The sequence below is a fragment of the Xiphias gladius genome, chromosome 4, assembly GCF_016859285.1.
Source record: "Xiphias gladius isolate SHS-SW01 ecotype Sanya breed wild chromosome 4, ASM1685928v1, whole genome shotgun sequence".
Classification (NCBI taxonomy): domain Eukaryota; kingdom Metazoa; phylum Chordata; class Actinopteri; order Istiophoriformes; family Xiphiidae; genus Xiphias; species Xiphias gladius.
The window spans coordinates 224,209-286,594 of NC_053403.1; the positions used below are offsets into that span (position 1 = coordinate 224,209).

A 62,386-nucleotide genomic window follows, 5' to 3' on the forward strand; every position below is an offset into this window, starting at 1 on the left:
AATCAAAAATGGCGTTATCGTTAACTGAACTGACTCGGTGTGGTATACATACACATTTAGAACATGTATGTCTCTGCCCTCCAGCAGCTGCAGACTCACCGGCAGCTTCTTCTCTGCTGCAGCTGCTGATTTATAACTTTTGTTTTGTTGCATTCTCAGAGTTTATCAGGACTTTTCACGTGACTTTTGTTTTTGCTCTGTAACAGAAGGAAAAACATTTCTCTGTTATGGTAATAAGAGCAAATGTAACTGGTTACTTTAATGCTACCATTACACTGGAGTTTTGTGGTAAGCCTGGAGAAAAAGCTCTTTATTTATTAGTTGATTATGTTTCAATCCACACCCGTGGTTTATTTTATTAGTCGTGTGGATTATTCTCTTTAGGTCACAATTAGTTTGAGTCCAGATGAAAATACTTGAGGAACTGTAACCAATCGGCATTTTATTTGAACAAGTCGCGTTTCTCTGTTCTAAACAAAAACACTATACTGATAACATTTTCCTGAGTCTGCAAAACATCTTCAGTACAAAGTTACTACCACAGTTTAAGCAAGATCTTGAAAATTAATAAAAAACCTCAGGATAATTTTATTTCTATACAGCGCCAAATCATAAGAGAGGTTATCTCGGGCACTTTTCATATAGAGCAGGTCTAGTACAGGACTCTTTATAGTTGTGTTTACAGAGACCCAACATTCCCCCTTGAGCAGGAACTGGGTGACAGCAGCGAGGAAAAGCTCCCTTTAACAGGTAGAAACCTTGAACAGAACCCGACTCATGGTGGGGGGGGCGGCCGGCTGGGTTGAGAGAGACAGAGAGAGAGAGAGAGAGAGGGGGGGGCATAGCACAGTACAGGTACAACATAACTGTGTATAACAATAATGAGATTAATAATAAAACTAAATATAATATTAGTAATGATAATCATAATAATTGAAGCAGGGGGTGTTGAGCAGGATCATGGGGGCAGTTGGTGGTTTGCAGTCGCTGATCCAGACTCTACAATACCAGAGGCAGAAATTCCTGCAGACAGCGACGGGAGGAGAAAGGTTAGAGACGAGGAAGAAAAAGGATGCATCCTGAGCTGTGAGTTTCCAGTCTGCAGTGCCATTTCTCTAGTCCAGCAGAGAGCAGCCTCACCCACGAATCCTGCATGTCTTTGTTACTCAGGTCCAGCTCTCTCAACCTAAGAGGACTGGAAGCTGACAACTGAGGCCAGAGCTTCACAGCTGGTCTCTGAGAGGTTACAGTCACTCAGGCGAAAGAGGAATGAGCAAAACAAAAGAAACCAATTACAAAAATGCTTTTTGTTTTGAGAAAAGAAAAAGATAGTTAATTTAGATGGATATTATGTGCATTTACAGACCTTTAGGGTTAGAGTCCACCTCAGTGGACGTGCTGCTAACGAACCTCATCAGGGGGAATCGGCTTCCCTCTGCTCGCCTCTGGATAACCACACGACCGGCTGCAGCCAATCAGATCCCTCCCGAGTGTGTCGACATGGTGACAGAGGTCAGGGGGTTCACTGACCCACAGAAGGAGGAGTACTTCAGGAAGAGATTCAGAGATGAGGAGCAGGCCAGCAGGATCATCTCCCACATCAAGACATCACGAAGCCTCCACATCATGTGCCACATCCCAGTCTTCTGCTGGATCACCGTTACAATCATCCAGGAGACTCAGGAGTGAAGCACCGGTCTGCTGGACTGGAGAGTCCACACTGTAAAGTGGAAACTCTCAGGTCAGGATACAGCTGTTTGTTAGACAGCGGATCTTTTAAATCTGGTTTTAGCTGCTTTACTGTCTTGTTAGTGAAGATATTCAACATCTGCAGGATTTTTCCTGCTGACATGATTTTCTAAAACACTGAGTTATCATATTTCCCTAACTCCAGGTTGTCAGGCTGTCTGGTCACAAAGGAAGACTGTGCTTCTCTGGTCTCAGCTCTGAGCTCTAACCCGTCCCATCTGAGAGAGCTGGGTCCAGCTCTCTCAGATGGGGGATGGGATCCTTTTGCTGGGTCCAGCAAACAGATTCCTCAAACTGTCTGACAACAACAGGACGGTGACGGTGGGGATGGAGGATCAGTCATATCCTGATCATCCACGCAGATTTGATATCTACTGGTCTCAGCTGCTGGGTAGAACTGGTCTGTCTGGTCGCCGTTACTGGGAGGTGGAGTGGAGTGGAGGGGTTGATACAGAGGATTCAGAAGGAGAGGAGACAGCGAGGACTGTTTGTTTGGAAGGAACGATCCGTCCTGGAGTCTGATGTGCTCTGATGGTCATGGTTACTCTGTCTGGTTCAGTGACAGAGAAACATCCATCCCCTCCTCCTCCTCCTCATCCTCATCCTCCTCCTCCTCTTCCTGTATGTGGACTGTCCTGCTGGCGCTCTGTCCCTCTACAGAGTCTCTTCTGACACACCGATCCACCTCCACACCTTCAGCACCGCATTCACTGAACCTCTTTATCCCTGGTTCTGGATCTGGTCTGGTTCAGTGTCTCTGCGTCCTCTGTGGGTCTGAGTCTCTCTTGTGGACAGGAACACCGCTGACTGCAGGTCAGCTGCTGAAATCAAAGTTGACTCTATTCACCATCACACACTCTGCACTGGGAAGCAGATCTTTCTCAGGCACTAAACATTCATTTTTCAGATTTCATCACTTCGATGATAAACATTTTAAGACTTTTGTAAAATGATTTTCAGTCTCTATAATTATTAGTTTTGTCCGCGTTCACTCCGCTGCTGTTACTGTCAGGATCCAATGAGCAGCATCCAGCTCTGTTTAACATGCACAACTGTACATGCACTGTCCCCATAAAAAGAAGGGGCACAGTTACCAGCTGCATCACAGCAGTGGTTTTTCGTTCTCTGCAGGTTTCACATAAAAACATTCTGACAAACATCACGTGTTTGTGAAACAGCACATGTATTAAAAAGCTTCATTATTCTGTGTTTATACTGTGCTCAGACCAGTGGAACCACTGGTGCTTTTAACTGACTGATTATTTGAGTCAAAATGTTTTGATATTCATTTTGTAAACTCAGGATTTAATAATTAGAACGTCTTGTGATTTGTAGAAATGATTTATCAACCCATATGTTTTGGGGAAAGTGGAAATTAAATAAATATATAACATATCAAACTGTCCAGTTTCTGAGTAAAATGCGATTATTAGTGAACGACTCAGACTCTCCTCCTCTCTCAGAATATATTTTCCACGGTACAGATCACACAGGGAAAAATCTTCCTCGTGAATAAAGAAAGTTGTTTGTGGTTCTTTTGGTAATCCGACCTACAGGTCCACGGACTTTAATTTGATGCTTAAGAGGACTGGTCTCTATATCAGAGAGTTACAGAGGAATCAGAAAGAAAGGAAACAGCTGTCTGCAGGTTTGGAGGAAACCATCAGCCCTGGAGTCAGATCTACTCTGATGATGGTTACTCAGTCCCCCCCCCCACTTTCGCTCCTCCGTACTGCATGTGCTGGTCATTGAACTGCCATGAAAATAAAGCCCATTGTCTTTACACACACACTGTCCTCATAAACACTGTCCAAAACGCATGCCGCCTTTAAACGCACAGTTCCTCACACACACACACACACACACACACACACACACTACCTTCACAGAGAAACTATCCTCATTAATCCTCATCCTGTTCATTTGGTTGAATTGAACCAGTTTATCATCCTCAAACACATTGTCCTCACATACAATGTATGAAAATGTTTCATGGACCAGTGAGCAGCGATGTCAGATGTCAGAGATGTCACTTTGTTTCTACTTTGCTTTTATATGCTGTAGACGATGGTTTCTTTCCATGACAGATGATTTAATATTTTGTATGTAGATGGCCTAGTTTTAAAGCCTGATGCTCAGTGTTACTGAAAAACCCTTGCGTGATCCAAACTGCTGCTCCTCCGTTACGTCCTTCTGTGCTGAGCTGATCTTCAGCTCATTGGATGTTCAGTTAGGTCCACCTAGTGGACAGACAGTAGAGCTACACCCTCTGATGTGTGATTTCTCTGACACTGACTGGGTTTGTGCCACAGCCTGGACTGGTTTTGACGTCACTCTTGGATGCTGAAGTTACGAGGAAGTGACACGTCCTCAGATCAAACGCACACAGACACCGGGACTGACGAGGGAGAACCAGCAGCTTCTTCTCTCCAGATGTTTCCTCTGCACATGAACATGAAGATATGTCTTGGAGTTGACTTATTATGGAATTATGACAACAAATAAATGTTATAGTAGCTTCATCAAAATTTGGGATACTGAACATTTTATTTTAAGGACACTTTTTAGCATAAACATTATATTTTGGAGAGACCTTACAACACTGGGATGAAAACTACTTTTGTAGTTAGAACAAGTATTGTAAATACATTCTGGAATGCATATTCCAAGTTTGGGGATAGAAATGACGATAATTTGTGAGCATACTAAAACAAATTTTGAAATGACAACAAATGTGTGTTGGGCCTCAAAAAATGTTTCCTCAGTCCTGAATATACTGGTCCCGTGATGAAAACCTTGTTGTGAAGACCGAGTGCAGCTCTCCCACCAGGGAGAGGCTCTGCTATGAACCAGTGTGAGGACAGAGAGGAGGGAGTCCCTCCCTCTAAAAGCAGTCTGTGTGGTATTTCAAGAGGAGTTGAATCGAGGGCAACTGGACCTGGTTGTAGATCTTGAAGACGTTCAACCTCATCCAAGAGGCTTCTTCAGTTCTGACTGACTGGTGGGGAGTCCCAGGTATTTAACCTCTGTTGGGTCGTTATGAAGGCCATTGATGTCACTTGGTTCATTAGTGCTCGGGGCTGTTGTATTGGAGGTGTTGGAGTTTTTGGAGTCACCTGAAGCCAAGTCTGACGGGTTCCTAAATCTCCTGGGCAGGGATGAAAGGCAGCATTGTAGGTGGGGGATAAGTGGTGTCGTAAACCTCCTCCTCTCTAGAGGGATGGTTTCTCTACTTTAACACAGATCGCCTTCTTCACTCCTCTTTCAAACCACCTGTCCTCCCTGTCCAGATTGTGTATGTTGTTGTCTTTGAAGGAGAGCTTTGTTGAGAGTGTCGTCTTTGAAGCCAGACTAAAGCTCAGAAGTGAGCTGAGGATCTCTAATTGTCCACGACTCTTCTCCATGTCAGAGCTCAGCACTCAGATCACTAAACCATCATTATTATACTATGGGTTGGGCTGAAACCCACAGCAGCAGCAGAGACCAGATTCTTCTACATCTGGACCTGGACCTGAACCCAGCTGTGGGTCCCCCAAGAAAAAAGTATCTATGGAGCCTCCTCTTGTTTTTAGAGAGCATCGTTGTTCTGAAACACATTAAGTCAAAGTAATAATCCGACTCTGTCACCCACAAAATCCATTTATAGATGTCCACTTAGTTTTGGCAAATATACTTTGGAGGAAGCATAATTGCTTGATTAAGCTCACTGGTGACATATTTTCCCAATTCAGGAAGGTGACATCCTCAGAGCTTGGTCCATAGCAATTTATTTTAATTTGGACAGGGTCTGGGGGCTCTTCGGGGCAAATTCACCTTGTTGTACTGACAATTTCTTTTCCATGTTGCTATCTAACTCACAAATCCAGTCAACAGTGATGGAGACAAAACAATAGGCTGCAAATTGGTAAATTGAATATAGTTTTAATCTTAAAGTGGTTATAATCCAAGAGGAAATCTGAGTTTATTTTGTTATGGCTTCTTGTTCATTTGTGGAACATAGCATTATACAAACTCACTGAATTTCCTATTCTATTCGTCCCTAATTTTAAGAGTTCATCTTGCCTCACGTCAGAAGCCACCTGCTGTTTCCATTAGGTTGCTAGTTACTCATTCGACTGCTCTCACCTGCTGTAGTCCACTCTACCCTACCTCCCTCCTAGCTAATCTACCTTTAATGTATTCGAACCTGCCCTACCCTATTGTACTCTACCAAGTTAGATAGATCTGTGTGATGTAAAATGAGTGGATACAATCTAGTGTAGCCTCTTGCTGATGGTCCAGCTGGTGAATGGGGTGTTGGGGATTCTCAGCTTATTACAAGGCTGATCAGCTTTAAGGAGATTACAAGCGCAGGGCAGCAAGTGAACAGGCACCTGAAAACTCTTCTTCTCATTGTCAATACTTGCTTTTTGGCTCAAACTGTGGCCGAACTCACCCTGCCCAAGGATGATTGGAGGTCGGAGGGAATACAGACAAGCAGCTGGAGTAAAACATCTTTAAGTCAGCAAGGTAAAGTTCTGAATGTTGCTTTATCCTCATCTTAGTAAAGGCTGGTTGGATGAGCGGATCTGACATGACATCACATCCTTCACCTAATTTTGTTTGAGTTTACAATAATAAATATCAGTCAGGGTATCCTTAATTTCACAGAATAAATGAGTTAAAAATCCTCTGAAGCTGCCATTTCCAGTAAGTGTTTGTATATTTTATTGAATTACCTTTAAAGAATCTGATTAATGACTCATGTAAACATGAGCTCTTTAAAAGACTTGATAAGGTGTCATGATTACATGTGTAATATGTGAATGCTTGATTCTGCTATTGGTTTACTGTGGTTAAGTATGAAAGCAATAGTTTGATCACGATATCTTTGAACTCAAGAATCTGAGCATGCTCAGAAACATGTTCAGCTTCATTTCTGAAATGAAGAGATTTTACTTGATACTTTGCAGATTCTGAGATCCTGAGCAAACTGAACATGGTGAACATTTCTTTCAGAAGGAACTATTTAACTCTAATGGAGGTGTTACATGATTCTTTTTATTCTGGTTGGGCTCTGATTCTGGCTGTTGGGGGACTATAATGCCCCTTGTACACATGGCATGATGATGATCTTCAGTTTATCAGCACCAGTTTTGTTAAACTTTGACCTTCTTCCTTGCAGTGGTGACACAGTGGTGTCTCTGAGTTGTGGACTGCAGTCAGGAATACCTAAAATACCTCGTTAAGCTCCTTATGACGCTTTGAAGAGAGCAGTTGCCAGTCTTGTCCTTCCTCTTTGCTCCAGATTTCCTTTGAAGAGGGCCCACACTGATCCCTGATCCCTGACCTCTGAGCCTCTCAGACCCCTGTGGACTGGATGTGAGGACTATGACTTGACAGGACAACCGACTGTATGAGCAACTGACAATGCCACCCACTGGTTTATATCAGCGCCAATTTGTCCTTTACAGCCAGGAACTCACAAATATGAGCAGCAAGGTGAAACCGACAAAAGGCAAGGGAAACCTGATTGGACTAGACTATTTGGGAAGAACCGTCCACTGAAGGTTCACACACCACTAAACATTCTCTGAAGCAGACCCTAACTTTTTTTAACCCGACAGATGTTCTGGTGCCTTCAACTTTACATGTTAATGTCGAATTTCTGGCAGAGAACCCAAGGTTTCCAAAGAAACAAAATATGTCAGGCCAAGTTTTTGGGGAAATGTGACAGCTATTCATCCTCTACAGCTATTTCCATCTGATGGAAATGTGAAGCCTTAAAAAACATGGAGTCTTGGATTTGAATATTTCACTCAAACACACTTTAGCTTCAGTGCTATAAGAGCTGGAACAAGCAACTAGTAGACAAATTTAAGGGGATAATCAGAAATTAGGGGGGGTTGGTATCTTATTAATTGACCAATAATTCGCCAATATTACCACAAACAGACACAGTAAAAAATAAATTAGCTGCTGGGATCATGTCATGTAGAAAATAACTATTTAGACTTTTTATTTCTATAGAGAATTTAACATCTTTGACACCGGAGAGGTTTTTTTATAAAGCACCTAGTGGTTGTAAGTGGTACTGCACCTTAAGGCACTCCAGTTTTTTGACCATGTTTGCAAGCGCTTGGACGTGATACACATAAAAACCATAGGACCGACATGGCAGTCGGTAAGGTTACCTTCACCAAGGCGGAGAGAGAGAAGCTTGCCGAGGTCCTCTGGCTGCTCAACTGGATCTCTGTAGTCACGGGAGCTATCCTCTTTGGCCTGGGCTTATTCCTCAAAATTGAGATTCAGAAATGGCAGGAAGTGATGTCAGACCAGGGGATCCTCTATGTGCCACATATGTTGATCACCACGGGCCTGGCGGCCTGCTGCATCAACTTCCTGGGCGGGAAGATCTGCCTGGACTGTGCTGACACCAGCAAGTTCCTGCGCTGGAAGCTGGTGATGATGCCGTATGTCATTTGCACCTTCTTCTTTACCTCCTGTGTCCTGGCGGGGGCGCTGATGTGCTACAGCATCCGCAGTCAGCTGGAGGAGTCTCTGTTCCTGGGCCTGCGGAACGCCATGCGGTACTACAAGGACACAGACACACCGGGCCGCTGCTTCCTAAAGAGAACTTTGGACCTGCTGCAGATCCAGTTGCACTGCTGCGGGAACACTGGCTACCGTGACTGGTTCCAGGTCCAGTGGATCAGCAACCGTTACCTGGACATGACCAGCAGCGTGGTGGTAGAGTAAGTAGAGCCAGACCTGCTGGGGTTTCCTGAGGTGTTTTGAATCTCTTTTGGGTTTGAGAGGATGTTTGTTGATTCCAGTTAATCCTGCTGGATTCTTGCAGATTCCTTCTCTGTGGAGTAGGTTCCATCAGATTCTAGTAGATCCTGGTTAATACTAGAAGATCTACAGTGATGTTAAGCAATTCCTTTGGAACCTAGTGGAAACTACTGGATTCTATTGGACTGGATTGAATTCCAACAGAATTTAAGTGGATTTCCATGCTTTGTAGTAGATTCTAGTGGATTTTAACGGACTGCAGTATGTCTGAAAGATCATACTAGACTTGAAAGGTGTCTTCAGACTGAACCTCTCATTTTAAAACTTAAAAGTCAGTGGAAAGATGTAAGTAAATTTAAAAGTAAGTGGAGTCATTCCAGGTGACGCAAACTGAGTCGACATGTCAAATTGAAATTATTTCATCCTGGGTGGACAAATCTGGCGAATCCCAAACTGTATGACTCAACTTAATGAATTCATCAACACAAACACATACAGTTTGTAGTGTTGTTAGCTAGCTAAGGCTAATGTTGGTACTGTCAGTTGATTGACTGTTTGTGGTGAATTAAAAAGGGACTGTAAAAAACCCTCCAGTGGTAAAGTTCGAGCAAATAATGCAACAAAAATTAACTTCTTGTTTAATGTGAGGGCACCTTTATAAATTATGATAGATGTTATTGAATTATAGTGGATTCCAGTATACCTCAATAGAGTCTTTAGGACTGCAGAACCCAAAAGAACTAATAAATTCCAGTGGAAGTCAGATGTGCTTTTGGGTTCTATTGGGTCATCTTAAAGTATTTTTGATTTAAGGTACATTCTAATGGATCTCCCTGAATCTACATAAGGTACTCTTCGACAGAAGACAAGCTTGAATTCTAGTGAGTCCAGTTACATTCTGTTGTGGTGGTCAGTGGTCTCTACTGGACTACAAAGGACTCTAGTGGATCCAGCTGGACTGTAGTTGACCTTGGTGGATTCTAGTGGATACCATCTACCTAGTGGTGGAAGCCAGCAGGGTTGAAGCACAGTACAGGCTCATGGACACTTTAGCGGGGAGATGTGGGGTTACAAATCTGTTTTTACTTTTACTACAATTTAAAACTTACTCTAACATTCTTTCACCCCAAAAGGTCTTAGGACAGGTACATTGGATCCTAAACTCTAACTGTAAATCAAATAAATACAAATACACCAGAAAAGCATTGAATTCAGCACTACATTATATATTGTAAATGGAGTATTTTCAGACTGAGGCCACTGGTCCACTGCAGTTAAGATTGGTAGCTGCTGGGATTAGAGGTCATGGCTCAACCAACAGGGTTTAACTCAGGTTCAAGTTACTCTATATAAAGTGTCTGCAGGAGTTTTCAGCATCGAGACTACATATGGAGTTTTTGAACACTGCAGAAACATCCACCACACCTCTGTCACTTACACCTCATACTTTGTTTTCATATGAACGCTTTGTTGTTCGTTACATCTTAGAAAAAATATTTCCCAGCATGGGGTCTTCAAATTCAAATGAAAGTCTGTGACAGTTTAACACACTAGGTCAAGATTTGCAATATCTTACAGCTGCAAAATTCTGCAAACAGTAACGGCTGTAGTAGTAGTGACACTGGTAGCAGTGGTAGTAGTTCCTGTTCCTAACAGCCCACCTCCTGCTCCTCCCTGGCAGCCGTCTGAGGAGTAATGTGGAGGGGAAGTACCTGATAGACAGCGTTCCCTTCAGCTGCTGCAGCACCCTCTCCCCTCGGCCCTGCATCCAGCAGCAGGTCAGCAACAGCTCGGCCCACTTTAACTACGACCGACAGAGCCAGCAGCTGAACCTGTGGAGGAGAGGCTGCCGCCAGGCCCTGCTGGACCACTACACCAGTATCATGCAGTCCATTGGCCTCACTGTGCTCCTCATCTGGCTGTTTGAGGTACTGCAGCAGTAGGCTTTGGCTAATGGCATCACAGATCACAGATTAAAGATCCATTTAGATGAAAGTACAACAACAGAGTCAGTTTCATCTCTGAGAGTCCGGTACAGAGGTAGAAGGTGGATACAGGGGTAACATGATAGCCTAGCTCCATCTAGAAAGAAACAATAGCCTAAACCTTACAGCAACTCCAACAGTTTCATTCTTGGTCCAGTTTTGTTTGATCCTACGAGTCCCCCACAGATTTGTCATTTCATTCCTATAACTGTGCCAGACTCATGGTGCAAAGTTTAAAAGAAAAAGGACTTATGTTGCCAGAGCAGAACCAGAGATATCGTCTTTTTTTATTCCAAGCATTCTTCTTCCTTGTCTAAACCTGCTGCCTACATTACCCACAATACACCTGGACCTCTGAGTCAGGGTCAGAGATTCAGGTGTGTTATGCTAGTTGGTGCTAACTTATTCTGGAGTCTGTGGCCTGCAGCGTAGATGAGGGGGGGGCTACAGAGGTCTGCTAAGCTCACTTCCATTTTAACTGCATGCCCTCAGATTTTTTTACTTTTCTGACTTGTAGTCCTCAGACCCGACCCACACTGACTCAGGTGACATCACCTCACGACATGTATCAGACTTCACACAGCTCCTTCTGGAGACATTGAAGACTTTATACTACTGTTTTCTAATATGCATTTGAACAACATTAACGCGCTGTCTCTTATACCAAAACACAATATTTCTGTTGACATGCAGCAGTCGATGCTACACTAAAGATACTGTGTTTTTCATCTCCCACCAGTTGTTGGTTCTGACTGGAGTCCGTTACCTGCAGACGGCCATGGAGAATGTTCTTCGGTTAGGTGATCTGGACTCAGAGTCGGACGGTTGGATTCTGGAGAACAGCTTGGCAGAAACGGCCCGCTCCAACTTTAATATCATTAAGAACCTGGGTAAGTGTTACCAGATCGACGATGACCCGAATATCAACGTCCCTACTGCCGCTGCTGAGCAGGAAGTGCCAACCCAGCAGGTCCAGAATCCTATGAACAGCTAGCATCCAGCCTGAGGAGTCGTTGACCTCTGAAGCCCCAGGATGATCTGGAACACCTTGGGTTCAAAACCTCCAAGGCCTCAATTACTGCTCTCTTGATGCGTCCTTAACTCAGGCCATGCAATCACATCCGGCCCTAAGATGCACTGCTCCGAGGTCACCCAGACCTCAGAAATAAATTTTCATCCTGAGGAGCCAAAGAAAAGCTTGATCAGTGCCGTCCTGATGTAAAGTTAGGGAAAATGTTAAAAGTCCAGCTGCTGCGGTCTCAACGTCAGCATCGACTTCTGCCTTCAGATGGATCTTATGAGTTTGTGTTTTTGACCTGTAGGGTAAGTAAAGTACAGGAGTACCTCAACCCTCAGGTGGTTAAATTCTACAGAACACTGTTACTGAGAACCTGACAGTGAGACAGTGTACATTTTATTTTTAAAATGCTGAATGATATGGTGTTTTCTGTTCTTCATCACCATTCTGAGGAATGACAACACCACAGATCAACTTTTACAAGGTTGGCTTAAAACATCAGCGTACAACACAACTTTCGAATGAACTAATATTTAAACTTACAATAAAACCTGCCTGAGCACAGTCTTTTGATTGTTCGATATTTTGTGACGTGATCAGTACCTTTTTGCACTTGAGAGTGCATTACTCACAGACAAACCACATATCCAGATTGTATCCACACTGATTTTAGAAAATCTGGACAGCAAAAAACCACATGAATGTGGTTTTTGCAAGTTGGATCCAAACCACATTTGGAGCTGGTTTGAAATGCGATTCCAAACGGATTTCTAAAGATACATCGTCAATCTGGACGCTCGCAACACGACACACAATGGCGGCGTCAAATCTAGGGTGACGGTAGCTACGTGGTTACCGACGCCTACATCGTTACTACAGCAACCCATGCAGATAAGTCGGTGATCGGATTTGCGAAGAGATCACATGCAAATAACAGTGCATACAGTCTGTCCTAAGGATCTGATTTGAGAGACAAATCGGATTTGCCTGCAGTCTGAACAAAGCCTAAGATGTCATGAAGACAAATTTGTGACTGTTTGGTATTTAACTGTGAGGCACAAATCTGCAGCGACGGGTGCTATATTGTATAATACAATATAAGGGTTGGTACAGTACCAGTGACAAGCAGTGAACCCTGAAAGCAATAATTTACCTTTTACCATTTCTTAGGTTGTTGGTAGGAAAATGCCATTGTGTACCATGAAGAGAATAACTGTCAGACTGAGGCCTGCAGGGAAAAAGACAGCCTGGGATGGTTCAAAAAGACAACAAAGATGATAAAATGTCCAACCAGACAACAAATATCTTAACACCCCTTTCTTTAGAATTTGAAAAACAGGTGTGTTTTTTTTTTTTTTTTGTTCTTGGTTACTCCATGACAACTCAACCAGTTTACATCATGGATTTCTCAAAAAAAAAAGAAAACTTCTATTAAATTTATGGGATGTAGCAAAATCCTATAGCTCTACTCCAAATACGTACTTTTTATGTATGAATTTTTTAAGTTTTGCCCTCTGAGCTAAATTTAATCCTTTTTGGTCCATTTAAGGCAGGACCCAAAACTTTAAGATGTGAGAGAACTATATTAATACTACACAGAATCAAAGTCTGGTTGCAAGAAAGTGAAAAAGTAATGGAGATAATAATTTTTGAAAATGAAAGATTCTTCGTTCAGGTAAAAATTTTTTTATATTTTTATTAATTTGATTACTGTAAAACATTCAGTAAAAATTTGTACATGTTCAGTACAAATTTCAACCCAATCCAAGTGAAAAATAAGCGACTGATCAGGCTGATGGTGATATGATGAAATTTAGCTCTGAGGGCCAAACTTCAAAAATTCATAACTCAAATAATATTTGGAGGAGCTACGGGGTTGGCTACAGGCCCCATTAATTTTATAGAAGACTTTGCATCAGTCTTTTCAAGAAAATCCAAAAAAGTGAACTGGGAGGTCCCAGGTGAGTTGGTATGGAATGACCCCTCCTGGGTTGTGATTTGTTCTTCACATCGCTACATCACAATACTCGAGAAAATAAAAGTCTACTACTACATCTCCCCCTGGGGATGTAAAGTTTATTACACACCAGAAAACTCAACTGTTGGATGGATGAAAAGGAAACAACTTTTATATTCTGCGATCTTTTCCATCAGTAGGGGGAAAACTGTGCAGACACATGAGGAAAAGGCAGGATGTTAATCCTCTCTTTGGTGGCCATTACAGGACATCTCAGTCTGAGTCTGAGGGAAATCTAACATGCCGGTACTGAAGAAAGCTAATACGATTAATTCTTTTTTTTGAGGATGCCAAAACAAATATTTCCTTCTTTTGTACCTGGGCACTGATAAATAAGGGAGCATTAATCAAACGTTCTTGTCAAATACTTTTGTCATAAACCCAAGTATTGGACAAATTAAAATGCTGACCTGATGGTGGTGGTAGAGGAAAAGTCAGAGGATCAGCAAGTTATTACAGTTCATCCTGAGGGGGACATGATAGTCCATCCAATAGTGGCTGAGTGGAGAACCGGCCAAGTCTGGCTACTGAGAATAAGAAAGAACAACCTCCATGGATCTGACTGAAATGGTTCTTCAGACGGCAGGACTAAAAAATATCTTGTGGCCAAATTTTGTTCAAGTGAGTCTTTAAACGCCCTCTTTGTCAACCTTGCGAAGCCGGTCAAAGAAGCCCTGCAGACGACAGACCTGCAGCCCTGTGAAGTTTGAACTGGTTTCTCTGTGTTTTCATGTTTGTTCTCTTCTGTATGTTTCGCCTCCTCTTCTGAGTTTCCAAGTGCTATACGAAGGCAACTGGACTTGCTTGAGGCTCTTGAAGATATTTCACCTCTCATCCGAAAAGCTTCTTCAGTTCAACTCCTCTTAAAAAACTTGATGCCTTGATCCATTTTCTGTCTCTACCTTCTCTCTCTTTTCTTTTCACTTCTTAAATGTTTTCTATTTAGGTTTATCTTCAAACTCATGCTGTTGCTTTAGGATCTGCAGCAAACGACTGGTGTTAGAACAGTTTATAACAGAATCCACTTCTCTCTGTGATTCTGGTGTAAAATTTGCAGCAGGGGTCATCAGGTCGTTTTCTTAATACGTTTTAGATCAGTTTAATCGCTGAGTGTCCCGTACAGAGAGGTCTATTAGCCTAGCTTAGCACAAAGACTGGAAGCAGGGGAAACTGTGAGCTTTGCTCCATCTAATGACAAACTGGATTAGTCCTAAAATATCAGAGTACTTTATTAGAGTGAAGGTTAAACTGTCAGTGTGATGCCGATGAAGGGCTGCTTGGATTTTCTCTCGCTGTGTCTTTGTGCTTTATGATTTTTCTCTCAATAAATATCACAGTTCTGATAATGTTTCATGTAATTATTATGTCAGTGTGTGTGTGTTCACACAGAAAATTTAACGGGAGCTTCAGTCATTTATATTCGTCATTGACAGTTTATAATAATTAACACAGGGAGTAGTTTTCTGTAACATTATTACTCATCATATTATTTCCTCACAAGTTTCGTATGTAACTATAGAAAATGCGATTCTACGTCAGTTTGTCACTTTATTCTAAATGCTAATAAATGTTCCTGGGGTCCCCCACCCTCTACTCAAATAGTTTCCTCTCTCAATTCAATTTTACCTCAACAGATTCTACGAATTTGATGCTGTTAAGCGTCTGACACTCAATTTCCCGACACTCTCAGCAGCTCCGAAATGCACCATGCAGAATCCCGTGCGGGGTCCCATGGGGTCTGAAGGGTGGTAGGTGCACCGTGGCCACACCTGGACACGGCCAACATATGAACCAAGTATTCACACCTGCAGAGTTTAGAGTCTCAGTTCACCTGCGGGTGTCTGGAAAGCGGGTGGAAAAACACAACACGAAGAGTCCACGGTATGTACTCGCTACCGTGGACCAGATGGGACAACACAACCTCCGACAGACATGAAACATGCTGACACTTCACCAGCAGAATGAAACATCTGCAGGGCAGACACAACGCGCACACGGCTCAATACAAACACCACAGTTTTACACACCGTGCTCGTGCGTGGCAACCATCAGTGAGGGTGTTGCTGGACTCACTTGTCTGAGGGTCTGAGCAACATCACAATCCGGTCCTGGTCCAGCCTCCGTCCTGTTGAGCTCCTCAGGATTTTCAAGGGTCAGAACAGACCAACGACTGTGCAGTGAACCAACAATGACTCTACTGTGACTCCTGTGTTTGTCCACAGGAGGGCGACAGAGACAAAGTGATTCATTGAGCTCTGTCTGTGGTGCTGAAACTGCCTCTGTGCCTGCTACTACTACTGCTACTGCTACTGCTACTACTACTGCTACTACTGCTACTACTGCTACTACTGCTACTGCTACTACTACTGTTATTACTACTGCTACTACTACTGCTACTACTGCTACTGTTACTACTACTGCTGCTAATGTTACTACTGCTACTGCTACTACTACTACCGTTATTACTACTACTACTGCTACTACTACTACTACTACTGTTATTACTACTGCTACTACTACTGCTACTACTGCTACTGTTACTACTACTGCTGCTAATGTTACTACTGCTACTGCTACTACTACTACCGTTATTACTACTACTACTGCTACTGCTACTACTACTACTGCTACTGCTACTACTGCTACTACTGCTACTGCTACTACTACTGTTATTACTACTACTACTGCTACTAATACTACTACTACTACTGTTACTACTACTGCTACTACTACTGTTATTACTACTACTACTACTGCTACTGCTACTACTACTACTGCTGCTACTGTTACTACTGTTACTACTGCTACTACTGCTACTACTGCTGCTACTGCTACTGTTACTACTACTACTACTACTACTGTTATTACTACTGCTACTACTACTGCTACTACTACTGTTATTACTACTGCTACTACTACTACTGTTATTACTACAGCTACTGTTACTACTACTACTACTACTACTACTACTACTACTGCTACTACTGCTACTGCTACTACTGCTACTGTTACTACTACTACTACTACTGCTACTACTGCTACTACTACTACTGCTACTACTACTGTTATTACTACAGCTACTGTTACTACTACTACTACTACTACTGCTACTACTGCTACTGTTACTACTACTGCTACTACTGCTACTGTTACTACTACAACTACTACTGCTACTGTTACTACTACAACTACTACTGCTACTACTGCTACTGTTACTACTACTACTACTAGTACTACTACTACTGCTACTGTTACTACTACTACTACTAGAGCGGGTCGTCCACTATCCAGAATGTTAGTGGTTAGTTGTGTGTGTGTGTGTGTGTGTGTGTGTGTGTGTGTGTGTGTGTGTGTGTGTGTGTGTGTGTGTGTGTGTATCTAATGTAGTGTGCATATCAATGTGTGTCTGTGCCGCAGGGGTCTGGGCAGTGACTCTTGGACGGTAAAGTCGAACACTGGCTCTGGAGTTTATCCAGTGTCATTCAGATGAACGTGCAGGTCTAATGCGTTCCCATCGTCAGTGATGGAGGATCAGATCTAGTTCTGCATAGTCCAGATTTTTCTGTCCATCCTTTCTGCCCTCTGATGTTTGTCTCCACCTGCTGGTGGCCTGCAGAAATGCCGCTCCACCAGAAGCCAAACAGAGACCTCCTCCTGTCTGAGGAGAATACAGTCGGCATGGTGACAGCCACGTGGTCCCCAGTGCCCCAGATTACTCTGCTGCTGACCCCCCAAACTCCCCCCTCCTCCTTCCCTCTTTGTTTCCTCCTCTCCGCCCTCCATCACCCCTCTTTATTCCTTTGTTCCCTTTCTTTCCTTCAATTTCTGTTTCCTTCCTTCTTCCCTCTCTGTCTTTCCTTCCTCTTTCCTCCTCCTCCCTTTTCTCCATTTCCTTTCCTCACTTCCTAATTTCCTTCTTTCTGTCCTTCCCTCATCCCTCCTTCCTCTCATCCTTTCTCCCTTCTTTCCCTTCTTTTCCATTCCCCTCCACCCTGTCATCCTACCCCCCCGACCTCTGTCCTCACTTTTCTTTCTTTCATCCCTCCTTTCCTTGTTTGTTTATTCTCCTCACCCCCGTCTTCTCTTATGTAACACTTTCTAGAACAGCCTATCACATTCCTGCACTGTCTGTGACATCACAGAGGGGGTGGGGCCTGATCTGAATCAATAAACTCAGTGTGTGAGAGCTTGTTGGTTGCCATGGGGACGGGGATTAAACAAGCTCGTTTCTAAATGACTGAGGTCACCTCTTCATGTCCCACAATGCACCTGGAGTCTGTGACAGGCTGTTACACAACAGAGAGAACGGCACAGCCAATCAAAAGCAGTGATGTCATACAAAAGGAGACAATCTCACACTGATACAGTGAATACTGTGAATACTACTGTATTACTACTACTGCTGCACAGTGTGTAACCGTTAAAGCGTCCCAGTGTGTAAATGTTAAAGCGTCTCAGTGTTTCAGTGTGTACATGTTAAAGCGTCTCAGTGTTTCATGGTGTAGATGTTAAAGCGTCTCAGTGTTTCAGTGTGTACATGTTTAAGCGTCTCAGTGTTTCAGTGTGTAACCGTTTAAGCAAAGCGTCTCAGTGTTTCAGTGTGTAACCGTTAAAGCGTCTCAGTGTGTAAACGTTAAAGTGTCTCAGTGTGTAAACGTTAAAGCGTCTCAGTGTTTCAGTGTGTAAACGTTAAAGCGTCTCAGTGTGTAAACGTTAAAGCATCTCAGTGTGTAAACGTTAAAGTGTCTCAGTGTGTAAACGTCAAAGTGTCTCAGTGTTTCATGGTGTAGATGTTAAAGCGTCTCAGTGTTTCAGTTGTTCGGGGAAAACTGAGACTTCACTAAACCAAACTCTAGCGGCTCAGGGAGGGTCGCATCTGTGTGACAGTGAAGTGAAATAGACGACCGTTAGTCCTCTTTAACTTTCTCTGTGATCCATCAGCACAGCAGAGCTACTGGCAGGACTCTAATGATAAAGTACAGATGTTACCAGCCAGCTGTCTATCACCAGATGTTGCTTTGCATCGAGTCCTCCAACCTGAACAACCACATAGGTCATTTGTTCCAACCCTCTGATATGAACATCCTGGACCTTCATCATGATGGTTACAATAATAAACACTTTGTTAAGGTCATGCTATATCTAGGTCTTGCTATACCTAAGTATTTGCTATCGCTACATAGCCAACGTTAGCTTTAACAGCTGTTTACTCACCAGTCTGGAAGAAACGTTGCGAGTTCAGCATCAAACTTCCCTCCTTCACTCGCCAACAGCTGCCTCCAGCGGTGGACGGCAACGCCAATGTTGACTCTGGTTTTTCTTCTGTTTCTATCACTTCTTTTCTTCTACTGAAGTTAGCATGCTAACCAGCTAGCCCCTGTCTGTCCTATCACTGCAGCGTCCAGTCTGTCCTCAGAGGACGTACTCTAACCTCCTGTCTTGTAAAGAAATGGATAATAGCTCTTAGTGAGTGACCATCACCACCACCCACTACAGTTTTATCATTTTAGTGTTCAGTACTTTTAGCTTAACTAATAAACTAAATCTGTTGTTGTGCTTGAAACTGTGATTCACCTCCATGGGATCTGGAGTTTATCAAAGCTCAGAACTTCTTCAAGACCCCCTGGAACATCCTCCAGGACGCTGGAGTCTCCTCAAGGCCCAATAGAACATATTCAAGGATCATTCCAAAACCTTTAAGGCATTAAATGAAGAAACTACAGGACTGAGGATATTGTCCAAACCTTCAGGAGCAGTTTGAAATTCAGTTTCAATAAAATCACCAACACTTCTTAACACCCTCCACCCCCATCTCCACCTTTAACTCCCCCCCAACTCCGGGCCCTGCCTCTCCCCCCATCTCCTCCTCCGGAAAAGAGGCTTAGCTCTTATACTCAGAACACACACACACACACAGACTTGTTAATAACCTGTTAATAGTGTGTGTGTGTGGTGTGTTTGTGAAGGATCAGCTGTTCTGAGTTACATAACAGTTAACAGTCAGCACACACACACATACACTCTGCATGCAAACACTGACACTAAGCTGGAGCTGTATTGAAGGAGCAGTCCAACTGTTTTAACTAACAGAGGTCAGAGGTCAAGGTGTGTGTGCGTGTTTTGGCTGCATGTCAATATTCAGCAATGATGACCTCATGACCTCCAGCAGGTTGTCATGGAGACAGAATCAATGTGGACGGAGAAAGAGAACCTGGTCAGTTTAAAGGGAGGTAGGGAAGGAAACAAGTAGGTAAAGAAAGGGTCGGGAAGCAAAGAAGGTTGCATGGAAGATGATAGGGAAAAAGGAGCCAAGGAAGGAAAGATGGAGATGGGGAGGACTATAAGGAGGGAGAGAAGGAAATAAAGAAGGCCAGAAGGAGTTAGGAGAGGACAGAGGGATGTTAGTATTCCGTCTGTTGTCCTGTCCTCTGGCAGCAGCAGGTCGGTCACTGAGCTCAGTAATCTGCTCTCTGGTGGGGGATGGGGGGGTAAGCTGGATAGCGCTGCTCATGTTTGTAACAGATTTGGGTTCCAACAAAAGCTTATTGAACCAGTCTGCTAGAGTCCACGAGTCCAGCCAGTTCAACCAGTCTGTGAGAGTCCACGAGTCCAACCAGTTCAACCAGTCTGTGAGCGTCCACGAGTCAAACCAGTCTGTGAGCATCCACAAGTCCAACCAGTTCAACCAGTCTGCTAGAGTCCACGAGTCCAGCCAGTTCAACCAGTCTGTGAGAGTCCACGAGTCCAACCAGTTCAACCAGTCTGCTAGAGTCCACGAGTCCAGCCAGTTCAACCAGTCTGTGAGAGTCCACGAGTCCAACCAGTTCAACCAGTCTGTGAGCGTCCACGAGTCAAACCAGTCTGTGAGCATCCACAAGTCCAACCAGTTCAACCAGTCTGTGAGCGTCCACGAGTCAAACCAGTCTGTGAAAGTCCACGAGTCCAACCAGTTCAACCAGTCTGTGAGCGTCCACGAGTCAAACCAGTCTGTGAAAGTCCACGAGTCCAACCAGTTCAACCAGTCTGTGAGCGTCCACGAGTCCAACCAGTTCAACCAGTCCCACGAGTCAAGCCAGTCTGTGAGAGTCCACGAGTCCAACCAGTTCAACCAGTCTGTGAGCGTCCACGAGTCCAACCAGTCCAACCAGTTCAACCAGTCTGTGAGAGTCCACGAGTCCAACCAGTTCAACCAGTCTGTGAGCGTCCACGAGTCAAACCAGTCTGTGAGCATCCACAAGTCCAGTCAGTTCAACCAGTCTGTGAGAGTCCACGAGTCCAACCAGTTCAACCAGTCTGTGAGAGTCCACGAGTCCAGCCAGTACAACCAGTCTGTGAGAGTCCACGAGTCCAACCAGTACAACCAGTCTGTGAGAGTCCACGAGTCCAACCAGTTCAACCAGTCTGTGAGCATCCACGAGTCCAACCAGTACAACCAGTCTGTGAGAGTCCACGAGTCCAACCAGTACAACCAGTCTGTGAGAGTCCACGAGTCCAACCAGTTCAACCAGTCTGTGAGCATCCACGAGTCCAACCAGTACAACCAGTCTGTGAGCGTCCACGAGTCAAACCAGTCTGTGAGCATCCACAAGTCCAGCCAGTTCAACCAGTCTGTGAGAGTCCACGAGTCCAACCAGTCCAACCAGTCTGTGAGCGTCCACAAGTCCAGCCAGTACAACCAGTCCAACCTGTCCAACCAGTCTGTGAGAGTCCACGAGTCCAACCAGTACAACCAGTCTGTGAGCTTCCATGAGTCAAACCAGTCTGTGAGCATCCACAAGTCCAGCCAGTCCAACCAGTCTTTGAGAGTCCACGAGTCCAACCAGTCCAACCAGTCTGTGAGCGTCCACGCGTCCAACCAGTCCAAAAAGTCTTTGAGCATCCACGAGTCAAACCAGTCTGTGAGCGTCCAAGAGTCCAACCAGTCCAACCAGTCTGTGACCGTCCACGAGTCCAGCCAGTCCAACCAGTCTGTGAGCGTCCATGCGTCCAACCAGTACAACCAATCTGTGAGTCTCCACGAGTCCAACCAGTGCAAACAGTCTGTGAGCATCCACGAGTCCAACCAGTCCAACCAGTCTGTGAGCATCCACGAGTCAAACCAGTCCATGAGCATCCACAAGTCCAGTCAGTTCAACCAGTCTGTGAGCGTCCAAGAGTCCAACCAATCCAAGCAGTCTGTGAGCGTCCACGAGTCCAACCAGTCTGTGAGCGTCCACGAGTCCAGCCAGTCCAACCAGTCTGTGAGCGTCCATGCGTCCAACCAGTCCAACCAGTCTGTGAGCATCCACGAGTCCAACCAGTCCATGAGCATCCACAAGTCCACCTTTAGTTCCACCTTTAGTTGTAATGAAGTACTTGTGTAGTGTGCTGCTGCTACTTTTACTGAACTAAATGTTTGAATACTTCTTCCACCACTGTTTAAATCACTATATTAACAGATAATACTGATCATATTATCAGTGATCAGTATTTTAACCCTCTCAGGACCAACTGTGTGATCATACAACAGTCTGGACTCTGAAGCTGTGAACATTCTTCAGTTGTAACCATCACAATCCTTGTGTCTCCAATTGAAATTATGAGTTTTTTATGTTCTGGTGACTACAAACTGTCAAACTGTCGCATTTCAACTGGAAGCTCGAGATTTAAAGGTTTGAAGGTTCAAGATACATTTATCACCAAGGTCAGACTCTTTACTTCCTTCTTTCCATCTTTCTGTCTTTCTTTCTCTCTGTCGTCTCCCAATGAACAAAGCAGTCGCTGCGTCCGGCTGCTGGTTGCCCGGTAACGGGTCCTGGGAGACCTGATGTCCAGATGAACGAGGGGGCAGTGAACATTGCATCTGCAGACTGCTGCCAGCAGGCTTTGTTCAAACACACAAAACTTTCTTTAACATGCAGGTCCACGAATCAGACACTGTGCACTGAGACTGAAAGAAGAGACGCAGAAAGTTGAATTTAAAACGCTCATTCCAGCTGTTCCTGTGTTATTCCTGCCATGTTCATTCGTCCGTTCACTGTCATATCGTTAATACAAATATTCATATTAATATATAATAGAACTGTAACAGACTTACTTCTTCTGTAGTCTTTGATAATGTGTAGCTCTCATTTTAACTGGCCTCATATGTGGGATCCAATCAATCATCCCAATTGAAGACCCGCCCATCAGCAGGCTCAAAGGCACAGGATTGGACGCTGCAGCTGTCACTGTCAGAATAATTGAAAGGTCTGTGCATACAATTACAAACAACTTTTCATGACTTCTTGCTCAGTGGGAAAGTAATTAACTTACTTTACTAATTATTAGAGCCCGACCGGTTATTGGATTTTAGGGATTAAAAAATTCTGAGAGAGACATTGGCCAATATTCTTTATATATGTATATACATATAAATAAATATGTTGGAGTTATATTGAAAAGTAAGAATAACTTTATTTGTATAGCGCTTTTGGATTACAGGTAACAAAGTGCTTTACAACAGTTAATATAAAATAGACCAACAGACAAATTAAAATAATAATTAAATAAAAACAAACATCACACAATAAAAGGTTTTGTGTGAAAAATGTGTCTTAAGAAGTGAAATAAAACGGGGAATGACTCTGCAGGTCTGATCTCCACTGGCAGGTTGTTCCAAGGTCAAGGTTTTTCATCCTAGACCTTGGAATGGCCAGCAGTGCACTACCAGAGGATCTCAGACTGTGTCCTGGTTCATAGCAGCATAAAAGCTCAGCAATAGAGGGAGGGGCCGGCCAATGTCTGGCCTTAAAATTAATTAAAAGAATTTTAAAATCAATCTTAAAATAAATGGGCAGCCCGTGCAAGGATGCTAAAACAGGGGTGACATGAGCACATTTTTTGGACTGAGGTAGGAGCCAAGCTGCAGCATTTTGAACTAACTGTAGGCGATGGATTGGTTTCTGACTGAGACAGGTATATAGGGAGTTGCAGGAGTCGATGCGGGAGGGAATAAAAGCATGGATGAGTTTCTCCAGATCCTTGTATCCTTATATTTCTCAAATGATAAAAACTTGACTGAATAAATTTTCTTGGACAATGAGGGGAATAAATAAATAGATGGATAAACACGTGCAAAAAAACAACAAAAAAAAAGAGGAAAAAAATAAAATTTGAAAAATAAAATTAGCCAATAAAAGACAAAGTTAAATCTATTAAAGTTTTATATTGATTTTATTTAGGAAACAATGATTTTTTTGCTGTATGCACATATATTTTTAACTCGGCTCATAACATTTTACTGCCTTTGATAGTTTGGGACCAAACTGACAAAGTAACAGTGAATTCCTGTGATGGCCAGCAGACACACATCTGGGGACAGATGTTCCACTCCACCTCACATTTTCACTCATTTACGTTTACATTTATCTACAGACAATGTTCATAATGAAACAATAGACACAGGTTGATTTTTTATTATTTTTGGCAGGTTGTCCTCCAGTCGCAGCCCAGCATCCTGCAGTGTTTCTGTCCCTCACCTCAGTGTCAGCGACCGCAGGCAAATTTGAACTGACTGGACTTGAAACCCAGAACGAGGCCACGAAGGCTGATTTTTACAGCAGTGATATTTGCAGCAGAATCCCAGGCTGATGTGCTGTGGGAGGATCAGCTGCCTGACAGATTTCCGATCTAAGTCAGAGTCATGTGGAAAAACCACCACGGACTGGTCACTGCACAACTGTAACTGTGCTGTAAATCGGTCAAACATGTTCTGATAGAATCTGCACTGCACATTGTGTTCAGGTATTTCTCTTCATGAGGCGTTCGCGACTCGCTGCTGCTGCTGTTGCACGTGAACCACGCCGCTTCGTCGACTTCCTCAGCCTATCAGAGGAGGAGGAGGCCGGGGAAGGCCGTGATTGGCTGCAGGCAGGAGTAGGGTGAGCTCACGTCGATGCTGATGTCAGCTGAGGACCCTGTAGGTATGGTCATGTTGGGTTTTCTTGCAGACGGAGAAGGTTTCCTCTGAGTGAAAGACGCTGGACCAAAGCTGACAGCTGGGAGATGCAGGGTTTCTATAGCAACAGTGAGGAGATACCAGGTTTCCTCACCCCTTCTCCCCCTCCTCTCGTCCTTGTCGTCTCTCTGTGTTCGGTCATGAATAAATCACGGGGGGGGGGGGTTGCTGAGTCGGGCTGCAGCCTCTCTACATGCTGATGGAGGGTGGGGGAGGGGGAGCAGGGAGGTGAGGATGGAGGGGGAGGGTCTGGTGGGACAGGTGGGGGAGGGGTGGTGTATCTGGTTTGTATTCAGCGCACATCACCTGACTGCCTCCATCTGCACCAGCTCCTCCCCTCACTGCAGAACAGGGACACGTCCGACAGTCACAGTGAACTGACATCCTGTCGGCAGACACAGGATGTCGAAGTCAGTACGGTGAATCCTCAGCTTATTTAATATTCGACCTGTGCCTCCTCGTCATCACTCACCTGTGGTCCAAAATGCTGCAGAGCTCCAGCCCAGAAATCTGCAGCATGACGTCATTTACCTTTGGTTCTTTTGGACGTTTGACAAACCAAGCGTTTCTTCACATTCCTGTAGAAGCATTAAATCCTTAAAGGAGCGTATGTCTGTGTGGATATGACGTGGAGAAAGCTCGTCTCTTGCATAAATAAGCAACCAAATTAAGAAAGTTTCATTCAAGAGGACCCGTAGATTTTACGAGCTGAGATACAGTTTGAAGAAGTCTGAAAAGATATCGCACTTTTTGTTGTAGCGCTCCTGACACTGGTCTTCATTTATTTTGCCCCTTAGTGAGATTTTTTTGGAATAACTTCTGTATTGATGGAGATTTTATATTATTTTGGAAACGTGCTGTAGATGATAACACACATCTGAATTTTCATCTCTGTATTACCAATCTTAATTTTATCGCCCGAATTTCATGTTCATAAGTGAAAGTTTACAGGTAAAAAGCCAAACGTCTTAGTTTTCATAAATGAGGTCAAACAGAACATTGACTGATTTGTTTTTCAATAAATCAAAATCCAATAAAATCCACAGAATATTTAAAATACCTCCTGCTTCCAGTCTTTGCGCTAAGCTAAGTCAAACCCACCCCGGACCAGATGATGAGGACCTCACACATCTCAGTTTATTGTTGTCTGAGACCGTCCTCCTTAAAACAGCTACAGCGTCAGTCTTTTCAGCAAAAGCTCCAAAACAACGAGTTTATGTTCAAGTGGCAGCGCCCCCCAGTGGTCATATAATTACGATGGGATCAAAGGTGGAAGCGGGGTCCCCAGAGACCCCTGGCCACTGTCGTTCTCCACTGTACCCATCCATGAAGAGCCCAGAAAAAACTGATCCTTAAATGGATAATCAGCCTCCTAAGGTGCTCAGTGAGTCACTGAAACCTCTCAGGGTTTCAGTGACTCAGGGTGGGTCTATGGGGAACAGTAAGGAGACCTTTAGTAAATCCTCCTGTTCAGGATCAACACGTGGACATCCTCACCCACAGAACTCAGCACGGATCAGGACTGGGTTCATTTTGAACTCAAGATAAAACAGAGCATTCGTGACTACATCACTGATCCCTCTGAGTTCTTCAGTCATTTTATTGTGTCATTGTTGCTGTTGTGTGCAGTTTTAATCATCACAGAAAGGCATTACACACCAGCCCCGGCTGTAAATGCTGTGTGTCATGTTGAACAATTGTCCCTGTGAAATAAAGGGGGGGAGGGCTTAAAACCAAGTCTCAGCTCTGCAGGTCTGGTTAGAGGAAAGTTCAACCTCTGAGGAGCAGGAATTTATGCTGGGAATTTAACGAAAACCTGCTCATCTGAACTGGTTTAAAACACCTTTGATCAGATAAAAACTATGATGATAAAAATCATCCAGAAGGAAACTAAGGAAAAACCTCAGCTCACGTGACACAGGGCGGGCGAAACATTACTGCACATGTGCGGTGGGACACATGATGAAAGTCCAGGATCCAGGTCTAATAGTAAATACATCCATGGTTAAGACCTGCCCTGCTCAGACACGTACGTTTATAATAAACCTGCTCTGACAGACCTCAGTGACCCCCCCCTCCGCCATCAGCCCCCCACACCCGACCCCCACCTCGAAACTCACGCAGCAGCTGACGGGCACAGCGGGCAGCCGTTACCATGGAGACAGGCATCATGGCAGTGTCATGCCTCTCAGCCTGCAGCAGCAACACAAGACTGAGAACAGATGATAAAATACAAGAGGAAAGACTGATAAGTTATTACACACGTTTAACAATTTATTTAGAAAACAAAGTGCAGGTCTGAATGAGTGAAAGCTGAGCGAGCTTTACGTCAACAGCGCTCGTGTCCTCTCCCTAACAAAGACTTCAGTGTTTCGTTAATGAACTCTCTCATTTCATATGCAAATGAGCCGGACGACGGGGGACAGGGCCTGGCAGACTGTTTATAATCCAGATCAGAGTTCTGTTGCAGGATCCAGACCTATGTCCATGTGTTGATGTCTGTGGCCTCTGACAAAAATATAAAGGTTGTCTTGCGGGTGGCGCTACAGGAAAAGGTTCATGGGTTCATTCAAATCTAAAGGGTTCATCCTCTGAGGAGCAGGATCATCATAGTGAGTTCAGTGAAAACAGAAGAACACAAAACATTATTTCAAACAAAAAAGATGTAGAGACGGATTTATGACTCAGTATTTCTGGTTTCCGACACTGGCTGCACTTTGAATAAAAGTCTTGGTGAAGTCTTTTAAAGTAATCTGAGTGACCTGTTACTCTGTTGGACGCACTATTCTGGGAGGAGTGTGCTGTCGCTACTTCAACAACCAACACGAGCTCAGTAACTAGGAGAATCTTCTTCATTTCAACATGTTTCAGGTCTGCAGTTTGTTTCAGTAAACATCAGTATAATCCAGTAGCTTTCAGAAGATCTAGCAATAGTCCGTGGATCCTAGCAGATGATTTGGGTTTCAGTTGGTCATAATAGATCAACATGGATGTAGTAGATCTCAGTGGATCTATCTAGTTTATAATACAGTACCCCTTTTATTACAATAAAGTCCAGTAGTAGATCCTGCTGATCTCTGCAGGGTCCAGAAGTAGATCCAGTTCATGTCTTTAAAAATCAGTGATCTAAATAGGTTTCTCTAGATCTGCCCTAAATCCAGTAGATTTCTTTCCATGTAGCCTAGTGGATCCCAGCAGATATAATTAGCTTTTGATCTCTGTAGATTCCTTATTTTACTGTAGAGTCCACTAAAAGTCAGTAGATCTCTCCACAGTCCAGTAGCGGATTCATTAGATCTCTGAACTCAGTCTGCAGTTCAGGTGACCAAACATGATGTCAGGTAGATGCTAAAACACTTTGAGTTTTATAAAAATGAGACTGACTGACTCTGAAGCAGCTGAAGACCTTCTGCGCATTTCTAGAAAATATGCTGAGTCCTTCTGGACCAGAACTGAACCACGATATCTGAACCTTTCAGGCTCTGTTGTAAAAGCTGCGCAGCACCAATAATCATTTCTTTAGTCTCATCAACATTTATCTCCAAGATGCTACTTCTGTATCAGTCCTGAAGAGTCTGTTCAGTCCACATACTACTGCTTTCTGAAGAAGGCCGGTTGGGACAATCAGCACATTTAAACACAAATCTACTCAGTAGTTATTATTGTGATTGGTCAACACAGAAAGGAAAAGGAAATTATGGATTATTGGATTTGAATCGGGTTTAAAATTATTTTACTGATGCTGCTTGCAAATAAAAACTGTCCAAAAATACATTCAGGAAAAAACTGAGAAAAACCTCTTACACTCTGAGTCTGGTTCCTGAAAGGACTTTATTCTTCTTCTGTGGACCAAATATATCACAAACATCACATGACACCTCAGCAGTACCGAAGCATCGTGGGTAGTCTGGATTTTAGCCTGAGGGGGGGAGATAAGTACAATTAGGTTCGTTTTCTGGGGAGGGAGGGAGTCATGTGACCACAGAGTTTACACAGTAAATTATAAAACACAAAGTGATTCAAGTATACATCAGGATAAAATACAGGACTAGATGTTAAAAACAGCTGTTTAGATTCAAGTAGATCCCAAATAGATAGTGTCCATTAGAGTCCTTTAAAACTCAATCGACCACACTAGATCATTTAGAGCACAGCCAAAGTCCCGTAAAGTCTCTTTACATTTGAGTAGATCCCAGTGGGTCTCTCTTTGGTTCAGTAAATAACTGCCTCTTTAGAGCCTAGTGGAGCCCAACAGGCATCCAGTAGATCATTTGACATCACGCTAGGATTCATTGGATCTCTGTTTATTCTAAATTGATTAGATTTATTGGAGCTGGTCTTTTAGGGTACCATCGATCCCAGCTCATCTGTTTATATCCATGTACATGGATCTAGTAGAGCTCTGTAGATTCCAGTTGATCTCTATTAATTCAGCAAAAGCAGAGATTCCTGGATCTCCCAGTGGATCCCAACAGATGCCTTTATAGTCTAGTAGATCCTAACAGATCGCTTTCAAATTTAGTTCAGTGTTGAGTCAACGTCACTACATTTTCCTTGAGTCCAGGAGATCGTAGCAGATTACTTTGGAATCAGCAGATTGTAGTAAATCTTTCTAGTTTTCAGTAGACTACAGTCAATTGCTGCATAATCCAAAAGTGGATCCAGTAGATCTCTTTAACATTGAGCGGAGTTTATTAGATCTCTAGATTTCCCTTGAGACGTGTAAAAATCAGTTGATACTATATAGTCTATACTGCATACTCATCAAAGTCTAGATGATCAAGGTAGGTCTCTCTACGGTCGAGTGAAGATAAATTGACTTTATAGTCCAGTAGATCCTATTAGATTTCCCTTGAACCCAGTAGAATTCAGTGGATACTATATATTCTATATAGACGACATCCTGGCTTGCAGTGAGTCCACCTGACTGTACCTCCCTGGGCTCATACAGTATTCATTCAACATCCCCGGTCTGTACGATAGTCGGCGTACAGCATCTGCTACCCCTGTGTTATGGGGGCACAGACCTGTCAATTCAAGGGTCAAGAAGAATATTTCTAATAATCTTATCTTTATTGCCCCAGAGTCTCCTCCTGCTGCTGTGAACCCTACATTGTCTAAATGCACCACTCACCAAGTCTGACCCCACTGCTTCTTTAAACTCAGTCTACTCTACACCCTTTCCTTAATCCTTTAGATTTTAAGAATACGAAAGTTTTAGGTCCCATTCATTTAAATATTAGGAGCATCATTCAGCATGATAAATTGGATCAGCTGTAAATCTTGATAACACAAATAGATCTTGATTTTGTGGTATTATCTGAAACCTGGTTAAGATGAACTGTGAGTGATTCTGGGGTAGCCTCTTGTTACTGTGGTTGGTGTGTACATTCCTCCGTCTGTTCCTCCTCAGCTATTAATGAAATAGCTGATCTTTTAGCTCCATATAAAAATTCAGAGGTGATCCTACGAGTGGATTTTAGCTTAAATTGGCTGAGTTCTGCTGCCGATTATTTAAAACAAGTCTGTGGCATTATTCATCTTTCACAGATAGTTACTGACTCTACCAGGCCAAATTTAAAAGACCCCTCTCAGTCATTTCTGATTGACTTAATTTTAACAAACAGAAAAGAAAAAATGACCAACTCAGGAGTATTTGAAATCAGTTTAGTGATGATTCTCCAACAGTTTGCAATCAGAGTACCAGAATGAAAAAACTATATCCGTGCATGGTGATTAGATGGAATTTCCAACATTTTGATGAGAAGGCTTTTTTGAATGATCTTTTGGCAAGTGATATTCATGATACTGCTACATACATGATACATGAATGACAGATGTTGAATTATCTCTTGAAGACTTTTGTAAGCCTTTTAACTCAGTAGTTGATAAACACACACCTTTTGAAAAATACAGAGTACAGAATAGGTCAAGTCCCTGGTTTTCAGCAGAAATTTCATCCTTACGTAAAGAGAGAAATTAGGCTTGGGCCCTTGCCAGGCGTACCGGGGACCCCGCTCACTGGCTTGGTTTTAGGCAGCTTTGAAACAAATGCACATCTGCAATAAGAAATGCTAAATCTGATTATTATTTGTTTTTGATTCCCAAATTGTATTCAAAACCAGCAAAATACTGGAATAGTGAATTCTCTTTACCGCAAGTTTCTCCTGTCATTTCCTCCTCTCGCCGCAGCTGACAGATGTTCAGTATTTGAACATAAAGAGATCGGTGTCCGCTTCTGTCTCCTGACATAATTTCGGCTTTGGGTAGAAAGAAACACTGTGCGGCTCTTTTTATTGCGGCGTTTGATATGGCTGATCATGCATTGCTTTTAAAAAGGCTTCTTAGTATTGGATTTGATGAAATTGTTACAGATGGTTTCAGAGTTACCTGATGCACAGACAGCAGTGTGTGGCTATTGGAAATGTGTAATCTGAATTTGTGTGAGTTGCAGTAGGTGTCCCACAAGGCTCAGTCCCAGGGCCTGTTCGGTGCGCTCTTATATAGATGATATTGCTTCTTCTGTAACTGTGTTTAATTTACATCTTTGCAAAAGATCAAACTGAATTCATGCTTTTCACCAGACTATGATAATCTCATCATCTCTACTAAGAATGGTACAAATATTGAAAGAGTCACAGAGTTCAAAGATCTTGAAATTTGGATCAATGAGAAGGTAACTTTCAAATATCAAGGGACTAAACTGGTGAGCATATTAATGAAAAAAATGTTTTTTTTCTATAGGATTAAAACATGTTTTGCTCTGCATGGTAGAAGGACGTTTATTGAGGCAACTTTCCTAGCAATCTCGGATTATGGTGACACTCTATACATGTATCCTGCAGCCGTGACCCTGAAGCCCTTGGGTGCTGTTTATTACACTGCACTGAGATTTATGACTGGTGTTAATCATAATACTCAGCATTGTGAACTGTATGCCAAGGCTGGGTGGCCATCTCTCTCTGTAAGGTGTGATACACACTGGCTTTTACTCAGTGTTAAGGCCCTTTCTGGTTTTTTATCCCTTTACATTACTTTGCTGCTGTCTTTTAATGCGGCCCTTATCGAACACGCTCAGAGGATTGGATTACATTGCAGGTGCCGGCTATTTTTACTGAGCTTGGAAAATCCAGTTTTTCCTCACAGTGCACCTGCAACCTGGAATAACATGCAGAACAATCCAAAGTGTCCCTCATTTTTATCCACAGGGCAATTTAGATTTTTAGTTTCTTCTTAATTCACTTCCAGCTGTTCTTGTTTTAGTTGATTCCTTGCTTTAAGTTTTAACTGCCTTATTTTTATTTCTTAGGTTTTACTATTTTACTAATTTGGCCTTTTGATTTTTATTTTTATCACCATTTTTTTAATCTTTTGTGTGTTTCCTGGTTACGAGGATCTTTTGGTTACATTGTAGGTTGGTTCTCTACCTCAATGTATTTCCGAGTTAAAATAAAGGTTGAAAGAAAGAACGAATGAGTGAATATATTCAACAACTTCTGGAGGATCCCAGTAGATCTCATCGCAGCTTCTTATTTTTTCCACGCAGCAGATTTATTTCAGCTCTGTGTTTCGTTGTTTGTTCAGATGATTTAACAGCACAGTTTCGTGTCCAACAGTCAGTCAGCTGACTCTGACCCCCCCCCCTCCTTTAACCAGTATGTGATGTCACTGCAGGAGTGGGTGGGGCCAGAGGACACCCCACCCTGCGCTGAAATCCTCCCTCTGTGATCTGACAGTTTTAATCCAGCAGGAGGCAGATTATGTAATCTGCATTTTTCAGGAGGAATCCCTCCAAACAGAATGTAACGCCACTCTTCACTGAGGTACGGCAACAGAGAGGGGACACTAACACCCTCAGGACAAACATCTGACCCCCCTCTGGTCATCGGTCACAAATCACAGCTGAGTGACTGTGACGTTATTAGTGTCTTCACGCTAGGAGACAACATGTCCCAAACCCGAACATCACTTAATCCTAATTCAGACACAGCGCGTTGGCGACACTCTGAAATGTTCCTGGAAAAGTCCTCATTTCTCTAGAACTTGATCAACGTCAGTAGATTCCTTTATGATCCAGTAGAACCGTAAGTCTCTAGAGTTTAGTAGGCGACAGTGACCTTTACAGTCCCGTAGATCCTCCTATGTCTTTGGAGTGGAGCAGATGTCAGCAGATGACCTTTGGATCCGAATACGCAGCCAGAATCCGGCAGGTTCCATTAGACCACTTTGGAATTCAGTGGATCCCCTGAGATCCTCTTGGAACACAGCAGATCCCAGCAGATATCTTCAGATCAAAGTTTGCTCTATTACTGTGTGTAAATGATAGTTCATGATGCTTTGTTTGTCATGTTCGAGAGACAGAAGGCGCACGCACACACACGCACACACACACACACACACACGCACACACGCACACACACGCACACACACACACACACACACACACACACACCTAATGCAGGTTATGAAGAATTTAAAGCTGCAGGAGAGACTCTTCTGTCACCAAAGAAGGACCCCCCCCCTCCCAATCGAAACTGGCCCCCAGGAGCCCGATGGGAAACGTCCACGGTTCGATTCCTGGCCGGGACCTTTGTTGCATACCTGGTTTTTCAGCTGTAGAGTCCTGGATGGTTTCTGGGGAAATAATGACACTGAGGCGTACAGTGGGGCCCCGTGGCCCTTGGGGGGGGGGGCCTCAGCAGGTGAATCCCTCACCTGTTTGTTCCTCTATGCAGTGCATGAAGAAAACTCAAGGATCCTTACTGAAGTCTTATTCAACCTCAGCATCTCCATCTTCCTTAGGGTGTTGCTCAGAGGTACTGCGGCAGGACCTGAACCTGTGTCAGCAGAGAGGGGGATGCGAGACAGATCACGTGACCCTCGGCAGCTCTCCGACCAATGGAATGAATGGACTGTAAATAGGAGCCAATGAGGAGCGGGGGGCGGGTATAAAAGGCTGAGAGCCGCTTTAATCCGCAGCAGCAGCAGCAGCAGCAGAGCCGGATCCGCTTCAGACCACATCACCGCAGACTGAAACGACAGGTAGGAACACCTTTAGCCCTGACACACAATCACAGCAGTGCCGATCAACTCATCAATACATCAGGTTTTGGGGATATAATCAGAGGGGCTCGCGCTCTGGGGGGGATCAGACAAACCAGAGGGAATCAGTGTGAGACGGTGGGTTAAAGGAACAAAGGAGCAGGCTGCAGACAGACAGACAGACAGGCAGGCAGGCAGGAGGGTTACTGGCTGTTTACTGTCTGTGGAGCTGCTGTCTCTCTGCCTGTCTCTCTCTCTGTCTGACCTTGCAGTCCGTCCTGTCTGCAGGTGTTACGCAGCCACCGGCAGACAAACGCGATTTGATGCTTTGAACGTGCAGGTTTGAACAAAAGGCCCCTTAAATAAATCCCCCGTAAATCCAGTGCGCCTGATCTCCATACTGAGGACGAACGGCGGAGACACTGCGGCTTTCATTGGCTCCGCTGCGTCGGATGGAGGCTGTGTCTCCATCAGACCGTCGGACGGGGTCTGTCATCAGGTCTCCTCTTTAACGACACCAAAGGTGTAAACAAACAAGCAACGCATGCTCCGTTTGACTTTCATGTTGCAATATGTCACATTTAATGTGTTCCGTTATTCAGATGCTGCAGCGTCAAAGGCCTAAGGAGTCGGTTAATAAAGCCGTTAAATTGCCGCCAGAAGCCCGGTACATCACCTGAATGCAAGGGACCGAACCCGGCTCTTTTCGGTCCAGTTTGTCCGGAGAACCGTGCTGAAGGTGACCGGGGCGTCGCGCGGTGCAGCGGCCGCGCTCTGAAGGGTTAAGCCCGGTCCGCTGCTGCGTCACTCCCGCGGCCTCCTGCAGATGATAATCAGCCTCTGTGTCCCGGTTTAGACTCACACTGATCCCCTCAAGGGTTTCCTGAACTGAGCCGAGCCGGGTCTGCGCTCTGGGATGTGATCAGTCAAATATCTCCAGATGCAGGTTTTAGCATTATTTCCCCGAAGGATATCTAAAGCTCCGGACCTCAGACCGCAGACCACGTCCCAGAGCTGCTCAGTGATCCGAATGAAGTCAACTTTAATCCAGTTGAATTGTGATGATCGATACAGACACGTACAGACACTGAGCACGTTATTACTCAGAGTGGAAACGTTTTCTTTTTAAATGCATGAGAACAAGATGCTGATTATGGAAAGGAACTAAGTACATTTGTTCGCGTACAGTTTTAGGTACTTTTACTTTACTTAATTGTATTTGCCGCCTCCGTCCACTCCTGCCGCACATTTTAATGTATTTACAGGCTAAAACTTTCGGTTCAAAGCGTGATTATCTTAAACACGACGCAGTTTCATAGATTAAACGACCAAACAGCAGAAGGTTTTTAACCTTAGCGCCACCTCCAGCGGCTGCCACATTAAAATACACCTTAAAAGCACCAGTAACAATAATACAGTAGTCTATTCATGTTTCACTCTGAAAGCAGCCAGTGTGAGCTCTCAAACTTCATTCGGCTGAAGTAAAACTTGGAAGATGGACTTTTAAATTTTGGTTTTGCTACTTTCACTGAACCAAAGGAGCTGAATTCTTCATCTTCAGCTGAAAACGGGCAGATTCAGGGCAGTTTGTCAGCTTTCTCTGTCTGACTGGTTTTCCTTCTATAGTTTATTTTGTTTTCATATTTTTTTAACTGTGGGATGAAGATTGGTTTTGGATTTGTTTTTTAATTAAACTGCTCATTAATAATTTACATGTCTGACTGAGCTTCACTTAAAAATAATTAAATATTCTGTAGACCATGTATTTCAGTTTTACATCTGTAATTTTGTTTCTGTGATGAAATTACATTTCTATATTAAACCTTTAACACACGTCAGATATTTGTACCTTAACAGATTTCCACCTTTTTTTTTTTTTGTCATCCGTTGGGTCATGATTCATTTTTAGAAATTTTATGTTTCATTCCTGTCAGAAAACAGAAATCAGAATAAACATTAATAAGATGATAATATGAAGGGGGGTGACTTAAAATTTCAAGTAATGTTAAGAACAACGTGTTTCGCTAAAACATTTTGCTTTCAAATCTTTTCATTTAGAAATATTGTATCAATCAAATGTCTCCGACAAAAAACTTAATAATGGATGATAAATTAAAAATTCCTAAACTGGAACAATCTGCTGTTTTCTGTTTAACATCATTTGTAGCTTGGTTCCGTCTGACCCAATAAACACTTCAACTCCTCCGCAGTTCCCTGACATTTCCCTTTATTTCAGACACTTTCTCTCAGATGGAGTTTGATGGTAAAATAACATGTTATATATGTTTCATTAACCGATCTGTGATCTGAGTGTCAAGGTCATTAATACATATACTGATACATTTTATCTCAAACTGTTCCCAGGTCAGCAGCTCGGACGTCATCATGCCTTTCGGAAACACCCACAACAAGCTGAAGATGAACTACTCGGCGGAGCAGGAGTACCCGGACCTCAGCCAGCACAACAACCACATGGCCAAGGTGCTCACGCCTGAGATGTACGCCAGCCTGAGGGACAAGGAGACGCCCAGTGGATTCACCCTGGACGATGTCATCCAGACCGGCGTGGACAACCCAGGTAACACCCCCTCAACGTTGGTATGTCCTTCGCTAAACCACGTAACCACCCTTAAATCAGGTAACAACCCTGGTAAACACCAAGTGACTCCGTCCCCAGACCTGCTATCACCTTACCCAGACCAGGTAACTCTTCAACAGACTGCATACCCCCACTTCCCTAAACCAGGTAACCCGTCCCTCAGACCAGGTAACACCTTCCATAACACAGGTAACCACTCGTCAACGAAGGTACTGTTCCTTCAGAAAATCAGACCAGGTGACCTCTCCCCAAACCAGAGAGTCCCGTCCACCAGACCAAATAACCCTTCCTCAGACAAGCAGCCCCTTTCCCAGACCGGGTAGTCCCTTCCCCACTTCAGGTAACTCTTCCCCAGACCAGGTAACCCTGCTCTCCTAAACCAGGTAGGCCTTTTGTGGTGTTGGTCACCTTCACACAAAGACCTTCTCTTCGGAGTTCAGCTGCTACTTGATTATAAACTCTTTAATTGGATCGACTCGTAAGATCAGGTTAATTTCTGCTCGGTAATTCCCGCACAGGAAGGGGGGGCGTTGTTTATTTCCTGCCTGATCCTTCTCATCAAATCCAACTTAAACAAGTCGGCAGCATTTGTGCAAACCATTTTAACGCAGAGCAACGAGTATTGGTACTTTAACCGCCAGTCAGAATGTCAGTGATGGGCGGGAACTGATCGGCCATTTCTGTTTTCCTGCAGGTCACCCGTTCATCATGACGGTGGGCTGTGTCGCCGGAGACGAGGAGACATATGAGGTGTTCAAAGACCTGATGGACCCAGTGATCGAAGACCGCCACGGAGGATACAAACCATCAGACAAACACAAGACGGACCTGAACTCCGAAAACCTGCAGGTAAACAACACTGTTCTCATTAACTGATTGACTTTGGTCACTTTACTTTACTTTGCAGTTTGTTTTTATTGCTGTTAGGCTGCCAACAATAAAACTCAGTAATTCCTGCAGAAGTTTCACATTAAAAGTTTTCCCTTTCCTAGCAGGCTCTTATGTATCAAATCTGGAAGAAGTTTCATTGATGGTTCTTGAAACAGATGGGAAAATGTCAAAGTAGAATTGGAATTTATTAGTGAATGAAAAGCGTTAAATTGGTTGTTCAAACACAGTTTGAGGACTGATTTGGTAATTATGAGGCTTTGATTCAAACAGTTTATTTTTAAATTAAAGCAAAGTGGCTGCAGAGTTGCAGCTATGATCAGCACTTGTATGATCCGTCAGTGCTGATCATGTGACTGAACACAGCTGTCAGGTCAAGTCAGTTTCATTTATGCAGCTCCAACAGCTTCGATTTGACGCTTTAATTGTGAGGAAGCCATCTTACCTTAAACACTGTAAAGTCTTTACTGGTCATCGTCCGGCCAACCGCGCATAAGCTGCAGTGGTGCAGGTTTAATTAACCATTGCTCCAACACTCAATAATGGTGTGTGTGACACAGTATGGTCCAGACTGGAATATCTCAGCAACTACTGGATGGATTGTGATGCAATGTGGTCCAGACGTTCGTGTTCCCCTCAGCATGAACTGGAATAAATCTGCTGATCCTCTGACTTTTCCTGTAGCGCCATCATCAGGTCAGCATTTGAATTTGTCCAATACTTTGGTTTATGACCAAATACCTGCAGAACTAATGTCTCAGCACAGCCCCACAGAGCTGCAATTACGGCCGGAGACTCCTAATCTGGTTTCTTTTTAACCCACAAACCATCAGGGTCTTAACACGCATCATCACGGGTTAACGTCAGGATTCTCAGTTGTCTCCATAAATAATCATGGCTCATGTTAAATCATCAACAATCAAATCTATTGAATGGTCAACGTATGAAAAACAGGACCCTGAACCCCAACAACCTGCAGGCTCCTATTTCTACAGATGAGTCAGTTCACGCATATTCCAAGAGATGTGTCAGAACTGAATTTATTATTTTACTGTTGGTGCATTTTTCGACGTGTCAGCCTTGTCATATCTCCTCTGTATCTGTTGATCGATCCAGACCTCTGGTTTCAAATCAATCAGTAAGCAAAACACCTGTTTTGTTGGTGATCACCTGTCATGTAATCTAATCCCTTCAACGGACCGACTCCGTGGTGCTGAAAGGACAACGGCAGAGAGCCAAGTCAGTGCTGATTAGCTGCTGATCTCCTTGCTATCTTCTGTGTGTTTCAGGGTGGAGACGATCTGGACCCAAACTATGTTCTGAGCTCTCGGGTTCGGACAGGACGGAGTATTCGCGGCTTTTGTCTGCCGCCACACTGCAGCCGTGGAGAACGACGGGCCATCGAGAACCTCTCCATTGAAAGTAGGAAACACAGCTGTACAGTTTCTACTGTTACTGTTCGTAAACCATCCATTAGTGAGATGGTTTGTTAGTTTTGTTTTTTTTTTTAATATAAAAACAGTCCTGCTTCAGACACATGATCCATCACAGTTTCAGCTGTCTGATGGTGCGTTCAGGGACACCGATGATCTGACGGTACTGGGGTTTCTATTTCCGCTGACTCACTGAGGCAGAGGAGGAACAATCTCTTCAACAGTCCGGTTTTATTTAGCTCTGACTGCAGCTGAAAACGAAGCTTCTTTATTTAGATGTTTTCCCATCATGCCTCAGTGAGCGTGTCAGTGAATGCAGCAGCAGCAGATGAAACTGTTATATAACTGTGAGCTGTGTGTTGTCCTGCTGAGACTCCTAATGAGGCCGCGAGCTCAGTCAATCTAAAACTACATCTTTCATATTCAAATGAGACTGAACTGAACTGGACTGGCTGATCCCGGCAGACCAGAGACTGTACTGGCCCCCACTGTCTGAAAAGGAAACAACACAGACAGAACTTTGTTTTTCAATTGAAAAAAATTTAAAAAAATACATTTAAATAAGATGGAATTGAAGCCCGCGTGTGAAATAACCAAGGGTCTCTCATTGGTGACAGTTACCTACTCGTTTTGGTTTTCTAAATCTAACTGGACTTAAATGTTCTGCTTGGTTATCTGGATATTAAATGTAGGGCATAATGAAGAGATGGGAAAAATCTGAAGGAAATGAAAGTAAAATTAAAAAACAAACAAACTCTAGTATGGTATGAATTATGGAGACAAAGTTGTGACAGTTATTAGAGTTTTGTGGAGAACAAAGAGATACAGAGTCAGAATAAAGATATGTGGATATCGAGTTGGAATAAATTGTGAGATACAGATCAGATATGAGATATTGAATTACAATAAAGAGACTCCGAGTCAAAATAAGATACCGAGCCAGAATAAATAGCAAGATACAAGGAACTGTTGAATTTCAAAGATGAGCTTCTTTTAAATCAGCACAAATATCAATTAAAAAGCTTCAGCTGTCCCGCTGCGACTAAAACGACTCAAATTACAAAGTTTCTCCCAGGAACCTTTAGAGGCTGAGGAGGGGTTTGCCCTGAGACCGTCCTCTCAGGCACCAAACATATCCTGCTTCCTTCTCACCTGACAGACCTGAAGTTTGGTTTATGACCTCCTGACCTTTGACTTTGTGTGCTGTGGTGCTGCAGGTCTGGACATCCTGGACGGGGACTTGAAGGGGAAGTACTACGCTCTGAAGAACATGACGGAGGAGGAGCAGCAGCAGCTGATCGATGACCACTTCCTGTTCGACAAGCCCGTCTCCCCACTGCTGCTGGCGTCCGGCATGGCCCGCGACTGGCCCGACGGCCGTGGCATTTGGTCAGCAAACACACTATGAACTCTGACCCCTGACCTGCTGATATACTGAGTGTGAATAAACTGAGATACCGAGTCAGAATAATGACAGAATTAATTGGATTAAACAGATTCGGAAATAAAGGAGAGACAGAGTCTAAATAATAAGATACCGAGCCAGAATAAATAGCAAGATACAAGGAACTGTTGAATTTCAAAGATGAGCTTCTTTTAAATCAGCACAAATATCAATTAAAAGCTTCAGCTGTCCGCTGCGACTAAAACGACTCAAATTACAAAGTTTCTCCCAGGAACCTTTAGAGGCTGAGGAGGGGTTTGCCCTGAGACCGTCCTCTCAGGCACCAAACATATCCTGCTTCCTTCTCACCTGACAGACCTGAAGTTTGGTTTATGACCTCCTGACCTTTGACTTTGTGTGCTGTGGTGCTGCAGGTCTGGACATCCTGGACGGGGACTTGAAGGGGAAGTACTACGCTCTGAAGAACATGACGGAGGAGGAGCAGCAGCAGCTGATCGATGACCACTTCCTGTTCGACAAGCCCGTCTCCCCACTGCTGCTGGCGTCCGGCATGGCCCGCGACTGGCCCGACGGCCGTGGCATTTGGTCAGCAAACACACTATGAACTCTGACCCCTGACCTGCTGATATCGTGAGTTGAATAAATTGTGAGATACAGATCAGATATAATGAGATATTGAATTACAATAAAGAGACTCCGAGTCAAAATAAGATACCGAGCCAGAATAAATAGCAAGATACAAGGAACTGTTGAATTTCAAAGATGAGCTTCTTTTAAATCAGAACAAATATCAATTAAAAAGCTTCAGCTGTCCCGCTGCGACTAAAACGACTCAAATTACAAAGTTTCTCCCAGGAACCTTTAGAGGCTGAGGAGGGGTTTGCCCTGAGACCGTCCTCTCAGGCACCAAACATATCCTGCTTCCTTCTCACCTGACAGACCTGAAGTTTGGTTTATGACCTCCTGACCTTTGACTTTGTGTGCTGTGGTGCTGCAGGTCTGGACATCCTGGACGGGGACTTGAAGGGGAAGTACTACGCTCTGAAGAACATGACGGAGGAGGAGCAGCAGCAGCTGATCGATGACCACTTCCTGTTCGACAAGCCCGTCTCCCCACTGCTGCTGGCGTCCGGCATGGCCCGCGACTGGCCCGACGGCCGTGGCATTTGGTCAGCAAACACACTATGAACTCTGACCCCTGACCTGCTGATATACTGAGTGTGAATAAACTGAGATACCGAGTCAGAATAATGACAGAATTAATTGGATTAAACAGATTCGGAAATAAAGGAGAGACAGAGTCTAAATAATAAGATACCGAGCCAGAGTCAGAACGATGAGATACCAAGGTGGCATAAATTGATGGGTACAAAGACAGGATAGTGAGATACTGAATCAGAATACAAGGATATCGAGTTGTAATTAATTGTGAGATACCATGTCACAATAATGAGATACCAAATTGTAAGATACCAAGTCAGAAAAATGAGACACTGAGGTTGAATAAATTCAGAAATACAGAGTCAGGATAAAGACACGTCCAGGCAGAATAAAGAGATACTCTCTGTGATCAACACTTCGCTCTCTGGTCCACCTGCAGGCACAACGACAACAAGACCTTCCTGGTTTGGGTGAACGAGGAAGATCACCTGCGCGTCATCAGCATGCAAAAAGGAGGAAACATGAGGGAGGTGTTCACCCGCTTCTGCACCGGACTCACCAAGGTGAACACCTGCACCTCACTTTCTGTCTATAGTACTCTTTAAAAAGAAGTAGTCAGACCTGTTCACACCTGACCACCTCTCTCTTTCTCTCTGTGTGGCAGATTGAGGCCTTGTTTAAGGAGCGAGGTCATGAGTTTATGTGGAACGAACACCTGGGCTACGTCCTAACCTGTCCGTCTAACCTGGGGACGGGACTGAGGGCCGGAGTCCACGTCAAACTGCCCAACCTCAGCAAGCACGAGAAGTTCGGAGAGATCCTGAAGAGGCTGAGGCTGCAGAAGAGAGGAACAGGTAAACCGAGAGAGACAGGTACTCTGACGGGTAGAAAGGTACACAGACTTCCAGAGTCCCCAGAACCAGGTTCCACACAGTTTTAACGGTGACCTCTGAGCTCCGTGTAAGAACATCAGCTGTCAAAAACACTTGTTTGAGCAGAAAACCATCAGGAATGAGGGCTATTCTGAATCCAAATATCCAGACTTCACCACACCTGCAGAGTCCTAGACTTCACAGACGTATTTCTCAGAAAGTCCGACAGTGTCGACGGCGGTCCAAATCCACAATTCATCAATTCACTTCGTTAAGTTGAACAAGTCAGACACAGTTTACCCACCTTTTAAGGCCTTGTTCAGACTGCCACTCCAGATCCTTGTTTTGTCTTATCCAGATTGTCTCCGGATTGACTTTAGAAAGTCTGGACAGCAACAAACCACATGGATCGGATTTCTACAGATGCATCTTAGTCTGGACAGTCTAACCGCTCAAATCGGATTTTCCAATTCCCCCTTTGCGTCACTTGCAACACAACAAACAGTGACGATGTCAAATCCAGAGTGACGGAGTGAGCAGAATCCACGCTGCTCTAGCAGAGCGCCTTCAGAGAATAGTTTTTTAGTGCTATGGAGGACAACAAGACAAACAGTCCGTGGCCAGACGCCAAAATAACAGTAAATTCTGTTTGGAGGGCGAGATGATAGACCTCCATCTTCAATGCTTCCGTGTTGGAAAGCCGTGTCACTAGCGTGGTTAGCCTATGTCGTTACCACAGCAACCCATGCAGATAGGTTGGTGATGCCTGGACACGTTCTGTCCTAAGGATCTGATCTGAGAAACAAATTGGATTTTTCTGGAGTCTGAACAAAGCCCAAGACACTCCTATACAGCTAGACTGAAGTCCACAGGGCTGAATCCAAAAGTCTGGAGAATGGAGGTTTGGATTCAGTGAGTACCCTCGACTAAAGGTACTCCTGCCGTTTATTTGAGCTGCGGTTTTAGAAACAAGCTGACCTCTCATCTGAATGTCATTATTACTCCAGAATATACAGAATATACATCCTGAATGAGAAGTCAGTCCTACCCCCTCTCTCACAGCTGAGGAGGTGAATGTGTCTCCCCCCATTTCACACTCAAATGAATGGGAAGTCAAAGCTAGTGTGACTGGTTGGGGGTTAATTCACAGCAGCGTTCATCAATGAAACGATGAACCTACCCCGTTACATCATTTCCTGTCTGTGTCTCAGGTGGTGTGGACACGGCGGCGGTGGGCGGAGTCTTTGACATCTCCAACGCGGACCGTCTGGGTTTCTCGGAGGTGGAGCTGGTTCAGATGGTGGTGGACGGAGTCAACCTGCTGGTGGACATGGAGAAACGTCTGGAGGCCGGAGAGAGCATCGATGACATGATCCCCGAGCAGAAGTGAACCGTGTCACTGTAACCTCTGACACCCCTCACTCCCCCTCCTCCTCACCCCTCACTCCCCCTCCTCACTGTAATCAATCAGAAACCGTCCTGAGGCTGCAGGACGTTTAGAGCCGCTCAGTTAGACTTCAGTCTTCCAACATGTGAAGGATTTTCTATTTCCTGTCTCCACCTGTTGGACTCATCTAACACCTGAAATATCTAATAAAGTCTCTGTGGCCCCAAACTAAACACTGCTGCTACTCACCTGTCTTCATTCCACATACGCACCCAGTATGCTTAAAACACAGAGCACATGCAGAGCAGGACCAGAACCTTGGAGACTCTCGTGTTTCCTGGATGCTACGTTCAGATAATTAGGCGGTAAAAATTGATAATACCTCAAAATTGTGATAATAAATCATAACGTTGACTCACATAGTCAAAGTGTTGACTCATCGTCTGAATAACCGCACTTACTTTGTGTGTTGATGTGTTTTTACGTCTTTTCCTGGTATAAGTGGGTTTCCACTCTTCGAAGTGACAACTGGTTCTTAATTTAACTAAAATCTGAGGGTTGAAAAATTTCTTTTAAGTAAAGAATTAAGACTAAAAATGTTTTCTCACAAGTTCTCATGTTTTGCTGCAATGCATCTGAGCCAGAATCGTTTACACTGTGAATCCTGCAGTTGCAGTTCTTTATTGAAGCTCTGTGATGTGCAAACACTTGACAGAGACCAGCTCCGAGACTAAAACCTGAATCCAAACAAAACATTTAACATTCTAACCTTAACCACAGATCTCAGATCAGTTCTTTAATGTGACCCAACTCCTCTGAACCTCTGATAAAGAATCACATTTATCTCCTGCTTGAGTTTGACTCCAAAAACCAGATGCTGGTCCAAGCTCTCACAATGATTTTAATAAAACCAGTTATGACCGCACTTGTCTTTTTCATGTCTTATTTCCACTGTTTGAACTGGTGACAATAGATATTCGTGGTTAAATGGGTTGAACAGACACCTCCTGGTGGTGATGTAGAGTTAGTGACATCATCAATAAAGTGACAGTCCAATACAAACTTTCTATGTTGAAATCAGGTATTTGATTTCATTCATGCTTTATTGTACCTTTTTTTTGGTTCGTTTGTCCTTGAAAAGAAGCCGTGTCATTTATGATCAGTTCCGACAGGGAGTGAATCTTCTTTCTCAAACATCTAGTGTTTCACCAAAAAAGCAAAAATGACAGAAAAGTAAATGTGCTACCAAACTTGTTAATTTTTTATGACACATTTTATCGCTTCAATTGTTTGGTGACAGATCAGATTTATCTGGAGACCCTGTGGGGTGTCCTGACCCCAGGCCATAGAACCGTCTCAGAGTATGTCCGACAAACCCAACTTAAGGAATCTAATCTAAAGATAAGAGCTACGTAAGTGGATTCACGATGACATAACAAGAAAGGTGTAATGAAAATAAAATCAGAAGATAAACTCCCTGGAGGAAAGGACAGTCTGTACATAAAATGTAAATGTACGTCACTGTACGGGAGGTCATCAGCAGGTGGAGTCACCTGAGTGACACCTCAGTGCGGTTCAAACATCAGTCAGCCACACTGGACGTGTGGAGGTACCAGGGCTGAATCGTTCTAACCCTCCATGAACCCTCTGGGCTTCTGTAGTTTGACTGTCGGTCAAAAAACTTCATCCAGACAGGAAGCTGTGCTGTCTTCAAGGTGTTTAATGAGACACAGGTGAACCTGAGGTTCAGCTTACAAACAACAACAATCAACCGTTGATCAGCCGTCGATCAGCCGACAATCAGCCGTTGATCAGCTGACTGATCACATGTACAAAAGAGGAAACAAATCAACATGAAAACAAGGTGAGTGTCTGTCAAACTATTTACATTCACAAACACTGACTCACATCTACCTGTCTAGGCACAAACGACTCCACCCCCTTTAGTCTGACACCGCCCTCACCTGTTCTCAGGCGGGCGGGGCCAAAACACCTGCAGGTTAGTCACTGCAGAGCCTCTTTCAAAATAAACCATTAATGTATATCACAGCAGAACAGTTCCTGTGTCTCCTTTTAAGAACCCTGGAGTCCAAGTCCCATGATCCTTTGCAGCAGTCAGTTATGTTCATTCAATTACAAGTACAAGCTGCCCCTGCTGTGCTGGGAGCAGGTGAGGGAAACCCCATACAGAAAGACAGTGATGTAGTCATCAGTGTGCGGGCTTCATCGTCAATAACCAATAATCAATGAATTTAGACCAGTTTCCTAATAACACCAGAGAGATAGACAGAGAGAGAGAGAGAGACAGAGACAGGTGACAGAACAAGGCGACAGCTGATGTGGACATGAGTAGTTATTTGTTGTTTTTTGTTGTTGTGTTTTCACCTGTGTCTGTCTGTTGGTTTGTTTGTCAGCAGGATCACACAAAAACTACCGAACCGATCTGCACCAGAATTGGTGGAGGAATGGGGCCTGGTCCAGGGAAGAACCCATTACATTTTGGGGATGATCTGGTTAAAGGGGCAGGTCCAGGAATTTGTCATTTTCCTTAACATTGCGATATTGGGCAGTTCCCACATTTTCTCAGGAAATAATGTGTGGAGCTTTATGGACATTTATGGTGTTGAGATCTATGAGTTTGTAGAATTTGGTGGAGGAAATTTCTGAATCTGCATTACACAGTCTACGATTTATGACTTACTGTGTTTTATAACAAAGAAGTCTCTTATGTTATCAGACTACTTGCTTTTTGCTTTTATTTTTCTTAAGAACTAGACAGACGTGTAGGAGTGTAAGGCCTTGGCGGAGCGCCGAGTGCAGTTCTAGTTTTTATTTATTGATTGACTGATTTTGGGGAATCTGTCAGCAGTGAACCTGGAAATCATTCAGTCATTACAGATACTGTACCTTGTTTTAAACATGGTGAGATGTGTGTGATGTAACCAGACGTCTGTGGAGATCAGCTTCACCGAGAGAAACAGAAAATGAAAACAGACCGAAAAACCACAGCGTTCCTGGGAGCACAGCATGTGGTGGATGTGGACTGGCCTTCAGTTGCAGCCACACACTAATGACAGATACTCAACATCTACCAGTCACACACATATGACTGCAGCTCTGCTTCACAAACACCTGTCCACTTCCTGCTGTTTGTTTTCCAATCGTCCATCAGATTTTAAATCAACCTGCAGAGGCTGAAACCTGATAATAAACCCACCTGTGCGGTCCGTCCATCTGTCTTTCTCCACACCTGTCTCTGTCTACCTGTCTCACTCTGCCTCTACAGCTTGAGTTCGTTGGCGATCTTGGAGGCGATATTCTTGAAGGCGATGGACGTTCCTGAAATACGTTTGAATCGGACTCCGTTGAGTGAGAGGCGGGGCAGTTTGCACACCTCCATCTCCCATTGGACGAGGCTGTCGGCGTGTCCGTCTCCATGGACACAAAGCAACAGGAAGCGCTCGCGCTGCTCGTAGTCGCAGTTGTTGGCGTCCAGGACTTTCCTGATCTCCCTCATCATGTCCAGAGGCTCCATGGAGGATGTGGTCTTCATACTCCAGGTGAACCTCAGGGAGCGGGGCTTCGACTCCTTCAGGTGAGGAGCAGCGGGAGAACCGGGCTCCTCCTTCTGATCGGAGGACACATTACGACTGGAGAGGGGGGAGGACAGAGGGAGGGTCTGTGTTAAAATTGAGAATATTTGAACGAAGGTAATTCACACTGTCCCTGACAAATACATGAACCAAACTGAAGCTGCTGATGACTGAGATCTACACTTAGTTTTATTTATTCACACAGCAGCTGGCAAACTGAAGAACAATAACACATGGAGATGTGGTTTCTGATTGGCTGGGCTGCAGCACCTGTCAACTACTCTCAGCAAATCAGAACGAAGAGAATTATAGCAATAATAAATACATTAGAGGAAACAGACGTCCTGTGTCAGAAGACAAACACCTGTCTGACTCACCTTGACCCTTCAGGTCTCCCGTTCCTCTCAACCTCTGAAGCCCCTCTGACAGCAAGGACACACGGAAGGAAGGAAACAGGGAAGGAAGGAAGGAAAAGTTTCAGTGTTAATGAGCAGATGGAAGATAAAAAGTTAAAGGAAAAAAGACACAGAAGAAGAAACAGAAGGAAGAGGTTCTGGTTCTGGTTCCAGAATCCGTTTAAATTCAGTCTAGTAAAAGCAACCGTTTTGACTTAGTCCAGATTCACCTGTCTCACTGCTCTCAGTCTGATACACCTGTCTGACTCACCTGTCTTGCCTTCTGCAGTCACACAAGTAAATACATTCAACCTCCCATGATGCTTTGCACTGGTGTACCTGCGTGTGAGTTTGGAGGTGAGCTTGGAGAACAGGTTGGTGGATCCTCTGGCTCGTGACTGTGCGAGGGGTGTGGCATCATGTGACAGGCTCGGTGAGGCTGGGGGGCCGTTGTAGGTGGCGGTGCGTCTCTCTCGGAGCTGACCTCCGTGGAAGGTGCTGCGACTTGCCGTCCCCCGAGGGAACCGCAGCCGGTCCGGAGGAGTCGCCCCACTGCTCACGCTGTGGGTGGAGGCTCCGCCCACCGATCTCTGGGCAGGGGTGGTCGCTGAGCTGGGGGGGGGGGGGCAGGTAACATGGCTGTTTGATGAATATTCTTTTGTTTGTTGTTTTGGTTCACCCTGAGCTCTGCTGCTTCAGTTTTTTGTCATAAGTTTAAAAGTCCACTTCCCTTCATATCAAGTCATGAATAACCTGCCATACAAAGACTGTCATATTCATATACATGTTACAGGGTTGACGTCCACAATGCTATGCAGGAGAAACACCTCACCGAACATGAATCAGCCATCAGATGAGTTGATATTACCCTTCCTGTTTTAGAGAAAGGAACTGTTGTGTTTCCCCAACTTAGATGTGTGATGTAGAAAAAGTGATGCAGCCACACGGAGGTGGTAATCTAGACAGACCACTGGCCTTTCACATTAAACTCTCAGTCTCTGTCAAGTTCTGTAGATTCTCTAATGACAGATTTAACACTGATCACGTTTGATGAGCGTTTGTACTTTCTGTCATCTGCTCCTCTCACATCAAGATGATCTGCAGAGTCACGTTTTAATTCATTAAGCAGCTGTTCGCCGCTGTTTGTCAGAGAGTGTAAGAGCTTTGAGTAGACCTCTGATTTTACAACATGTCCCCCATACAGTACTTTGATGCACCCGATGTGTTAGGGGAGTCTACTGACGCACCACTCTGTGACGCTGCCTCGTACCTGTTCTCTTTGCCGTTGTGGACCACAGGGTGTCGATCTGTAGAGTTCCTCTCACTACAGACGTACGTGTTCCTCCTCGTCATACTGGACGATCCTCCCTGAGAGAGTTAAACACATGAAGAGTTAGAAACATATCCTCTTATAAAAACACAGACCAGTGCAGTTCCACTCTGTCCTACAAAGACAAAACACGCTCACCTGGATCTGATGTCTTACAGTTTCTTTTGTAAAGTTTAAAAACTTTTAAACCTTAAAACTGTGTAATTTTTTATGAAAAGAGGAAAAACTTTCAAAATAGTTGGCCCATTATTTTTCAATCGACTAATTTTTGCAGCTCTCTTGAAATGTATTACAGTTTAAAAATAAAATGTTGTACTGATTTCAATATAAATATTAATAGAAGACGGAGATATTTTTTACTATCAACTGCAAAATCTCATGTTTTCTTAAAGTAATTCAAACAGACAGCAGAAAACCACAGCTCCCTAAGGTAGAGTCACTATCTGTCTTTTTTTAGTGCTGCTTTGGTGGCAGTGATTTCTGGGTAAAATAATCAGTCTTCAGTTTCTCAGCCAGTTTACAGATGCTAGACCCTGTTTCAGCTTTCCAGACACACCTGTGTCGACCTGTCTAACAGGTAACTCACAGTGGGCGTGGCTGACATCTTCCTTCGCTCAGGGATGTCAGCCATGTTGGGGTTGTTGGCGTTCCCCAGCAGTGGACTGCCCCCCTCCACGGGACTGGACTTCCTGTTCTGACCTCCCACTTCTTGCTTCACTTCCCCCTCCGCTGACGCTGCCGTCTGACTCCTCCTGGGGTGAGGAGCAGCTGAGGACACTGGACATACTGAGGAGAGGGGGACAGAGGGAGTTACGAGATGAACTGCGGTCTGTGACTGTGACCTGGATTAAACCCGGGTCCTTGTCGGGGCCTGTACCTTGGTCGCTGTACCTCCTCTGTTTGGAGGAGGAGGAGGAGCGCTGGACGAGGAGGTGAGCAGGAGACTGAGTGCTGCTGGATGGACGAGGTTTGAGCAGAGAGATGCTGCTGGAGGACGAAGAGTCGCTCACTTCCACCTGAACATCAAACACACATCAGTTATGACTGCTGCTTAGTCCAGGTCGTCTGCACACCTGCTGTTACCACGGTAACCTCTGACCTCAGCAGCCCTGCGTCCCAGCAGCAGATATGTGGCTGTGATGTCATTGTACTTCATCTTGGCGAGCGAATCGTTGATGTCCTCTCTGGAGTAACCCATCCCCACCATCACATCTGAAACACAACACAACACAACACATACACATCATGATCCACACACTGATGCTGCTCCGTCAGCCTTAACAGCTGCCTCCACCCGGGGCTCCAGCTGTGAGTGGAAGAGGTCCTCCATCAGACTCCTGTTTATTTTCAAACTCTAAACGTCTACGACGGCCTGTTTGGTGACATGTCTCACCCTCCTCGTCTCTTTTTGACTTATTACATAGCAGAGCTGTGTTTGAATTAATCAATATGTTATGTTTGTGTCTGATCATCTACATGACCCCTCCCGCATCAGACACTTTGATAAACAACAAACCACATATTGTTATTTGTAAACCCACTCGCATATATACCTCAGCAGCCTACATGTAGTCCCAGATCTCTGAAATATATGCATGTATACACAGCTTCACGCAGTATAAACATGATTTTAAGAAGCTAGAGCTATTTTTCTTCTCCTGTTTCATACTTTTGAAATAAATTCAGAAAACATAACAACATTATCAAAAAGGTTTTCAATTGAAGCTGTAATCTAAATCTGGAACCTTAACTTTTAAAACAAAGTCTGGCCATAAGTCACACTATAAAGGACAGTGGAGAATAAAACTAATTACATGTTCCACCTTGTTCAGCTCACAGTACTCTCAGATTCTTTTATCTGCAGTGTAGCTTCATGTTTTAAATATGTACTGTCACTATGTGGCATCTGATCTACGCTGAGAGATGTGTCTGCGTATACACCTGTGTAACCAGACCGTAACTGGTGGATTCAAATGAAGCATTTAAAGTGTGAGTGAGTGTGTACCGATCCTCTTCTGGTCCCTGATGTCCACCTCCGGCTCGATGAAGGGCTTCAGCTCCTCTTCATCAAAACCGGCATTGATCCAGCGATCCTTCATGATTTGCTGAAGATGAAACATTCAGAAAACTTTCAGGCAACAACAACAAAACCAATGATCTGATCACAAACCCTGAGTGGTAAATCCATCAAGTTTATCGATCTTTTTGGTAATAATACCAGTTTTATTCATTCACAATTCATTTAAACAGTCTGAGCTACTTTAACGTTTATGTAGTGTTCAGTGGGGCTTTTTCACTCACTGTCATTTCTTCCTTTATTTACTAACTTCTTTCTAATAGTTCTCGGTCTGTTTTCAGACAGTTGGTCTCGGTGTTGTTGTAACATGTCAATTTACCCCTGGGATCAATAAAGTCTGACAAGTCTGATCTAATCGTATCAATCACCATCTCTCTGTTCCGCACAGCCAGGCTGTGAGTCTGTCGATCCACAACAACACAGGTGAGGAGCCTGAGGGTTCAGTGTATAGATGATGTATAGCTGATGTATTGAGCGTGTGTTGGTGATGTATTGATGATGTATAGCGGATGTATTGGTCGTATGGTGGTGATGTATTGTTGATGTATTGCTGCTGTCTTCTGACCTCCAGAGTTCCTCGTTTCCCCGGGTTCAGCACCAGAAAACGTTTCAGCAGGTTCTCACAGTCAGTCGACATGTAGAATGGGATACGATATTTGCCTCGCAGCACTCGCTCTCTGAGCTCCTACAGACAGAAACAAAGACTTCAGACACGCCGTGGAAACACAGACACTGTCCTTATCTGTCATTTAAAAAGGAACAGTACAACTATTCAGAAAATCATCTTAAAATCAGACAGACTTGGAGTTGTTGAAGGTGAATTTTTATCTCTTTTCAAGGAGCTGGCAGTTTGACCCTGTTTCCAGTCTTGTGCTAAGCTAGGCTAAACATGTCCTGGACCTATCTCTGTACTGGACACAGAGTTGAAACTCCTGAATCATCTGACTCTGAGGAAGACAGAAAATGTTGCACTGTTCCCTTGAATCTCCATATGGTTTAACAGAAAGATCAGAGGCTCCAGGGCTCATCCCCGAGGGACTCCATGTCATTTAAAAAAAGGTTGGATTGTTCCTTTCACCTGTGTCTGTGTCACACTGACCTTGAGGTTCTGTCCGTCAAACGGCAGAGATCCACTGACCAGAGTGTAGAGGATCACACCCAGACTCCACACATCCACCTCTGGACCGTCATATTTCTTACCCTGAAACACACACAACACACATAAACGCATACAGTACATGACTTTTCTTTAAGAAACACAGTTCATTACGTTTTCAGACTGACTACATATTTATCTACCATATCTACCACACAACATTATACCCACCTACCTACCTATATACCTAAGGACTTACCTACTGCCCTAACCTAACTACATAACTGCAATTCTGCATTCCTTCCTAAATTACTATCAAACCAAACACCACAGTACCTAACTATCTAACCAGCTTAGTACTCAATTAACTGACAACAGTAAATACCTGCCACAGTAAATAAGAACCCAACCACTATACTATCAGCAGATATATCATTCTCAGTGTAAATGTGGTCTGACAGACTATATCAGCACAAAAATGTCAAATGATGCCTGAAGTCTTTTAGAAACTGTGTCTCCATTACAGGGCTGGTCCTACAGAGCACTGCCAGGTTGATTTTTATACTGTAAAGTGTCACTCACTATGAATGTTGTTCACAATTTGTATCAGGATGGTTTGTTTATGTTATGTGCTCATGCTTAAAAAAAGAAAAAAAAAAAAACCCATCAGCCAATATGGTGTCTTTGGATTTTTTAAACTCAAATATCGATATCAGTATCAGTCTCCAAACTCCAACATCATTCAGGTTATACACAGTACGTAACTACTCAGCTATCGATCTCCACAGCTAGGTGTCGACCTTTCTAACTACATAAATACAAACATAAATGATTGAATGAATGAATGAATGAAAGTGTGTGTACCTGGAAGAGCTCAGGAGCAGCGTACGGAGGAGAACCACAGAAAGTGTCCAGTTTCCCACCAACAGTGAACTCATTACTGAACCCAAAATCTGCTATTTTAATATTCATGTCAGCATCCAGGAGGAGGTTCTCTGCCTGCAGGAGGAAGGAGGAGGAGGAAGAGGAAGAGGTGTGAATCCAGTAGTAGGTTATGTATGTATGTTCATGATGTGTTTAATGTCAGCTGGGAATCTGAGTTTATTATTGTGTGTTTTACCTTAAGGTCACGGTGAACTATTCGCTTCTGATGGCAGTACTGAACTGCAGACACAATCTGCAGAGACATACAGACAGACACAGAGAGACAGGTACAGACAGACAGGTTCAGGCTGTGATACAGTGTGTTTTGCTGCCTGGCTCAAAGGCACTGTGGTAAAATAACTGATACAGTAGAAATAGGGAAAGTTTACAGTAAGAGAAAATACACTCTGAACCAGACACTCCATCTATTTCACTGCTGCATTATGGGATGTAGGTAGCTCCAGGGTGTTGCCATGGTAACATTGGTGTGTGTGTGTGTGTGTGTGTGTGTGTGTGTGTGTGTGTGCGTGTGTGTGTGTGTGTGTGTGTGTGTGTGTTACCTGTCTAAATTTAGCTCTGGCCTCCTTCTCCTTCATCCTCCCATGAGCTACGAGGTAGTCAAACACTTCACCTGCACACACACAGAGGAATGAAGGTCACCTGTTCAGATTAGTTCTGCAGAAACACCAAGTGACAGTGAACCTGACATAGGTCAGAGATCATACAACAAGGACTGCAACTAACAATTATTTTCATCATCAATTCAACTGTTTTTTTTCCCCTCGATGAATCGTTTAGTTTATGAAACCTCAAAAAAATTGTCAGATAATGTTAATCACAACTTGAACATGATGTCTTCAAATGTCTTGTTTTGTTTGCCCAAAGATCCACATACTGAAACATATTTAGTTTACAGTGATATATGACACAGAAAAGCAGAAAATCCTCTCATTTAAGAGGCTGGAATCTGAGAATATTTGGCATTGATTCCCTGTTTTTGTGTAAGTAACTGAAACAAATAATCAATTATCAAAATAGTTTCAAATTATTATTCCATCGATCGACTAATCGATTAATCAACTAATCGTTTCAGCTCTACATACAACTAAGAGGTCCGTATCCAGATTCAAACACATAAACCTGGTTTCAGTCAGGTGGGACTATTTAAAGATGAAGGTGTGGCTGACCTCCGCTGGCGTACTCCATCACCAGGTACAGCGTCTTCTCTGTCTCTATCACCTCAAACAGCTTCACTGTGGAGAGACAGGACGTAGAGACAGACAGGTGAGAAGAAATAGGATGAGAAAGGGAGGGAGACAGATGTATGGATGGGGTGTTTGTGTTTGACGTTACTCACCGATATTTGGGTGATTTAAGATCTTCATTATTCTGACCTCTCTGAAGAGCTGAGAGAGAAACAGACACACAGGTTTATATACAGAAACATCAGCAGTTTGATTTGATCCTACCCCAGACAGATCAGGTTGTCTGATAATTATCAAGAGATGTGGAACAGAAATGCCAAAGGTGCATCTGAGGTCAGCTTATTCTCCGTTCAGACCGACACAGTGACGTGGATCCAATCCACATCGCTGTCTGTCTGAACGTGCATCAACCAATCCTCCATCACCACCTTTCTGTTGACCAGGGTCTGACGCCGCCTGGCTCTGCTCTATAAACAACAGGCAGGTTCTATATCAACACTGACACAGGGTTTTCTTTCTGCGATCATTCCTCCTGTTCATACTGGACATTAACACATCTCCTCATAACTTGTTTCTAATGGAAGTGATGGAGGTCCTTTGTCAATCCTCTGTCTGTGTAAAAATATATTCTAAAGTTTTATCCTTCGACGATACAAACCATTCAGTATATTATCTGACTTTTAAACCCTCAAAGACTGAGACCGGCATCAACTTTTAAAAACATGAACAACATTATTCAGGCTCTAATCTGGGTTATTACTGCAGCAGCAGTTTGTATGACACTGAGTATTGATTATAGCCCATACTGATATTCAAGTTTTAAAAAGTTGAACAATACATGAGTGGATAATGTTTTGATCTTTAAATCTGGTTATTAATTGTCCTCATTTTTACCTGATCGGGACATTTTACAGTGTGAAAATCAACCTGTCAGTGCTTTCTGCTGGACAAACTCTGGGATGGAGACTCTAATGATCTCAAACCTAAAGTACTTTGACATTAACTCATCAGCTGACTGATATAATGATCTCATATCTGCTGATATATCTGACGCCTTCTAATTTTACACTGTCCCAAACACTACGCAGATCTGGGTCACCTGTCTTTAAGAGCCACTTGTAAGGATCCCGAGCAAAGATGTTGGTTCTGTTAAAAAACAAATGTTGACTAATATACTGTTCAGACTTTTTCAACTCTCAAATATCATTATCAGACTCAAAAACCCTGGGTCAGTCAGACTGTAGTCTGGATTATAACTGCAGCAGCATTTTGTTTGACAGAGGTCACAGCGCTGAGTCCTGCTTTGCCGAGTGGTTAATCAATAACTAATCAATAACCTGGACAGCTGATTAAAGGACACACACAGAGCAGGTCTATGTCTCAGTCTGATCTCAGGTCAGACTGTATCAGTTTTTCTGATTGATTCATGTATCCTGGCTGATCAGATTGGTTCGGTTTGGAACATCAGCTGCTGTCTGCTGGGTTTTTACTGCTGGAAATAGAACCACCAACATCACAGACGTTATCAGGAGAAAAACTGATTAAAAACATAACCAAAAACACAACCAGCAAATAGAAATCAGTGACATTCCACAAGTGAAAGGGGGTCATTTCTAATATGGTTTATGAAGTTTTAGCCTAGGTGTTCTGTCTGCTTCTTCCCCTCTTCTGCTCAAACTGAAAGGTGGATGCCCATCTCTGTTTTGCTACAGTCACATGAGAATTTGGCGTTACGAACATTTATTCAGTCATTAAGTCTGAGGTTTTCTGACTCTTTTCCTTATATTCTAAAAAGCAGTGACTGATGTGTTGTAGTTTACAGTCAAACTTATATCCAGACTGTCTCTCACCTTCTGCAGGCTGGTGGGGTTCAACTGGGTCTTATCAATGATTTTGATGGCCACCTGTCAGGGAGACAGAGGTGATTGACAGTTAATTCACCATTTCACATGTTCCTGGTCTGAGTATCTGTACTCTGGAGTAAAGCTCCCAAAACTTTGCTGAACTAAGAAAAGACACTATTTAGACTCAACAAAGACCTTGTATTCCGATGGAGTTTTGGGAGCTTTAGTCCAAGATGGGTATCTGTATGTGTCTCACCTCTCGCCCCGTCAGGATGTGTCGAGCCAGTTTGACTTTAGCAAAGTTTCCTTTCCCGATGGTTTTAAGCAGGCGGTAGTTTCCGACGTGGGGCATTTCGTCTCCGGCGGCGGACAAAGAGGTTTTACAGCGAGCAGAGCGGACGGAGCGGGACGCCTCACCACGCCCATCATCCACTGAGGTATGCTGTGAAAAATAATTACATCACGCAGACAGATGGGGTCAGTCAATTCACACTGAGGCAGAGACCCCTCTATCAGTTAGAGTTTTAACTGATCAGATAATAATTATGTCTATAGACAAAACACTCTTACTGTTATCTTAACAGCAGCTGCAAATAACAGCTACTTTAATTACTAATTCCTCTGCTGATTATCACCAAGTTTACTCAGTTACCCATTTGGTCTATGGCAAAAAATAATTATAAATGTACATCACAGTTTTCTCAGAGTCAGGGGTGACGTCTTCAAACGTCTGGTTTTGTCCAAAACTCAAAGAGATTCAGTTACTGCGACAGAAAACAGAGAAAAACTGAAAATATTCATATTACTGACATTGGAGCCACTACGTTTTTATCTTTGTGCTCAAAAAATAACTTAAGTAATCATCTCAATTAACTGATTATCCACAGTATTGCTGATTAATTTTCTGTCAATCAAGTAAAAGATTTCCGGTTGATATTCTAACTTCATTTTCAAAATTCTAATCAGTTCTTATGTATGGGTGTGAGTATAGTGTAAAAATTTTCATAGAGATATGACAAACTTCACTAATACATGTCTTTAATTCTGTCTAATCTCAACATTGTTGAAAAAAAAAAAAAAAAAAACAGTCAGCAATTAACAAAATAGGTTTTGAATAAACACCTACCTCATCAATAAATAAACAAACAAGACAAGGGCAGATTGCCACGCATCACTACTGAGACTGAAACTATTAAATTAAGAAATTATTAATCACCAACTACACATTTTTGGTTTTTCTCTAATTGATTGTTATTTTGATTAAGTGAGAATATCAAACAGAAACCCACTGACTGAAAATTAATAAGATAATAAGATGTGTAATTTTTTATGCATAAAATTCTAAATGTACTCTTTCAACTTTTTCCAGTGTATCAGATTATCTGCTTGTCTCTGTTTTCTGTCACAGTAACTGAATCTCTTTGGGTTTTGGACAAAAGAAGAATTTTGAAAACTCTTAGAAACTGTGATGTACATTTCTCAGCATTTTCACTACAGTATGATGACTGTGGAGGGACAGTCTAGGTAATTAATGGGAAACACTGCATGTCATATTGCTGTGATCACCTGATCAGCATCTCAGACCTGTAGGCTACCGCAACACCATCACCAGTTTAGATTTACACAGAACCAGGCTTTATGTCCTCCAAACCACTGTTTGTCCAACTGACAGAGAGACTCTTTAGGCTAATCTACACCAACACATCTACATACACACAGAGAGGTAGATCATCTGAGCCTGTATCCCAAAATAACTACAGACCAGATCAGATAAACTGGGTCACATCAGATCCTCACTGCAGAAAGTCGCTGCTTTGGGTTGAAACCGTTCATCATGATGTTACAGAGACCAGACGATGGTTGGGTTCATAGACAGAGACCACACCAATCCACAGCGATCCACCAGCCAGGAGGAAGCATGACCAATCACAGATCTCACATGATACACTGTGCTCTGATTGGAAAACAGAACTCCTCAAAGCTCCACAAGGACAAATGATAGGTGGGGGCTTTGGAGTTGGTAGTGTTAGACAGGCAGATACACCTGACCAGTCTCTGCATGCTTCAATACTAACATCAGTTACTATAATATTGATATTCATAATAACACAGAGAATCCTCTCACTGCACATCATCTTTTTACATGACCCCAAAAACTGTGTCAAGAACACGTGGAGCCTCCTCGAGAACCTCTGACAGCCTTCCAACAGCCCTCTGGTCTTATTTAAAAGCAACACAAAGGTGAAAAATCATTTTCACAAAAATGCAAAGCTGAAAACAATAACCAAATGAAAATTAAAAGCATGATGAAATTTTACCAAAGGCATGCTGGAACATCTTCAAGAACACCTGTAACTCTCTTAGGAGGTCATTAAAACGTTTCAAGAATATCCAAAACCTCCTTAAGAACACCTGCAACCTCCTAAGAAAGTGACTCGAACCTCATGAATGACCCCATAACCCTTCTCAATAAGCTTCTGAACCTTCCAAAGATTCAACTGGAACCTTGTGAGACATCCTCAAAAAAAGCACCAGAACCCCCTCCATGAACATCTAGAGCCTCCTCAAGGAAACACCTTCCAGGACGAAACCCTCTCAGTAACCCTACCAACCTTCTCAAGAGGCTTTTGAACATTCTAGCGATCCAGCTGGAACTCCCTCAAACAAGTCCCCAACTCAATTTCCCTTAGCAAATGTCAGGACCACTGGGAACCACTACAAGAAACCAAAACATTTTCCATGACACCTGGAACCTTCTCAGTGACCCTCATAACTACTCAAGAACACCTGGAACCAAGCACCAGAGATCTGAAGCTTTCAAATATCCAATGAAACATTTTCTATGCTAGCTAGAATCCTCTTAGATACCCTTCAAAACTGCTCAAAGGTATCTTGAACTTCCTTTCAAACACCTGTAAAATCCCCAAGAATTAATGAACTTCTCTTAATGGCCCTTAGTGGCCCTCAGGACTCCAGGAACTCACTACAAGAGCACCATGACACCATTCAGGACGTCTTGAAATGTCTCAGTGACCCTACCAAGGTTAGCAAAGACCCACCGAACCTTCCAAAAATCCACTGGAACCGCTTCCAAGACACCTGGAAACCTTTTTGGAGACCAAAACCATATCACGCATCACTGGAACCTATGCCTGAATCTCTCTAATTGGCTCTTAGTGGACCCTGGTTCCCTGGAACCTAATTTAGGCATGTTGTAATACCTTCCAAAACACCCTGAACCCTCTCAATGACCCTTTAAATCGTCCAAAGATCAACTGAAACCTCCTCCAGGAAAAATGTAGTGATACAGTGACTGACCTGCAAACTATTTAAAACACCTTCTGAGGTAAACAGTCATAACCCCGTAAACCAATCAATCAATAAAATCCATGGGCAGTTTTAGTGATAAATTAATGTGTTTGTTTCGTCCTTTATGTTGTGGGTGACCTAACTTTAATAAAAAACGTGCTGAACAATCCAAAAAAAAAAAAAAAACACTAAGCAGGTTAAAACAGAATGAATTCTTAGGGTGAACTCACATTTTCGGCGTCCCGCTCGTTGACAGTGGGCAGGGGGGTCCTGGTGGACATGTTACCCGGGTCAGTGTGAGGGAGGTTTGGTCATGAAGCCGCCTGTCCGCCCCGGAACACCTGCCTAAACTTAGTGGACTATCTGTGGGCTGCTTTCACTTGAGGTCGGGTTTTCTCATCAGGTATTCACCCAGCATCACTGGCTCCAGCCCTGGCTACAGGACCAGAGGGTTATCTAGCCTGGCTCGGCTCGGCTCGGCTTCTTTTCCGGCAGTTTTTAACCGACATCTATCCAAACTGACCCGGAGCAACAGTTCCTCTTTGCCTGCTAAGTTACCCGGCTAGCTAGTAGCAGCCCGGCAGGACCGGGTATGTGTGTTTCTAGGACCAGTGCAGGTCCAGATATGCCCGCTGGTCTCTGTCTCGGTTCGGGTCGGTGGAGACACTCCCGGTTCGGTGAGCTCAGCAGCGGGACCCGGTCTGCTCAGCTTCTCCTCATCCTCTCCAGACAGACACTGCTAGCCGCTTCGCTAGCCTAAACCAAGATGGAGGACTAACCAAACCCAGCGCGCTGACAGGATATGACGTTAGCAGCAGCGTGGGACGTGATTGGTTAGTCAGGCCGAGCGGCGGCGTTTGGTGTTGCTAGGGTGACTGGACAGAGAGGGTGGACAGTACAAACGACACAATCGCACTGACACTACAAACTTCAAATAAAATACATTTATAAAGACTCATTTTAAATCACAGTGTGTGAATAGGAGCAAATTATACATATAACATCTGCATATATTACCATGGGCAGACGGGCACAGTTTAAAAGACATTGGCACATTTATATGAGTCAAGGTTTGTCAAGACTCACAATGGCAAATAAACAACTTTAAATATTCTAATCTGTAATAATATCAAAAGATAAATCAAAATATCGTATACTCATGGACAGATTAAGAGAAAATAGGCCCCTGGACACAGAACAAGAGCCCCAGCCTGAAAAACACACAAAATGACCGCAAACAACATTTTTTGTGTATTTTGATTTCATTTTTGTGGTTCTATTTCGTGTTACAGTCGTTTGCATGTTTTTGTGGTTCTATTTTGTTTTCTGTGGTCATTTTTTGTGACTTTGTAGTTGTACTGCGTCTTTTTGTGGTTTTCTTGCCTCTCGGTGAGATTTACACGGTCCATTTTTGCCTAGGGGGCCCTTAACAGGTGAATCACGCCATAGTATGAATGTAGTAAAATAAAAAACAAATGAGACAGTAACATGTGCAGAGTGATGATTCCACAGCTGCTGAAAACAGACAGAATTGTAGTAAACTGTGTTAGTTTCAGCTGTGGATCGTCATCAGCGTGTTTTCTGGGTTGAACTCTTCCATTGGTATGAATCACATCCATATGACAGTTCAGGTTGTTAGTAAGGGTTAAACACTGAAAACTTCTCCCTCAGCTGCTCTTAAACACAACACGCTCATCTCTGTCCACATATTTCCTGCTTCTGTCGTCTTTCACAGATCTGCCAGTTGACGTAGCAGTAAACACCAGGAGCTGACGAGCCCAATTCACTGCGGATCAGCAGGTGACCCTGAACAGAAGAAACAGAGTTTAGGTTTGGATCGGAGCTCAGCTTTTATCTGTTGTGAGGAAGTGAAACTCTCAGACATTCGCTGTCTCTGAGGAGTGAAAATGTCTCAGCGAGGAGTTCACCAAGAGAAGTTGTGCTGTTCGATCTGTCTGGATCTACTGAAGGATCCGGTGACTATGTGCCCACGGGGAATAAAAAAGGGTCAGAAGAAAATCCACAGCTGTCCTCAGTGCAGAAAGATTTTCATACGTCAGCCTGTCCTGGTGAGAAAAACCATGTTAAAAGATTTAGTGGGTGAGCTGAAGACAACTGGACTCCTGGAGATGTCACCTGTGATTTCTGCACTGGGAGGAAGCTGAAAGCCGCCAAGTCCTGTCTGCAGCGTAAAATGGTAAATGGACTGCACTTGCATAGTGTTTCTTAGTCTTATCGACCGCTCAAAGCACTTTTCACTACGTGAACCCATTCATTTAACCCATATACATTCACACATTCTACCTCCTGAGCCATTCTGCTGTGGCTCAGGAGGTAGAGCGGGTCATCTCGGTGGTTCGATCCCCAGCTCTTCCCGTCCACATGTTGAAGTGCCCTCGGGCAAAACACTGAACCCCAAATTGCCCCTATTGCCTGTGCCACCAGTTATGCGAGTTTGTGACTGGGGGAATGTGGCCTGTAGTGTAAAGCACTTTGAGCTGCAGTCGATCATCAGCTGTTAGATTTGTGTCCACGTACGCTGCTGATACACTTTATCTCCAGTTCTTATAAAGAGTAGAAAGTATTTTTATTTCCAGGTTCAGTGTTTAACCAGCAGGGGACAGCAGTGTAGCACACAACCACACACACAGACACACACAGACACACACAGACACACACACACACACACACACACACACACACAAACACGCGGACATTAACACAAACACAGAGACATAGACACACAGACAAACAGAACACAGGAAAAAAAACAGCAGAACAGAAATTAACTTTCATTTTTCAGTCACCAGTGTGACTATCAGGGGCATTTACACTGATTATTGATCACTTAACTCTGATCAGTGACAGTGACTCTTCATCCAGAAAAATTCAGGTTTCAGTGAAGGTTTGTACAAACAATCGTTCTGACCATGAAATCGTGATAAAAAAAAACAAAACTGACATTTAAAGAATAAAACATAATATCTTTTATTTCACTTTAAAGGAGACAAGTCCCTGCAGATTATTAAATCATTTTCCATTATGGACCTCGCAAATGTTTGGTGGAGAAGTAATAAAGTGTGAGGTCAGCTGAAAAATAAAAATTTCTGTGTGGGCTAATTTAAAAGTCAACAGTGGTCTGTTAGCTTCAGTCTTCTCCCTCCTTCAGTTCAGTCTGTTCTCAAGCTGATCATTGAGATTCCAGGTTCCTTGAAAGGTTTGCAGCTATATGAAAGTAAATATGATACATTTATCTCTCAGTGTAGTGCAGGGACTTGACCAGCAGGGGCTCACCACCAAACGTT

The 62,386-nt window shown here is 43.6% G+C and overlaps 3 protein-coding genes across 6 annotated transcripts; 2 read left to right on the forward strand and 1 right to left on the reverse strand.

The window, feature by feature from the left end:
* Positions 1-6,137: 6,137 nt before the first annotated feature.
* Positions 6,138-12,071, forward strand: LOC120788636 (photoreceptor outer segment membrane glycoprotein 2-like). The gene is made up of 4 exons (XM_040124573.1): positions 6,138-6,258; positions 6,914-8,483; positions 10,205-10,451; positions 11,248-12,071. The coding sequence occupies exons 2-4, from the start codon at positions 7,903-7,905 to the stop codon at positions 11,500-11,502; spliced, it is 1,083 nt and encodes a 360-aa protein (XP_039980507.1). The 5' UTR covers positions 6,138-6,258; positions 6,914-7,902; the 3' UTR covers positions 11,503-12,071.
* A 21,412-nt stretch (positions 12,072-33,483) lies between these two features.
* On the forward strand, positions 33,484-43,541 carry LOC120788642 (creatine kinase B-type-like). The gene is made up of 8 exons (XM_040124588.1): positions 33,484-33,563; positions 35,928-36,141; positions 36,857-37,011; positions 38,340-38,472; positions 39,701-39,872; positions 41,489-41,612; positions 41,714-41,903; positions 43,133-43,541. The coding sequence occupies exons 2-8, from the start codon at positions 35,949-35,951 to the stop codon at positions 43,309-43,311; spliced, it is 1,146 nt and encodes a 381-aa protein (XP_039980522.1). The 5' UTR covers positions 33,484-33,563; positions 35,928-35,948; the 3' UTR covers positions 43,312-43,541.
* Positions 43,542-44,416: 875 nt separating this feature from the next.
* On the reverse strand, positions 44,417-59,867 carry LOC120788622 (MAP/microtubule affinity-regulating kinase 3-like). Of its 4 annotated transcripts, XM_040124532.1 has the most exons (18): positions 59,312-59,867; positions 56,029-56,214; positions 55,779-55,832; positions 54,081-54,129; positions 53,911-53,976; positions 53,284-53,354; positions 52,920-52,976; positions 52,664-52,798; positions 51,803-51,904; positions 51,269-51,388; positions 50,632-50,731; positions 49,726-49,838; positions 49,504-49,642; positions 49,213-49,412; positions 48,567-48,664; positions 47,636-47,908; positions 47,279-47,323; positions 44,417-46,958 (listed from the first exon to the last, which is right to left on the reverse strand). In XM_040124532.1, the coding sequence occupies exons 1-18, from the start codon at positions 59,360-59,362 to the stop codon at positions 46,589-46,591; spliced, it is 2,229 nt and encodes a 742-aa protein (XP_039980466.1). In that variant the 5' UTR covers positions 59,363-59,867; the 3' UTR covers positions 44,417-46,588. The 4 variants fall into 4 exon arrangements, with proteins under 4 accessions (XP_039980466.1, XP_039980468.1, XP_039980467.1 ...); XM_040124534.1 differs by lacking the exon at positions 47,636-47,908; XM_040124533.1 differs by lacking the exon at positions 47,279-47,323.
* Between the last annotated feature and the right edge of the window lie 2,519 nt (positions 59,868-62,386).

What these genes read in the sequence shown, in the direction of transcription:
- LOC120788636 (XM_040124573.1), top strand. Translation starts at nt 7,903, where the DNA reads ATGGCAGTCGGTAAGGTTACCTTCACCAAGGCGGAGAGAGAGAAGCTT. An exon ending in ACCAGCAGCGTGGTGGTAGA is followed by an intron (nt 8,484 to 10,204) that starts GTAAGTAGAGCC and finishes CCTCCCTGGCAG; the next exon opens with CCGTCTGAGGAGTAATGTGG. An exon ending in TCCTCATCTGGCTGTTTGAG is followed by an intron (nt 10,452 to 11,247) that starts GTACTGCAGCAG and finishes ATCTCCCACCAG; the next exon opens with TTGTTGGTTCTGACTGGAGT.
- LOC120788642 (XM_040124588.1), top strand. Translation starts at nt 35,949, where the DNA reads ATGCCTTTCGGAAACACCCACAACAAGCTGAAGATGAACTACTCGGCG. An exon ending in CCCGACGGCCGTGGCATTTG is followed by an intron (nt 39,873 to 41,488) that starts GTCAGCAAACAC and finishes GTCCACCTGCAG; the next exon opens with GCACAACGACAACAAGACCT. An exon ending in TCTGCACCGGACTCACCAAG is followed by an intron (nt 41,613 to 41,713) that starts GTGAACACCTGC and finishes TCTGTGTGGCAG; the next exon opens with ATTGAGGCCTTGTTTAAGGA.
- LOC120788622 (XM_040124532.1), bottom strand. Translation starts at nt 59,362, where the DNA reads ATGTCCACCAGGACCCCCCTGCCCACTGTCAACGAGCGGGACGCCGAA. An exon ending in CTTAAATCACCCAAATATCG is followed by an intron (nt 53,977 to 54,080) that starts GTGAGTAACGTC and finishes GTCTCTCCACAG; the next exon opens with TGAAGCTGTTTGAGGTGATA. An exon ending in GAGGAGGTACAGCGACCAAG is followed by an intron (nt 49,413 to 49,503) that starts GTACAGGCCCCG and finishes CCCTCTCCTCAG; the next exon opens with TATGTCCAGTGTCCTCAGCT.